The following is a 72,089-nucleotide window of genomic DNA, read 5'->3' on the forward strand; positions in this document are numbered from 1 at the left end:
CTAGGTCTATCCACCTCATTACAAATAGCTCAATTTCATTTCTTTTTATGGCTGAGTAATATTCCATTGTATATATGTGCCACATCTTCTTTATCCATTCATTGGATGATGGACACTTAGGTTGTTTCCATCTCTGGGCTACTGTAAATAGAGCTACAATGAACATTTTGGTGCATGACTCTTTTTGAATTATGGTTTTCTCAGGGTATATGCCCAGTAGTGGGATTGCTGGGTCATATGTTAGTTCTATTTGTAGTTTTTCAAGGAACCTCCATACTGTTCTCCATAGTGGCTGTACCAATTCACATTCCCACCAGCAGTGCAAGAGTGTTCCCTCTTCTCCACACCCTCTCCAGCATTTATTGTTTCTAGATGTTTTGATGATGGCCATTCTGACTGGTGTGAGATGATATCTCATTGTAGTTTTGATTTGCATTTCTCTAATGATTAATGATGTTGAACATTCTTTCATGTGTTTGTTGGCAATCTGTATATCTTCTTTGGATAAATGTCTATTTAGGTCTTCTGCCCATTTTTGGATTGGGTTGTTTGTTTTTCTGTTATTGAGCTGCATGAGCTGCTTATAAATTTTGGAGATTAATCCTTTGTCGGTTGCTTCATTTGCAAATATTTTCTCCCTTTCTGAGGGTTGTCTTTTGGTCTAGTTTATGGTTTCCTTTGCTGTGCAAAAGCTTTGAAGTTCCATTAGGTCCCATTTGTTTATTTTTGTTTTTATTTCCATTTCTCTAGGAGGTGGGTCAAAAAGGATCTTGCTGTGATTTATGTCTTAGAGTGTTCTGCCTATGTTTTCCTCTAAGAGTTTGATAGTTTCTGGCTTTACATTTAGATCTTTAATCCATTTTGAGCTTACTTTTGTGTATGGTGTTAGAGAGTTAAGTGTCAAGACACTTTTTAAGAGGGACCCCATTAAAATGGAAAAGAATTTCTCATTTGACGTAGGTAATTTTTATGAAATTGCCAGGACTATCTTTTGAAATGGATTTTATTACTTGAAAAACTTTATTTTTTTTTACCTAGAGTTTGATGAAGAGATGCTAAGTAATACTGAAGAATGGAAAGATAGGATTATGCACTTAAACAAATCAAATTGGAAGGTCAATTCTCAGTTACCAATTTTATGCCAACACATGTTCAGTAGAGTGGGTCATAATGCTGATTATGAGAGTCTTTTTTCACTAAAGAATAGTAGTGGACAAAAGAATGAAATAAGGGACTTCCCTGGCCATCCAGTGGTTAAGACTTCCCCTTGCAATTCAGGGGATGCAAGTTCAATCCTTGGTTGGGGAGCTATGATCCCACATGCCTTGCAGCCAAAAAAAACAAAAACAGAAGCAGTATTGTAACAAATTCAATAAAGACTTAAAAAATAGTCCACATTAAAAAAACTTAAAAAAACTGAAAGTTTATGTACAATTTAAATAGAAAACAGATTATAACTGCATTAAATGTCTAAGCAAATTCTACAAAACAAGGAACTGTTGAGATCCAAACCATCAGGGAAACATAATTAAAGAGATGTAATTTAGATATGTAGAGTTTGTTTCAGATAAATAATAAATTATTTTGTAGTAGAAGTATGTCCCATGTAATGTTTCTTTTAATATATGTAGTTGATTCTCGTTATTTGCAGGAATTAGGTTTTATAACGTTGCTGAAAACACTGAATTGGTGACTAGATACTCATCACTCCTAGGAGAAATAAGGTTGGGTTTCTGTGAGCCTCTGGTTCACAATACTTTCATCATCCAATCAGCCCATAATTTTTGAAATGTGGTTTTCTGTTTACAAATACCTCATCTAGGGCTTCCCTGGTGGCGCAGTGGCTGAGAGTCCGCCTGCCGATGCTGGGGACACGGGTTCATGCCCTGGTCCAGGAGGATCCCACATGCTGCAGAGCTGCTGGACCCGTGAGCCGTGGCCACTGGTTCTGCGCGTCCAGAGCCTGTGCTCCACAACGGGAGAGGCCACAACAGTGAGAGGCTGGCATACCGCAAAAAAAGAACAAAACAAACAAACCTTACCTAATAAACCTCGTTGATTCATTAACATTCACCTCATGACCAAAAGCACTATTACTCATGTCTGAATGAAGCTTATCTAACATTCATATTTTCTCCATAAGGTGCATGATAACTTTCTTGCTTTTAGAAACACTACATAGCACTTCAGCACTACACTTAGGGGCCATTTTAAACAGGGAAGTCACCAAGAAAAAGCACAAAAATGTACTATTAAATAGACTGCGAAAAAGGCACTTCTTTTCAGTATGAGAACTGGAAAAGAAGGCCGAGCATTGCCTTGCTTGACTTCAGCTGGGAATGTACACATTGAGAAATGTTTTGCTGCTCTGCTCATGCCCATGAATAAGCATGAAGGCACTATGAGTATTGATTTGGGGGGTTACAAATAAATTTTAATGAGTAGCTGAATCCACCAATAATGAGGATTGGTTATATATAAGTATTAACTGGTATGGACCTATTTCCACAATACATTGAGAAGAAAAGTTACAACATGAAACTTAACTAAAACTTTAGAAGCATTCCCTTTACAAAGAGGAATAAGGCAAGGATGTCCCTTATTGTTGCTTCTAAGAGAGAAGGTGGTGAAACAGAATAAAGAACATAGCCCTTTGGGTCCAGGAAAAAACTCTCACTGGTGGTGAACTGGGATGAGGTTCAGATGGAGGTGAAACATCAGCTTATGCAATAGCTGGAGGCACTTGAATAGTATGGGGACAATTGCAGTTGTAAGAGTTATTGAGTTGTCTGCCTTTGGTCAGTTGTTTTAAAAGCTCTGAAAATGGAAACTGAGAAGATCAGGTCAGCCAGCTGTCAACTTAAGGCACACTATTGACTCAGCTGTCTCCTGTAGCCACAGGGAAGACTGTGTTGAAAATTAGACCCAGGGCAACAAAGCTACAAAGTAAACTGAGTGCATAGCCTAAATGGTCTCTAGGCTAAAGTTCAGAACTCTGAGAAGCACATCTCTAGTGTATTTAATATATTGTCTTTCCAATTCACTCTCTAACCTTTATTTAAATATATACGTATCCTCGAAAACATGTGGTGTAGTTGCAGTTTTTAAATATCTGCCTAAATGATATTGTTTTATAAATCACATTTTCTTCTTCATTCAGCATTAACTTTTTAGGTCTATTTATATTGCTATATGTCAATTTAGCATAAATTTAGCAAAATTGTTCATTGCTTTTAACTAATGTGTAGTATATATCCATTTTACTTATATCCATTCCCCTAGTTGAGTCCTAAGGAGATGAAAGCCAGTAAGAAATTATCTGTGATAAGAAATGATTGGGACCTTCAGAATTGTGAATTCTGATACAAAATTTCAGTTCTTTTTGTTTCTGTGCTGTACCCACCCTCTGGTATTCTCAAAATTTTAAGCCTATTCCTCATAAAAGGTACCTAGTCTTTGGAGAATCAAGGAGAAGTCTGTGTCAATACTTGGTACAAAATGTTCTGAAGCAAAGACAGCAACTGCAGATGAGATGGTATAAGGGAATTGAGGGATAGAGCCAGGAATGGGAATTTAGAGTGAGAGGTGACAGGAAGCCACCAGAGAAGTTAACACCTCTATAGAAATCATCAGAATACTCTGAAGGATACTGTACTTCCTACAATTACGTGAAATAGGAGCTTGATATTTATACATTAAAATAAAAGGTAACCCCAGAAGATTTGGAGACAAATATATATTACATGTTTTCATATGCTTATGTAGGATTCTACAATATTCATAGGAAATTTAGAACTTAGGAATTTACTTAGGCAAATATATTTTCCCTTCAGTGCTTTCACTGGATGGTTGATAGTTGAGACTATTGGTAGCAGGTGTTGAGAAACTAATTGATTAACCTAGTTCCAAAGCCCTTTCATTAGAGGTAGTGAAAATTGACAAGGAGATTGGAAAGATCAGCTTACCCTATTCCCAAAAGAACCTCTGAATTAAATCACTCCTGGCACCCCTCCACTCCCCACCTTTGATACACTGCAAAGTGCACTGTGCATCAGGGAATGTTTCTGGCACTGTTTGATGATTGGATCCTGCTTCATGGTGTGCTGTATGAATCTCCTCACAACCAGTCTCAGGAAATATTGGAGAAACCTGGGATGTTATCCATCTTAGGCAGCATGGGATGCACGGGAGACCCTTTGTGACTTGCTGTTGAACAGTGAATAAGGCACCCTGGGACCTTTGATGACCTTGATGTGCTGGAGATAAACTGAGTCATTGTTTCATCATGAGGAGCCCTTGATGATATATCACCTTGAAAAGTGCTTTTTTTAAGACGAACTCCTTTGATCTTGCTGAAAGATGAACTCAGCCTGGTTTCCCTAATGACTAAGTAAAGTAAGTTGCTTTGTACTTTGCTGTATGAGTTGAAGCAGCCAGTAGAACGGGTTAAACACAAGAGCTTTGGAGCAAGTAAGTCCTGAGATTGAATCTCGGTTCTGGTACTTGATAACTTGACTGCAAGCAAGTAACCAATGATCACTTTACAGTGTTGTTTAGATTATTAAATGAGATCATGTATACAAAGTAGTTAGCACATAATGAGTATTTAATTGATAGCTAAAAACACAAAAAAATCTAATTAAATACAGATTGGTAATTATCAGTAATAGCAACTTAGAAATTATAAGCTCATAAAGGTTTATAGCTTTGTAAAGATTTCTCCATATAGCTGACAATCTTTTGTTAAACGTAATTTACACAACAATTTAGACTTTTACTCTGGAACTCTGCTTTCAGAGATGACTGTTTCCTATATCTGAAGTTAAACTTGTAGAATGTCTGTGCTAGAATATATGATAAGAATATTCCTCTGGTTGCTCTTCAAAGCTAAGATTTTCTTTATATATGGTTTAACTTAAGGATTTCTTAGACATACTTGTTCTTGTGTTGAGACAAAGTTACCAGATTGGACAGATTTTCTGGTGTTAGTAGTAGATTCTGAGAAATTAGACAGACTTTTTATTAAGTCCTCTGACACAAGGTATTCAGTTTCCAGGTAACTGACTTAATAGAAAGGGTTAAGGTGCCAGGTAAGATTATTAAGCCAACTGGCCCAGGGATTCTGGGAGTAAATTTCAACCTTTGATTTAATCCAACTTAACCCAACTGAGCAAAACAACCAAAAGCAGCTTCCATAAACAACCTACAAATATGTACTGGGTTGTAGCCACTGAGATACCAAAGATAATATAAATCAGGTCCTTGTCTCCAGTCAAAGCACATAAGCCACAGAGAGTAAATAGGAGCACCATACATGTCGACCTCCTCCTGATCATGACACACTTTCAAATATTAGACCTTAATATTTAAGTGGCAGACAAACTTGAATATTCAAAATGACACTAAAATAAGATAGCAGCAACTACAAAGCAGACTCCACTACTGGGTAACATTGTTTTGTGATGTCTATAAATCCCTCTGTAGGGGGCCTTTCCACTTGGCTGTCTTTTAACTTTCTATTGTTGTTTGAGCAAAACTGTGCACTGTCCTGACCACATTCTCTTTTAGCCTCACAAGACAAAGATCCTTCATGTGCCAGGAAAAAAGGGGAACTTTTCTTTGCTGCCAGCTTAATTTATGCCTCTATATGCCTCAAGCTGAGTCCCACTTTACCTCGCAAGATGGCCCAGTCTACTCAGATAAACATTCCAACTGATAGATGTCCCTGAAATAGTAGGTGTAATCAATTGTAGAACCAATACATTTCACACTATGGGCAAAATTGGTCATCATATTTTGGTGGTTCCAGGCACACCAGTGTGCCTTGGCCAACTGATTAAGGACCTCATCTCTAACCAGAGTAGTCAAGAGCAGGGAGATGGGTGGGAACTCATGTAGTCAGAGATAGCATGTTAGAGATAGACCTCAAAGGATGGGTAAGATTTACAATTGTAGATGCATAAATGGTGGCTATTCCAGGTGAGGAGAATAACGTCTGTTTCGTTCTACAGCATAAAGAATTTTCACTTCCAATTTTCCAAGTATCTTTTCAACTTCACTTCTTCACTTCTTAACATGGGGTACAATCTCCATAACAATTCAATTTATCCAAAGTACGTGGCACACATTTTCTACACTATTAGATCATGAAATGACAGGGCCCTCCTTTCACCTAACAAGGTACAAGGTACAAACCCACATGTTATTGGATTTATGCCTGCAAGAGTCCAACCGTGCCCTCCCAAATCTGATTTCTGACTTTCTCTTTTATCCATCGAATGTTTGTCAGAACACAAAATCCCCTTGACACTTTTCAGGACCAACCCTACCTGACTCCTTCCCAGCATTTGTCACTGTCAGCCTTTCCCTCATTTAAACCCTTCTCTCACTTACTCTGACACCAAACTCTTGGTTCTCCTCTCCTTCTGATCATTCCTTCTCAGGCTCTTTTCCTCTGTCCCTGAAGTGCTCCCCAGGGCTCAGATTTTGGCCCTCTTCTCTCTTCTCACTGTACACGCTCACAACGGGAAACTGTCTGGGGATCTTTAGAACTGCGAAATACCTTATTTGAGGTAAGCAAGCCCCTTAACGGGGCTCACTAGCTCTCAGACATTACTCTGCATTGGTTAACTAAAACTGACTCACAGGAATAAATAATGGGGAAAAGTTTGTTAGGGAAACTTCCAGCTACCGAATCTGCCCAGGAGGCAGGGATCACAACAGGAAAAATTTTGTAAGGAGTCTCAACTGAAACTTATTTTTTTTGTTCTTATCAGGAACACAGGCCTTAAGCTTAAGACCTCTGAGCTTGTTTCCTAAGACATCTTATTTATCAGAATCCATTTTTAGACAGGACGTTCCAAGCGGGCTGGACTACACAATCGCGTTCACTGAGCTAACCCCAGCACCAGCCTGGGCCTAGCACCGAGACGGTTTGGGGTTTGTCTATTGCACGGTGGCTCTGCCTGACAGTTCAGCCGTGCTGCGGCCCACTGGGGTGGGAGAGCAGGAAACGGAGCCAAGGGTGGCTCGGCTAAGAGGTGCTGCATTCAGCATAACTCCTCGAGTAGCAGCAGACACGTGCCACAGGCTTAAGTCGTCTCCTCCTGACTTCACCCAGGTTCTCCCGCAATGAAAACAATCTAAGGAGTCGCCTCAGCCACTGCACATCTCAGGGCCGGGACTGCTCCGCCCACGCAGCAGCGTGGTGGAGGGCCGGGCGCGGCCCTGACGTCACACTGGGCCCCGCCCCTTAGGGGCGGGGCGGGAGCGCGGGAGCTCTGTTACGCAGGCGCCTTCGTCCTATATAAGTGGCGCTAGAGGCCGAAGGTGGGGTTTTGGGGAGATGGTTTTGCTGTCATTTTGTCGGGTGTTTGTCGCAGCGACAGGGATTGAAGACGGCGGTTTGGTGACAGTTATTGGCCAAAGGGCCTTTTGCTTTTGAGGAGGTAAGGTTTCGGATAGGGTGTTCTGGGCTGGGCGGTTTCCCAGTGTTTTAGGTCTCGAAAGCCAGGTGTCAGAAAAACGACGGGATTCGGGGCCTCGGCGACCGGGGTTTCTTCGGGACACAGCTCTGCTCGTGGCATTTGAAACCTAAAGTTGCCCCGGTGTCATGGTAGATTTAAAATCCTAGGGCGGAAAGGCCTCGGCTCTGCCGCTGACTCGTCTCAGAGAGGCCAGGCCACTCATATCACGGCTCCTTAGGCCCGTGACCCGTCCCGCCGATCAGAGTGAGACCCTGCGAGAGCCTCCTGGGGCAAGTGTTGTCCTAGATCAAGGCTTACTCTGGGTCCCTGGCCTCGGCCGTTTGTAGCATTCTGGGATTTTCCGAGGTCAGACTTCTGCCTCTGAGTGCGCCAAAGGCCCTGGCCAGGTGCCCTGGCGGAGAGGCGAGGGGTGGGGACTGGGCGTCCGAGGAACTGCTCGTTTGCGAGTCCAGGTGGTGGAATTTAGCTCGTGCTTGTGAGAGGTAAATACGGAGAGGCTCATCCTTTGTGCGAACTGTTTTTTTCCTAAAGTGGAGCATAGTATTGTTGCATCAGATGTGCATTTCTGATACTTTTGGATCACCCTGTCCTTGATTACTTAAGTAACCATGAAACGCTTATACTATTCTTAGGAAACAGCGCTCCAAACTGACCACGTCAACCACCTGGTCTTATTTTATAGCTATCTTTGTATGATTGTGCTCCATACATACACCCACAGGCTTCTTGTTATCCATTACATACAGTCCTCTTGGAGCCATCTAATCATAACTTTAACCTACATAGATATTTTTATATAGATAACATCAAATTGTCGGGTAATATAGGGTGTTAAAGGGCAGTAGAGAATCAGGTTTCTACGATGGATATAAACATCTGATGTTTGTTGTATCTGATGTTTTTATTGAAGGATGTCCGATGATTCTAACATGTAGGATTCTTTGTTAATAAGAAATAGTGTGATAATTCTAGCTAGTTTTTCTCTTTTTTTGTATGCGAAGGAACCTAATCTGTATAACCTGGATCTGGGATTCTTCTCTTGGCCTCCTGAGAAAATATTTCTGAACAGTAGTGGTGGTGGGGGGGAAGGCTTCCTATCAGCTGAATTAAATTTAAAGTAATGAACTTGGCTAGAGAAATAAAAACCTTTGGCTCTCCCAAGATGCTTATTTTAATATTTGCATATTGATAACTGTGGTTATTTAAGAATTCTGCCTTGGTAAACTAGTTATGGCCTACTGATAGTAGAAGGAAAAAAACAAAACTGAAGCAGACACACGTGTTTTGCAAAAAATGCATTATAATAATCATAGTAATAAACCTCAGTCATCAGATGTTGTAATTTTGCTTGCTATGATTTAAGAATGCTTAACTAAACAATTTTTAAAGAGTTCCTATGTGGTTAAAATATAATTTGGGTAATTGAAGGGTTAGAAGAATTCCACTAGAAATATAATTTTTTTGATGGCTTTTCTGATGGTCTTTTGGCTCAGGTTAATTTGTAATGTCATTTATTTCCGTTTCCCATATTCAAATGACTATGTAAATCAGAATGCTCACTTATCAATTTCCAGTGAGAACCCTGACTAGAGTTTTAGGATTTTTGTTGGACCTAAGAATCAACAAGAGAAGTGAGTTAAAAGATCTAAATATTTGGTGGCTTCGGTCCCTGATGGCATGATACCTACATTTTCTTAGGGAATACCTCCCAGGAGATGCCTCATTTTAAAGTCTTTTAATTCATTTGAAATCTTTTAAATTTTTTACTTGAATTTGTCTGCTTGTTACTGAGTCATTTGGGCTAACTGAAGGAGGTTAACTAAGTTGGTTTTGCTCCATTTTACCTGTTTTCAGCTCCTTGCTGAGTTGTGAACCTCACCCTCTTCAACAGTTTGGACATCACTGTTAAAAACTTAACTGCTTTGTGAAAGAATTAAGATGGGAAGAGGCAGATAGGGATGGCATTGTTAGAACACAGATCGTGATCCTGAATGGAACCTGTGAGGATGTAGATGGAGTCAAGGAATTGTCACAATTATCTGATTTCAGTGTGACCCTATTCATCCTTATAGGTTCATTTCTTTAGTCACCCCAGATCTATAACAAATATGTTTAATTTTAAGAATGGTTGCAGGATGATCTGAAAATAAACAGTCATCTCCTATATTCTATCCCTAAGTGTTTCTCTGACTTCAGTTATTTGTATCACAGTATTTCAACAAAGCTGCATGACACTTGTGATATTTGTTTTAAATTAGTTCACATTTAAAGTTAACATCAATAACTTAATAATTTGATTATATCAATAACTTAAGAGATTAGTAATAATTTACCATAGAAAGAAGGTAATGATAAAAATAAAACCAAAAAAGTTATTAATTTCTAGCTAGATATTGTTGTCTACTGAAGGCTGTAAGCCTGAATCCTGACTCTTTTTTTTTAAATGGCAGTTAGCAAGTGTTAGTTGAAGATATGCACCAAGCTGAGAATTTATCCAGAAGAACGGAAAGAAAATGCATTCAGGTCTCACAGTGTTATCATTTAGTGCTAGGTGTGTGTGCCACTTAGAATCATCTGACATACCAGTGGGACAGTGCCTCCATGCCTTGGGAACCATTACCTACGAAGATTTTAGAACCTGTAGGACCCCATGTGCTGGGGTTTTTCTATTGAATTAATAGTAATGTGAAATATTTTATTTACTAAATATAACCATCTGTAAATTCCACAACTCACTTTTCATTTCCATTAACAGATGAGTCATTCCAACAGAACTCACTGCCCTGACTGGGATAACAGAGAAAGCCTGGGACATGAAAGCTACCGTGGAAGGTACAAACGGAAGAGGAGATCCCACAGTAGTACACAAGAGAACAGACATTGTAAACCACATCACCAGCTTAAAGAATCTTATTGGTAAATTACGCTTGAACTAGTACCATTTTAACACTAATAGTTGTAATGACTTGTCATTAGCTTATATAACTTTCATCTGTCAGATTGTTTTATAAATCAGTCAACAAATACTCATTCAGAAAATATTTACTGAGTGCCTATTATATGCTAGCCACTGCTGTGAATAGAACAGAGTTCCTGCTCTCACATATCTGTGTCCATTTGGGAGCTGTAGGAGACAGTTGATGGAGTCCCAGCTGCCAGTAATATAGTTGTGGGAAATGAGACACACGAAAGTTAAGTAAGTGATTAAAGGACCAGTGAGTGCCTTTAACTTGTATGTAGTAGGGAGAGCTGTACATTGGGGCACTTATTTAGGGTTCCACAAATGAGAGCTAATGAAGGGTGGGGAAGAGTTCATCCAGATGAGAAAAATAGCATGTGGTGTGTGAGAATGTTACAGTGTGTTGGGGATTAGTTGCCTATACTGTATTCTACAGGTTATATTTGTAGATAAGGCCAGTGGATATGTTTGGGATTTTTAGAAGCTTGGCTGTTGTAAGAAGGGCCTCAATAAAAATTTCCAATGGCATGTGTCCTGTTCTGTTGTATTCTTACCCGTGTAAAATTTGGAGGTACTACGTTTATATAGAATTGAAGGAATTTTTCAAGTTCCTAAATGATTAAACAAAGCCTAGGTGAATAGAGTTTCTTTCATTCTGTCCTCCATTAATTTCCCTTTCTCATTTGTTTTTGTTGGTTCTATGTTTTCTCCTTGTTTTGTGCAGATGTTCCACTGAGACTGTTTGCCAGGTTGCTTTCTAAATTAGCCAACTGGGGTTACTTTAAAAAACAGTATGCAATTTTTTTCCTTCTCCATGCCAAAACAGACTTGTTCTGTAGAACAGTGAGCTTGTTGTTAATCAGTGCAGACTAATCATTCTTCACACACTATCATATGGAGGGAAGAGGGAGAATCTATGCCAGGATTTCAATGACCTGAGCTAATTAATGTATTATACAAGAATATCTGTACCCTATATTAAGATAACTACAAAATACTCTGTAAGGCTGAACATATAGTACTAACCATTCATGGATTTATTATGCATTGTATGTGTCGAAAGGAAGTGATATGAATGATGAACAGTTATTCATATTCATAATTAACCACAGAAAGATGATACTGAGTCAGTGCAATAACCACTAGGCCAATAGTTTCTTCTTTGATATTGGCACCAGAGATGTCTGGTGGTAATTGCTCTCCGTAATCTGGAGTAATCTAATAGTCATTTTCAAGATTCAAAACTTTATAAGAGTGTTTTTTTGTAAAATTATAGGAAAAAAACTGAAAAATACAGAAGCATATAAAGAAGGTACTCTTGGTAGGATGCTAGTCCCCCATTTGGATGTAAAGTTATTTCTTCTGAAAACTATCTTTGTATACAAATCTTTGCCTCTGAATATTTCCTGAAAATAGGTTCTAAGAAGGGACAGTTTCAAGTGAAAGGGTGTGAACTCTTATAAGGCTCTTGCTACATATTCACATATTTTTCCACATATTTTTCTAGAAAGTTTGTACCAAGTTACACTCCCTACGACATGCTGTCACCAGTCTTGTCTATTTTGAAATGCCAAGAATAGTGTTTTCTTTTCATTTGAATGTTTAAATTTCTGCTGAATTTGTCCTCTGTCATGTGCTTATTGAACACTTGAATATTTTTTTAATTGAAGTCTAGTTGATTGTGAACATTATTTTTGTATTCTTAGCCTATTTTTTCTATTAAAGCATATTTTTCTTATGATTTATCAGCGCTTTTATTGTAGATCAATTATCTTACCTTTTTTCCTATATATTTCAGAGTGTCTTTTCTTTCTGATTTGTAAGTAGCCTGTGAATTGCTCCCTTCCTACAAGCTTAATCAATTAATTCTACACAGGAAGACTGATGTGGCTGTGAACACATTTTATATCCTTAAATGTCTTGTTGTAACATAGAGTATCAAGCCTTAAACCAGTGATTCTGAAACTTTAGTGTGAATAGAATCACTTTGGAGGTATGTTTAAAATGCATAGTACCAGATTATTCAGTGAGTCTGACCTGGGGTCCAGGGATCTTCATTTTTAAAAATTCAGTATTTCGATATTGTTAATAAACAGACCACCCTTTGAGAAACACTGTTTTAAGCCCTTTAGCCTGGCATGCAAGATTTTGGATGATCTGTTCCCAGCTTATTTATTTGCCTATGTTCCCCTATGTGAAAATTGCTCTTGCTGAAATTGTCTACTTACTAGTTCCTAAGTAGCATGTAGACAAACTCATCTCTAAACCATTCTGGCTAAAAGTACTCTATAAATGTAAGATGGTAATATGCCATTTTTCTTTCCTGGCACTTCTTCTACTTCCTACTTTATCCAAATCCTGATGTCCCTCTAAGATGCAACTCTTCCCTTCTTTTTCACGAAATCTTCCCTGACCATTTTAAGCATTATGAGTTTTTTCTCCTAAGCACTCATATCCAGGCTTTTGGCATTTCCTGCATGGTTGAGTTTTGTTTGATTTTTGTGTGAGTAATCTCAAATTGAACAGTTATTTGTTGGCAGGGATTTTGCCTCATATATTTTTTATCTTCCACAGGACCTGTGTGGAAATAAAAATGAATGCCCATAGCCTCATTAGTCTTGGCTGTTTTAAAGAACTACAGTGAAATATTCACTGGACATTCAGTGACTCTTTTTAGAAATTCAGTCAGTCTGTTCATCCTGTTCACTCTGTCCATATAGCCTTTATAATTCTGTAGACTTTGTTTATCTAATCTCTAAGGCTCGGTTGTTGTAGGCTGAAGAGGTCCTCATCTTTTTAGTTTATCCTCATAGTATTACTTCACTCCATGTTTGTTATTCTATAGATTATTTATGGATTATCAGCAGCTCTAATTTCATGCACTAGTCCAGCTAAGGATTATTAGTGTTAGAGTTTTCCGATACATTTTAGACTTTCATGGGAAGGATGCCTTACAGAATTAAACAGATGCCCTTTAGAGTATGGTAATTTCTAGTTTGACGTATTGTAGATCTCTCCCTTAACGGTTCCAAGCAACTGATCAGATCCCTGACTTAGACCCAGATTTAGACCCTAATATCCTGAGTTGTTTCTCCAATGGCTAGAACTTAAGGCTGACACTGGGGAAAGGGGGCTTCTGCATCTCCCCAGCCTGGATTTGATGCCAGCCCTGTTGAGTAGCAGTTTTAGAGATGCTTCTCCTTTATTTTTGCATAAACCAGCCTCCTGAGCAAAAAGAATGACAACATATTCTGGGAAAAAGAACGAGGTTAGTGAGGGCAGTCTAGTTAACATCTGTCACTCCATTGCTTGTCAGGATTATTTTAGCTGGTGTGTCTGACTGGGCAGGTGTCCCCTCTCTCCCTCAGTGCTCCACGTGCATCCCTCTTGAAGCTTCACACTGTTGAAAAGGATACTCATCCCAGGTAGAGAGGGGGACGGGAAACTGGGTCAGTTGGCTCTGTCTTTTTCTTTCCATCAAATCAAGGCTGCTTAACTGGAATCCATTGACTTCCTGAGGTCCATGATCTCTGAAATTCCTTGCCAAGATTTGTTTACGCATTTGTGCGTTTCTTAGGGGAGAGGGCCCATACCTCTCAATTAGATTTTCAAAGGGATCTGTAGATTCAGCAGTCAAGCACTATGGGGCTTACCTGGTGGTGCAGTGGTTGACAGTCCGCCTGCTGATGCAGGGGACACAGGTTCGTGTCCCGGTCCGGGAGGATCCCACATGCCACGGAGCGGCTAGGCCCATGAGCCATGGATGCTGGGCCTGCGCATCTGGAGCCTGTGCTCCACAACGGGAGAGGCCACAACAGTGAGAGGCCTGCGTACCGCAAAAAAAATAAAAAAATAAAAAAAGAAGGTAAGCACTATGGCACCAGATGATGCTGTTTTCCCTGAATTCTTGTTTATTTCACAAGCAGGAGTGACAGGAAATTCAAAATGCAAAGGGAAGTAGGGGGTTGGGAAATCCTAAGCAAGCAATTACAAGAACGTTTTCTCATTTGAGGGGCATATATTTTGGATATTTTTGGCACATGAAGCAGCGTTCAAAAACTGTGTTGACTATTTCTCAGAAAGATACAGGAAGCTCGAAATAGAGGAGAGGAGATGGAATAGGTGGTGTGTATAATAATACTGGCACATACAATAGGATTTAGAATGTGCTCTACAACCATGGCAAATCGTTTTCCTTCTAGGGATCTCAGTGTAGTCATCTGTAAAATGAAAGGCCTGAAATATATTTAAGATTCCTTTTAGCTCTAATACACCCTTTGTGCAAGAACTCTGTGTGCCAGAGATACCTAACTTACATTAAGAAGGAAAGGAATCCTGTTTTGCCTGCCTCATGTTGTGTGTGGCTCTGCAAAAAGGAAGAGAGCTTAGTTACAGATGCATATATCATAAGATTGATGAATTTCAGAAGAGCAGTTTTGTGAATTTTTGGTCTTAACTTTCACCAGAAGGTAAAGGGACACTTAATCAAGTAAACACTGAATATGTTGAATGATTTGACCCAAGGTTTGTTCCTTCATAGCAGTATATATTAATAGAGATATATGTACCCATTTGCTTGTTGGTTAAAGTAAAATTATTTAAGTTTTGTGAGTTAAGTATAAGTTCTAATTCATCAATTTGTATTTTTTTCTTTTGAGTTAGCTGTTGAAACCAGGAATTCTTGAGAGAATGTTTTATTTTAACCACGTTAAATGTGGTTAAACGTTAAAGCGTTCTAGAATGAAGAGAGTAATTTTAAATCCTTTAATGTGTTTGCAGTCATTATTTAGAAGCAAGGTTCTTGAATGAGAGATATTATCAGTACCGGAGATACATTGCTGAATACAGAAATGACTACTGCAAAAGATATGTTCTTAACATTGCTGAATACAGAAATGACTACTGCAAAAGATATGTTCTTAACATTGATGAATACAGAAATGACTACTGCAAAAGATACGTTCCTAACATTGATGAATACAGAAATGACTACTGCAAAAGATACGTTCCTAACATTGATGAATACAGAAATGACTACTGCAAAAGATACGTTCCTAACATTGATGAATACAGAAATGACTACTGCAAAATATACGTTCCTAACATTGATGAATACAGAAATGACTACTGCAAACGATACGTTCCTAACATTGATGAATACAGAAATGACTACTGCAAACGATACGTTCCTAACATTGATGAATACAGAAATGACTACTGCAAAATATACGTTCCTAACATTGATGAATACAGAAATGACTACTGCAAAAGATACGTTCCTAACATTGATGAATACAGAAATGACTACTGCAAAAGATACGTTCCTAACATTGATGAATACAGAAATGACTACTGCAAAATATACGTTCCTAACATTGATGAATACAGAAATGACTACTGCAAAATATATGTTCCTAACATTGATGAATACAGAAATGATTACTGCAAAAGATGTGTTCCTAGACGTTATCACAGAGACGTTGAAAGCAGTTATCGAATCCACTGCAGTAAATCTTCAGTCCGAAGCTGGAGAAGCAGTCCTAAAAGGAAGCGTAATAGACAATGTTCAAGTAATCAGTCACGTTCGGTATGATTGATTTTGTTTTTATTTTGGGTGGATACTTATTTGTGTGTAAAAGCTCTTACTGAGCCAATAAGTTTGAAAAAGTTTATAATACTATATGAATATAATTGTGTTTATATTACTTGAATCCTTAAAGGAAACTTCCAAATTCTTACAACTAATCTGCATTTATTAGTTAGTCCTCATTTGCCCACATTTACTCATTTTCTGCAGACCAGATCATGAGGTTCTTGATTTTAATGTTAAAAATATTTTTATCTTTTATAACATAATCATACGAAAAGATGAAGCACCCATCTTTTCTTTCATCTTAAACATTTTTTACTTTAAAAGAAACCCCTTTCCCAGTACTTGGAGACAAATGTAGAAAGTTGCACTGGTGGATACTTACCCTGTGTATAGCACAATCTGCAATTAGTTCCATTGGAGTTCTGAAAGTGGGTGCTGAAGGGGAAATTATTGTCCAGAAAGCCTGCCTTTTTTTTTACACTCGTGAATCTTCACTTGTTTGCAGTAAACTATGAATTATTATTTTCCTCCCCAAGTTTTCTTCAGTAGAACTATCATTGATTAGATCAAACATTGACATTAGCCTTTATTTTCCCCTTTTATTTTAATAAGTATGTTTAAAAATATTGCTAAGTATCAATTTGAGCTAATCTTGACGTTTTAAAACATTTTCCTGACAAACTAGACATCTCAACTCACAGCATAGGCTAGTTTATAACGAGATTAATAGATCATGACGTTGCATTCTTTAAATTTCAGACTTCAATTAAGTCAGTGTTTTAGAGACAATTGTGTTGTTTTTTCTATTGCCACTTTAAGTAACTTATCTGAAAATCTTGCCATGTTTTTCTTCTGTAACATAAACTGTGTCCTGTGAATCTCTGGGGACTGAATTTGAAATTGCTCCTGCCAACTCTTCGTGGCCTGGTTCTTATCTGAATGCCTGAATATCTCCCCGCTGAATGAATTGCGTATTCTGCCCTGAATTCACTCTGCTATATTGATTGGCTGGACGATCTTGGTGCTGCCCACTTGCCGTTCCAGAAGAGCCACCAAAGGAAAAGATCCAGGAGTATAGAAGATGATGAAGAGGGTCACCTTATCTGTCAAAGTGGAGCCGTTCTAAAAGCAAGATGTATAGAATATTTTTCAACACTTTTTAAACTTTGCAGACAGAATAATCTTTTTAAGAATAGTTTGTCAGCGGGGGGCTAAAGAACTCTTCATTGCTTTTTTGTTTTGTTTTTTGTGGGTTTGTTTGTTGTTCTTTTGTATTTCTTCTTTTCTATAGAGTTTAAATATTTCTACTCTAAAGTTCCAAAATAATCAGTGGAATTTGAGATTAGAGCAAGAAAGATAGCTATCTACATTGTTTTTGTAGCATCTGAAAATAAAATAATTTGAGGGCTGGAACGTTAATTATGCTTTAATAGAGAGCATTTGAAAAAATTCCACACTTAAGCATTCATTATTTGAATAACTGATAATTTGTACTCAGGTACTTACACTTCTTTCTCCCCCCTCACTTTAGATGAAATCGTGAACACTTTGGGAGAAGGGACCTTTGGCAGAGTTGTAGAGTGCCTTGATCATGGCATGTAAGTTTGTTGTTTTTCTTTTTTGAACATTCTGATATTTTTGGTGGAGAAGGATCCATAATTTAGATGAAATGGAATTTAAGTGGTAGCTATGTGTTTTCCTGGGAGGTATAAGTATTCAGAAGTTCTTGAACTGTGTACGATTTATTTACCATAAGTATGGATTTTGACCAAGAATGCTGAAAATGTTTATCAGATGGAGTTCATGGAAATTAATGTCAGTGTTCAAGTGAAGACTTTCCCAGAACTTAGGTCCTTAGCTTTCTATAAGAGATTTGGAGTGCTTTACCCTACTTTTGAATTGCAGAGACAATAAATTAGCATGTCTAATCTTCTTGGTTCAAAAACTTTTATTTCCAAAGGATAATATTTGCACGTTAGGGTTAGCTTCTCAAACTATAAATAAATTATATTACTTGAAGCCTACAGAATAAAGTCCAGATTCTTTAATGAGTTATACTAAACTTTTTGTTCTTTGACCCTCTCTGCTTCATTTTCATGTTTTCCTCTAGGATCTCTCTTCTGCGGTTGCAAATTTTTTTGTAAGTGAACGTCTTACAACAGTTTAGTGGAAACTGCACATTTCTAAATTGACATCTATACTTTTCATCATAAAATAGTTGAGGATGTAATTTCCAGCTTATTGTAAATGGTGATTTTTTTTAAAAAAACATATCTCTCTTTCTAAATATGTTTGGGGGAATCTAAATACAACAGCTTGATACCTCCTGTCATCCATGAACAAACTTTTCTTGAATACTTAGAAATGCTTTATCTTGAACTTAACTTTTACTTCACTTTTCATAAAGAATATTATCCTAAGTGTCTTTTATTATCACCCTTTCCTCTCTATGACAAAAATGTGCACATAAAGTAAAATTTTAAGATATTTTGAAATACTTTGACTTAGGAAAGTTGCTAAGAATTCCCATCTATTCTTCACCCAGATTCCACAAATGTTAACATTTTACAGTGTTTAATCATTCTCTATATTTACATGTTATATGTATTTTCAAGTTTTGCCAGCTTATCTACAACCTGATTCACATTTCACTAGTTGTCCCATTGAGGTCTTTTAAAAATTTCTTGAGGTTCCAAGACTTGAGTATTTGAGATATTCCAATGAAGAGTATTCAATTGATCAAGTACAAATCTGTTACAAATTTTGATACTTATTAGACCTAAAACATACAATGTAATTGTAAATATATCTTTTATCGAGATGGTTGGGGCCTTTAAAAAAATGAGTTCATGTGTCCATAGATAAATCTTACTGTTTTAACATTAAGTTTCCATTTTTCTTTTTTTTTAATTGACAAGTAATATGAAAGCTTATAAGTTTAAGGTATATAACGTTGGTTTGAACATTTATATACTGCAATATGATTACTATAGTAGCATTAGCTAACACCATTATCCATTTTTCATTTTTATAGCTATTAGCACTGTTCATTTTTATAGCTTATTAGCAGTTAGAAAACTTGTCCATATGATGAAATAGATGAGACTAGAAGAAGTTTTGTCACATCAGTTTTATAGTAATTCTTTTAAGTCTTGAGATATATGCTATACATCATAGGGAGATAAATCATTAAAAATTTAGTTTGATGATTATATATCAGCCCACAACTTCACTGGGACCTTGTCAAAAGAAATGAGTTCGGAATAGGTTTGCTATCCAGCCACTAGAAAAATTTTTGCCTCAAAGAATTTTTTTTTCTTTTTTATAAACAGCCTGGGGCACAAACCTTGCCATATTAATTTCACGTGCATGGGGTTCTCTTTTGTAATGTGGGAAGGCCATAGTGAAAAATGCAGGGTTGACTGCTGGCTTGTATTCAAGAAGATCAGGTTTAGAAAAGAGGACAGAAGGAAGCTGAAGATTTGGAAATCCTTTTCCTCAAAATCATTTACGGCTTTTTTTTTTTTTTTTGGCCGCACCACATGGCTTGCGGGATCTCAGCTCCTCGACCAGGGATTGAACCTGGGCCCACGGCAGTGAAAGCTCATGTCTTAAGCCACTGGACCACCAGGGAATTCCCTCTGTACTTTTTAGGAAGTACTACAGATGCCCCGGTCTAAAACACGCTGCCCTACATTGTTGCTATTTATACCTCTTGGCATCCGTGAATGCACTAAACATTTTTTTGGCTTGATGACTTATTGCTGGTGTCTCCTTTGCCAGAATTATCTAACAAACTGATAGTTGTCTTTCTTCTCTGAAGAAGTCTGAGCTCCCCTAACTCTGATGGTTAGGTTCTTTCTTCTCTCTATTCCTTATACCAGGCACTTCTAACCTAATGATAAGTTGTTCAAGTGTCTGTCTTTTCCATTAGACTGTGAGGTACATGGGACAAGCTCTTTTTAACAGTGATTCCAATGCAACATCTGGCACATTCGGTCTAGCCTGGCGAATGAGTGAATGTTTTCAGCAGTAGTATCTTCAAGGTTTATATTTTTATCCTTTTTAAAAAAAAAACTACTTATAAAATCTAGGTCAATTTAAACTTTTGGAAACAAACATTAACGTTCTTAAGTATTAAGAGAAATCATCACTCTGTATAATGTATATTTTGTCAAAATGTTTTGAAAAAATGTTTATAGATCTGCTATAATATACCCTGAAAGATTATTTTAGGAAAATAGCATAGAGTGATTGGTACTTAACAAGATGATGCTTTAGAGCAGGGGTCCCCAACCCCTGGGCCGTGGACTGGTAGGAACTGGGCCTAACAGCAGGAGGTGAGCAGTGGGCGAGCGAGTGAAACTTCATCTGCTGCTCACCATAGCTTGCATTACCACCTGAACCATCACACCCTCCCCTCAACCATGGAAAACTTGTCTTCCATGAAACCGGTCCCTGGTGCCAAAAAGGTTGGGGACAGCTGCTTTAGAGGATACATGTCTTCAACGCCCTTCTGTACATTTACCATTTTCATTTTGTTTTTAAGGGGTGGCATACATGTAGCAGTGAAAATCACAAAAAATGTGGGACCGTATCGTGAAGCAGCTCATTCAGAAATCAAAGTATTGGAGCATTTAAATAGTACTGATCCCAATAATGTCTTGTAAGTAAGAAACTTGGAACTGTGATCCATTATGTTACATGAAATAATCAGAATTCTGTGAACTGAATTATTTGTATTCTGATCTGTTTCAGCCGATGTGTCCAGATGCTAGAATGGTTTGATCATCATGGTCATATTTGTATTGTGTTCGAACTCCTGGGACTTAGTACCTATGATTTCATTAAAGAAAATAGCTTTCTGCCATTTCAAATTGACCATATCAGGCAAATGGCATATCAGATCTGTCAGTCAGTAAATTGTAAGTATACTTGTTAAATTTTTAAATACCAGTCAATTAAAGGTTTTATTGGACAAGCAACATATCAAACCATTGTCACTAAAAATGCACGTTGCAAGTAAAGATGAAACCACTTTTGATCCCTACCTCTACTACTAATTCTCCTTTCCCCTGGTACAGATTAAATTTGTAAGTGAAACTAATAATGTCTTTTTGTTCTTTTGTAGTTTTGCATCATAATAAATTAACCCATACAGATCTGAAGCCTGAAAATATTTTATTTGTGGAGTCTGACTATGTAGTCAAGTATAATTCAAAAATGGAGGGCCTCCCTGGTGGCGCAGTGGTTGAGAGTCCGCCTGCCGATGCAGGGGATACGGGTTCGTGCCCCGGTCTGGGAGGATCCCATATGCCGCGGAGCGGCTGGGCCCGTGAACCATGGCCGCTGGGCCTGCGCATCCGGAGCCTGTGCTCCGCAACGGGAGAGGCCACAACAGTGAGAGGCCCGCATACAGCAAAAAGCAAAAAAAAAAAAAAACAAAAATGGTAAGTTACACTTGTTTTAATTTTGGTAGTTGTCTTTAAAATTAATTTAGCTTGGTGATCCTTGGATGAGGAATTTTACCTTTGAGGCTTATTATATCCTGACGTTTAACCCAAAAAGGGTAATCCTTTGCCTTTCTCATGGGGTTATTTTGAAAATCAAAAAGAGAATTCATGTGCAAGCCTTTTGGATAGTGCTATAAAATATTTCATATCTTTATTGATCTTTGTGTTTACTTAACTGTATCTCTAGAAATGTGATGAACGCACACTGAAAAACACAGATGTCAAAATTGTTGACTTAGGAAGTGCAACATACGATGATGAACATCATAGCACTGTGGTATCTACACGGCATTACAGAGCTCCAGAGGTCATTTTGGGTTAGTAGATACCAGACTTCCTGATATTTTAATTGAAAAAGAGATTTTTTGTTCTCTATAGCTTTTATTGGGGGGCAGGTAGTTGGGGGATAGCTGTAATTTTCTTAGCAGTGTACAGAAAATGTTTTCTGTTTTCATAAAAGCTGTCTGGACATTGCTATAAATAATTTTCCTGAGTGGGAAAAATGTGATATCATCTGTAAAGATATTCCAGGTGGTGATTCTTTTTGAACAAGTCAGTCTTACAAGATCATAAGAGAACAAGCTGTATTGGCTAAGTCCATGACAGCAGTGTGATTTTGAAGCGATGTGGGCACCTCTTTTCGTCTCATCACAAAGCATGGTGCTGGGGAAAATGCTAAAGATTTGGCTGGCAGACGTCTAGATGTAGGGTGGATGGAGGTTAAGAGGAGAAGAAAGAGGGGCTAGTCTAAGAGGAGAGCTTCTTTGATCATCTTTGACATGGGAAAGCATGGAAAGGAAAATTAGTTAAGGTGCAGGGTTTTTCAATATTAATAAAAGGGAACTCAGTGAGGGAGAGCACATCTTAGGCCTCAAAATTTAAAAGTTCGAGACCGAGTCATGTTGATAGAGCAAGGAAGTCAGGGATGGATTTGGGGGCTTGGAGACAGTGGGAAAAATTCAGATCAGGTGATATTGGGAGATAGTTAAATGGTATAAGCATATTACTTTGCCAAAAGTAAGTTTCAACCGAGGTTGGCTAGTAAAACATCTTTGTGGAATCAGTCTTTTCCACTTTTTACCTTTTGTCGAAGAGGACTGGGTAGTTGAGAATATGAGTGTGAAAGCAAACTAATGATGTTTACCTAGAGTAAAGAATTAGTAAAAGGGACAGGAAATTAAGAATAGTTTGTAGTGCTGGCTAGTAGAACTTTCCATGATGATAGAAATGTTGTATATCTGCACTATCCAACATGGTAGCCATTAGTAGCCACACGTAGACTACTGTGTACTTTCAGTATAGCCAGTGTGACTGAGGAACTGAATTTTAAATTAATTAAACTTTTAGATTTAAATAACCACATGTGGCTAGTGGCTACCACATAGGATAGCACAGGTTTGGAGCTCATCTTTGAGATTGATGTTACTAGGATTTCTGCTTAGTATGGTCTGAAAGGAGCTGCTATGTTGCAGTAGTTTAGAAAGTGTATTCATGGTTGAGGACTGAAGCCTGCAATGAAGGTAAAAGAAAAGAGTGTGGGAGGAGATTGTGGACAGATAGATAGGTATTTTCAGAGCTTAAAAAGAGATAACTTGCTGTGTTTTATCAATTTTAAGAAGAAGATTTTTCTCCACATTTTAACATGTGAGGAAACATAAGACAAAACAGCATTTTTTCTTGGTTATTGGTTCATAAAACAGTGGTGTATCTTACAGTTAGTTAATGGCCTCCTCCTAGATTGCGTAAGATACAGTGATTCTTAGTAATAATACAGTCCCATGTGTGGCCAGGCTGGGGATAGTTGATATAAATCTGAAATTGGGGTTATTGGTGTTTAGGAAAAGAAATGAACAGATGGGAAGATTAGAAGGGTTCTTTGTGTGTTTGTGAAGTGTTACTCCTGAGGATTAAGGCAGAATTAGGTTGAAGAGGAAGATGTTGTCAGGTGCCACCACTGAGGAGGGCAGTTGGTCTCATGTCTTGGGTGTTGGTAGTAAACAGAAGTTGGTCAAAGTGAATGATGTGAAATTCCAAAGAGTATGAGAGCTGAGCCATAAGAGAATGAGGTAGTTTACAGTCACTTGGGAGAAAGCTGGACTGGGAGACAGGAGTGGCTGGAAAAGAAAACTTTCATCTTAGATCCAAGCTCTATCATTTGCAGATTTTGTATGTGTTACTGTAAGTAGAAACCATGCTCCATTATCCTTTTGTTCAAGTGATAAGTACCATGAGGGTTAACAAAAATGGCTAAATCATAGTCAAGTTCCTTGAATATATTGTTTCTTCCTTTGTCTTTAAATTCAGTAATGTTGCTGAAAGTAATTGAAATGTCTTTTAAAGTAGGTTTTATTTGTACATTATTTTTTTATTAAAAACTTAATCTTTAAAAGGTTAAAACATCTGTATGGTTTAGGTTTACTCTTTTCCTTTCTAAATAGATAGAGACTTAAGGCTAGGTGTTTTTTTCTTTTCTGAATAATGTTACTATTGAGAATTCTGAAGGAGAAAGTATATATGATCATGTATAGACAACCTGAAAGAACATATATAGATACCTCTCTATGTGAACTTTAAATATCTGTATAATTCTGCTTATGGGTGACACTGCTTATAATATCCATTATAATTCTTACATAATTTAGGTGACACTACTATTTCTTTTAATGGAAGAAATAAACTCAGATATCAAGCTGATGGTAATTGATAAGGGGTTAGTAATTACACTCTGAGGATAATTATTGACCTATGTTTGCACTAATAAAATGTAAAATTTCATAGAACAACCGTTAAGTGGGTATAACAGTGCTCCTCATTGCACAAGCAATTCAGAGACTATGGACTATTTGCTAACCCCTCTTACTTTCCATAAAATGCCTCCTCCCCCAGGTTAAAATACTGTAAGTTGATACAAGGATATGGAGGACTCTGAAAGCATACTGAATCATGTTTGGTATAAAACTAAAAATGTAAACCCTGAATTTACTATCATATTCTCCTAAATGGGCTATATAAAGAGAGCACCCACATAGGAAAAGATATTGTGTATTGGCAATTAAAAATTGTTGCCTAATAAAATGTTTGGTTTTGTTTTTAAATAGCTTTAGGTTGGTCTCAGCCATGTGATGTTTGGAGCATAGGTTGCATTCTTATTGAATATTACCTTGGTTTCACAGTCTTTCAGGTATGTATTTAGTAAATGTTACTTACTGATTCATAATGAGCTTTAATGTTAAAGGCATGTTAAAGTTTTGGTTTCCATATTGGAAAGTTGCCATAGTGTCATTATTCTTAAGATGTAAACTTCCATGTGCAAAATAGTCATCCTTCTCTAAAACCACAGTTGAATGAACTACTCTCAGTGAATGGTCATAATTCATTCTGCATGTGGAGCTTTTAAACACATGGTTCATATTGACTTCCTATGATCCATTTTACTGTGATGCTCCTTCATAAATTTACATTAGTGTTACTATGGTCAGTTTTAATTCAGCTCTGGTTATGTTGCACTTTTATTAAAAGAATTCAGAAACAGTAAGTTGTATTAAGCATGTATGACACCCTAGGCACATTTCTAAGCACTGTGTGTATAAAAATGAAAAGACAGCATCTCTCTCCTCAAGGAAGACATACACAGGATAGACATGGGAAAACGTACAGTACAATATGATACTTGCTATAATGGAACAATGTAGAAGGGAACCCAGAAAAGGTGAACGGTTAAGTTTCCTTCGAGAAGGCATCACTGAGGAATAGGGAGTTTAATCCAAGCTATAAGGAAGAGTAAGAGTTTGTCAGAAAACTAGAGTGTGTGATGGCCATATCAGGAAGAAATGGTATTCATAAATGCAAGAGGCATAAAGGAAGCTACTCTAGTTGAGGAAGGATGAATAGTGCTGCCGGAGTGTCTTGGATAAATAGGAAAATGGTGTCAGTAGGCAAGTACTGATTCATAGTGGACTTGTTTGCCATAGAAAGGTATTTGTTTTATCCTAGGAGTCAGTGGTTTCCAAATGTAGACCGGTCTAAAATGAAAATGATTTTGTAGGGTTGCCGTTCTGGCTTTCATTTAGAAATTATCTCTCCTGTTTTTTTTGGTATTAAAATGTTCTTTCTATGCAATGATAATAGTTATTGGCTTACTTGGCAGAACAAAAAGGAGAAAATGTTATTTAGGTCTCTACTTGTTTTCCTCATAATTTTGCTTATGTCGGAAAACTAAAAGTCTTGAAAGCTTCAAGTGGTGTAAGCATTGGAGAACTTTAAGAGGGTTGTGATTTGATCAAGGTGTGTTGTTGGATGGGGTGAGGGTGGTTAGGAAGTTCCTGGCTAATACTGTCAAGGTTGCTTTGAGGTTATGGCAATGCAGGATGAGGAGGGAGGAAGCTGTGATGAATTATAAGTCACTTAGGTGGCTGTTGCAGAATATATGTGTTCGCCGCTCTGGGGCACCTCACCAAACTTCTGTCTACTCCGTAGAGATCTGTTAAAAGTACTCTGAGTTTGTAGACAAGTTTGATATCTAGAACATAGCTGTCGGACATTTCTAGGGGGTGGTGTCTGGTTTTGTGGTAGTAAGCTATAGGGTCAAGGAAAAAGTTGAGCACAGTGCATGCTTTCTTCATTCTGACACATATAAAATCCTTCAGATGGTTTTATGATTGTAAATCATTCTGAGACCTTAAGCGTCGATTATTAACTTTGGTTTGAGATGTGGTTTATATTTTAATTCCACCCTCCAAAATAGTCTTCAACTAAGGAACTTTTTGAAGATAATGGAGCTTGTATTATTTATTCCTGTCATGACTTAAGAACATTTTGAAAGCAGTGTGCTAGGCACAGTAGTTAATGGATTTAAAAAGCATTGCACATAGACTCTGCTCTTCAGAGCAAGGATTGGCAAACTATATCCTATCTGATGCCTGCTTTAAAAAATGAAAAAGAATATGTGGTGGAGACCATCTGTGACCATCCAAGCCTAAAATATTTACTATCTGGTCCTTTATAGAAGAAGCTTTCCAGCCTCTGCTTAGGAGTGTACCATTTAGTTTAACAATTTATTCGACTTTAGCCAAAGCTCTGTTACTGTGTAATTTAAGAATATGAGTTTTGACTTGGGTTCACAGCTCAGGTTTCCTCATTGATGAGCTATATGAGCTTGAGCTAGTATCTTAACCTCTTTGAAAGTTATGTTCCCACATTCCTAGCTCAAGGTTGTTGTAAGAATTATTGGGACTGTATTTTTATTGTCTAGGATTAGTGTTACAAAGTTGCTATCCATTGGGTAATGGAGGTTAGTTAAGCAACCGATAAAATGAGTAGCCAGGTTATTGGTAATCTTCCCAGTCATCCCTCAGTTAAACAGTGCAAGTAATACAAATAAGGAAAACTGTTCTGTTTTACATTAAACAAATTATTCGAACATTGTAAATCAACTGTACTTCAGTAAAATATACTTAAAAAGTTGTTCCTCAATCAGCTCTACAAACCTTACCAATTCATTTCAGAAATCAGACAATCAGTGTAGCTCATTCAGTTTTATTCCATCTTTGAAGTAGAGTGTAATATAAATTGTATAGCTGTCTAATCTAGTCCTTTTATGGAAACACTATTTTCTTTTTTTTTTCTTAACATTTATTTATTTACTTTTTTTGGGGGGTTGCATTGGGTCTTCATTCCAGCACGTGGGCTTCTCTCTTGCTGCGGTACGTGGGTTTTCTCTCTCCACTTGTAGTGTGCAGGTTCCAGAGTGTGTGGGCTCTGTAGTTTGTGGCTCGCGGGCTCTCTTGTTGTGGTGGGCAGGCTTAGTTGCCCCGCAGCGTGTGGGATCTTAGTTCCCCGACCAGGGAGCGAACCCACGTCCCCCGCATTGGAAGGTGTATTCTCTACCACTGGACCACCAGGGAAGTCCCGGACACACTGTTTTCTTGTGTTATCCTTTTATGTGCGTGTAGGGAAATGGAAAGTGCTAAGTTTCTTTTTCCTATATTTTTTAGACTAATGATAATAAAGAACACCTGGCAATGATGGAACGTATATTAGGACCCATACCAACACACATGATTCAGAAAACAAGGTATGCTTTTTAAGATTAAAGTCCTTATTGGGTACATGCAGTGGCCTATATTCAAACTATAGAAAACCCATCTTTGTTGTTATTGCTTATTCCAAAGACTGTAGATTTTGAATTCTTTTTCATGAAGTCAAGTTTTTGAAAAGTAATGCAATATTTACTTTGTGATCCAGTAAATAAAGTGGTGTTTTTATACTCAGGTTAACCTTTGCATAAATGTTTTCCTAGGTTGATTTAAAAATAATACATAGAGTAGTAAAAAGAGCTTGATTTTGGAGTCCTATCTAAATTTGAATTCCAGACTGTTGCAAACCACATGTACGTCTTTGGACAAGAATACGATAAGTGGTTTCAAAACATAGCTTCACCGCAGAAGTCATCCAGGGAATTGTTAACGATTTCTAGCCCCATTCCAGATCTAGTGAAATCAGAATTTACAGGAATGGATCTAGGAACCTCTGTTTTTGAAGCTGGCATTGTTTCACATATGGTACAACTTAGGTGGGATACTAAAACTTCAGAGGGTACAAGATTAGGAAAAATACCATATAAGGTATCCGATATAATTATTGCTGAGATTTTTAGAAATTGTATGTTTATGTATATATAGAGAGATGTCTATGGTTCCATCTTTTCCCCCAATCCCCTGGTGGGGGCAGGGTAAGAATGTGGGTTTGGGGTTTCTTTTTTTCTTAAAATTTAATCCAGACTTCTCTTTCCTATAGGAAACAGATGTATTTTCATCATAATCAGCTAGATTGGGAGGAACGTAGTTCTGCTGGTAGATATATTACGGGACACTGCAAACCATTAAAGGTAAAACAAAAAAAAAACAAAAAAAAACCCTGTTTTAACTATTTTTTATTGTCTTTCTTAAACAAAGTCATTTTTCCCCTCAGGAATTTATGCTCTGTCATGATGAAGAACATGAGAAACTGTTTGACCTGATTCAAAGAATGTTAGAATATGATCCAGTGAAAAGAATTACCTTGGATGAAGCATTGCAGCATCCTTTCTTTGACTTATTAAAAAAGAAATAAAATGGAAATCAGTGGTCTTACTATACTTGTCTAGAAGAGATGATTTAAGACTGTGTCAGTCAACTCTAAACATTCTAATATTTTTATAAACCTTAAATTATTTTGTACAGTTAAGTGTAAATGCTGTATGTTTTGTATCAATCGCATAATTATCTTGTTAAGCAAATATGGTCTTGATAATGAATGAAATATAAAAGCTAAAATTAATTTTCCTTTTTTGAGATTAATTACCATTTTTAAAGACCTTTGGAATATCCTTTGTGTCCAGTGATTGATCTTGCCTTTTTGTACATGGAGGTTGACTCTTGGAAGTGATTTTTGTGTTTGGTTTTTTGTTTTTTTTGAGTAAAAGGAAATCTTGACTATTTCATTCTTAAATGAATATTCTTTATTTACCTCAAACTTTCCTTAACTTTAAAAGATTTTTCTGTAATTGTTGAACAGGTAATAAGTATTATTAACTTTAGGTAGGCAGGTATTAGAAACCAAAACCCATAGGAACTGTTTGCTGTTGGAATTTCATTAAATTGTAAGTATTGTGTTCTGTTTCATTGGTTGATGTCAGTGGTGGTAAGTAGCATTCATGGAAAGACATCCAACTTGTGCATTGTAGTAGATTAATAAAACCACATACACACTTCGTTTAAGATTAAAGTCTAACTGGAAAGTTAGCTTGGAAAGTCCTGTTTTCCAATGGTTATTTATGTAGTTAGTCACAAACGTAGAAATAGGAATTCTGATGAGTGAGGTTTTTGTTTTTAATGCCAAATCTTCAGGAGTCTAGAAATTGTCCAATATCTGTCTCCTTACCATATGAAGTATAAATACTTAAACCTCAGCCTATGAGACTTTATGGTTATTATTAAACAATTTGTATTTATGTTACTGTTTACTGGAAAACAAAAAAAAAGATGATTTGATCGGAGAACACTTGGGAAGAAAACTGCAGAAGTTTCCAGACCCTGATTGGTTAACATAATGAACTTTTTGTTTGTCTGTAGGTATTTTTTTCTGCTTACCTGTTTACACATGAAAAACTAAGTGGTAGGGGCTTCCCTAGTGGCACAGTGGTTGAGAGTCCGCCTGCCGATGCAGGGGACACGGGTTCGTGCGCCGGTCCAGGAAGATCCCACATGCCGCGGAGCGCCTAGGCCTGTGAGCCATGACCCCTGAGCCTGCGCGTCTGAAACCTGTGCTCCGCAACGGGAGAGGCCACAACAGTGAGAGGCCTGTGTACCACAAAAAAACAAAAAACAAACAAACAAACAAAACTACATGGTAAATGTTAATTTAGTAAAAAAAAACCCAAAACTATTGATCAGTCTGCCAGGTAAAAATATTTTTTGTTGTAGAATTCATGATTGCTTATCCAGATAAAGATTTTTGTTAAAAGTATTCCCATTTCTGAAGTGCATTACCAAAGATTTGAGTTTCATCTGTATTCTGAACATAAGATGCATGTAATTTTTTGGTATGACAAATGGTGATACCAAGTGGGTTTCTCTACATGATCCGCTGGTAGCATTTGCACATAGAGTAAAGCTATGTTCCTGACGTTGACTAGGAATTTAAGAGAGCTGAAAGAAGTTTTGCCATAGAATCACTGCCTAAATTATTCTTAGGCCTCTGATACAGTCCACATATAGTTCAACTATGCTATATGTTATAAGGTTGTTTTAAAGGAGCATTTGATGTAAAGAAAAGGTTTTTCCTTAACACAGCAATCTCGTTATAGAGATTCAGAAGTCAGCCATCCTTTATTTTCCTCTCCATTTCCATACTGCTAGAGCCACTGCACTACCGAAGCCTCCTGACCTTTCCCTACAAGTGCTCCAGGTTCCCAAATTAATGTTTACTTTCTCCCCCATCAGAAACTCATTCCTTTGGAGTAGCTGATCTCAGGATATAGGAGGAAAGAAAACTATCCACACTCTTTCTTACTAAGAAGTTAATGATTGCTAACCCCTTTCCCTGCTGAAAAGTATTTACATTCTTCACTAAGGGTATTTGCTAGTTCCCAGGCCTAATTCATGGAAGTTTAGGAATTAAAGTGAAACTTCAGTGAATTAGGTAGGATAGAAGAAAAGTTTAGTGGTGAGGATGGTACCTCTGGTATCATATGAGTGTCTCCTGCTAACCTTCCTTCCCATCTTCTGTGAACTCTCAGGTTCCTACTCTTATTTGCCTTTTTCCTTGTACTTCTGGACTCAATTTCTGAAAGCACCAGGTTTTTATTTGACAGTGTTGGGAGCTTCAGCACTAACAGGAAAGGTTTAGAATGGCCAGTGTATAAATATGGATCGTTTGTAACTGGGTATTTTCCCTCATGATTTGATGTCTCCTAGTTTACTATTTCTAGAAATTCCATTGACGTCAAACCTAGTTTTAAAAGTGCAGCTAACTAGGTTATTTCCAGTGTTTTCTGCTACTGCTTATTTGCTCAGGTGTTCTCATCCATGCATTCATCAAAATTTTTGGAGTAGACGAATAAAATTGACTTATGCAGTTGACAGTAGAAAAATACCCAGTGGAGTTTTGTAGTTCGTACAGCTGAAAACTATTCCTCTGAATAATCTTGAAGGGCTTGATGCTAGAGAAATTAGAAATGACTCAGCCACGACTCCTAATAATTGCGGCTGAATTGTGACTTAAACTCAGGTATCCTAGATTCTAGCATTGTGCCTTCTTGTGATAATACACCTTACTGAGTTAAAAACTTCAGTTTGATTCTTGTTCATGGTTCTGTGAAATGGGATGAAATGAATGTAATGGCTAATAGTTTAATTACTTGGATTCCATTTTTCTCACGTTTTTCTTTAGTAGTTGATACATAGCTTCAACCATCAAAATGGTTAAAATGGTATGATAATTTGAAAATATACTCTGTTTTAAGTAGATAGGCAGATAACCTATATTTAAACTATCTTGACATCCTGGAATGAAGAAACACTTTGTCAGTTAGTGACCTGGCTTTTTAACTCATTTCCAGTTTGAAATTTCTGATTCCCACAAAATTTGGTGCAAGTAAGGTATTTTAAATTTAAACATCCAGGGACTTCCAGGGTGGTGCAGTGGTTAAGAATCCACCTGCCAATGCAGATGACGCAGGTTTGAGCCCCGGTCCGCGAAGATCCCACATGGCGGAAGCACCTAACTTGGTGTGCCACAACTGCTGAGCCTGAGCTCTAGAGCCCGAGAGCCACAACTACTGAGCCCATGTGCTGCAAGTACTGAAGACCGCATGCCTAGAGCCTGTGCTCCTCAAGAGAAGCCACCGCAATGAGAAGCCTGCGCACCGCAACGAAGAGTAGCCCCCACTCACTGCAACTAGAGCAAGCCCACACACAGCAATGAAGACCCAACACAGACAAAAAGAAATAAGTTTTAAAAAATTTGTAAATTTGAACATCTAGTACTTCGTTTAACAAGCTGCATTTTCTGGGAATTCCCTAGTGGTCCAGTGGTTAGGACTCTGCTTCCACTGCAGGGGGCACTGGTTCAATCACTGGTCAGGGAACTAAGATCCCACATGCCAAGCAGCCAACAACAAAAAAAGGCAACCTTTTCAAATAGAACAGAAGAATTCATGAGTCATTAACAGTATTAATAGCGTCAGTAATTGTTGGCTTAGTAGATTGCACGTTTGCAAATAAATAGGTAGAAACAATTTTAATTCTTAAAAGAGTTGATCCAATTAGTTGGTTAATTGGTTTTATTTTTTCCATATTTTCATAGAGGGAAGGTAAAGTTTTAAGTCAGGTTGGCTTTACAACTCCTTGGCCAGTCTAGCCTTTGCGGACAGTTTTATGTTAGTGATTTTTTAAAATAACATGCAAAAGTTGAATAATGAACCTCTAAATATATATAGCCCAGCTTAAAAAATCAAAAGCATTTTGCAAATTTTGTTTCATCAGTTCCCCAACTTATTTTCCTGTTGCATTTAAGTACAAATGTCAGATACCATTTCATCCATATTTCTGTACTGTATATCTTTTACCATGAGTTTCTAATGCGAGTATCACACCTAACAAAATAATTCCTTATCTGGTAGGGTCTATAAAGTTTCCTGATTGTCTAAAGAGTTATTTTAAGTTAGTTTGAATCAGTACCGAGTCAGGGTCCACACATAGCTAATTTGTCTCAGATCTCTTAATCACTATGTGCCTTTTTCTCCTCTTTTTATTTCTTTGCTAATTGAAACTTGGTCATTTGTCTTTAGAGAGTTTCCCATATTCAATATTTCATTGGAGTGGTGTCCTTTCCTCTAGTCCCCACTTATCCTGTAAACTGAGAGTTAGTGAAGTTTTTTTTATAGTATTCCTTCTGATAAATACAGAAGGGATGTTAGAAATACACTGTGTTGCTACTCTTTATGAAATACTATATTTGGGCACCAATCATCAGTGGATGCTAAAACCATGAGGGGAAAACTGATGGAGAACTTTAAAATGAAGGGATCAGGCTGAACCTCAGGTTGGCAACCAGATAGATGTGTTGATATGCGTCTGAGGTGATGCAATAGGAAATACACAGCACCTGTGGGGTATCACTGCCTTTAAAACAAAAACATTGAATTTGGATCTAGTCAAGCCTGTAGATTGAAATTGAAATATAAAGAAGCATCCCGACCCTTTTTGTTCATTTCTTACCTGTCTGTTAATTCTTTGGGGTAGCAGTTCAATGAATTAAAAGAGCTCAGACTTCTTACTAGCATGGTTTCCACTTTAGTCCTAGGTCTTCTCTGTGTTTGGAGGAGTAAGTTACTTTAAAGTAACTGTACTTCCTTACTTGGAATTACTGAGGGATAATATCTGTTATCTAATAGCCAATGCAGGGGACACAGTTTCAATCCCTGGTCCGGGAATATCCCACATGCCACGGAGCAACTAAGCCCGTGCGCCACAACTACTAAGCCCACACGCTGCAAATACTGAAGCCCATGCACCTAGAGCCCGTGCTCTGCAACAAGAGAAACCACAACAGTGAGAAGACCGTGCACCACAACTAGAGAAAGCCCGCACTCAGCAACAAAGACCCAACACAGCCAAAAATTTATTTTTTTTTAATCTAGCAGATTACCTGGCTTTTAGTTGACCCACTAGTAAATAGCAGTTATGTACTTTGTTTTCTATAAATGCTTTAACCCCTAGTAAATAGCAGTTACTTTGCTTTCTATAAATGCTTTAACCCAGGTGACTTCATGTTTTTTAAATTTTCCCAGTAATGTTGGTTGTTCCTCTTTAGGGCACCAGGAATTACAAAACTATCAAGAATTCTACATTTTTTTTCTTTTTTTCTTTTTTTTTTGCGGTACGTGGGACTCTCACTGTTGTGGCCTTTCCCGTTGCAGAGCACAGGCTCCGGACGCACAGGCTCAGTGGCCATGGCTCACGGGACTAGCTGCTCCACGGCATGTGGCATCTTCCCAGAGTGGGGCACAAACCCGCGTCCCGTGCATCGACAGGCAGACTCTCAACTACTGCACCACCAGGGAAGCCCAAGAATTCTAGTTTTGACTCCCTATCATAGCAGTTTTTATTGTGACATTTCACTGAAACTGGAAGGGGGAATAGAATTTTCAAAGAATTTTCAAAGAATTTTTCCTTTTTTAACCAATCAAGAATGGTCAACTATTCAGATATATTTTCTTATATTCACTCCTTTCCTGGTTTTAGTTTGTTTTTAAACGTTGCAATTTTGGGGAGAAGTTATATATAATTAAAAGACTTTAGCATAGATTTAATTGTAAAGGGACAATTTGTGGTCCCTTTGGGATATTTAATCCTAAATCCTAAATATCCCAAAGGAGCAGACACCTCATAGGTCTAGTTCTTTAGATACTATCAACAGCAGTTACATGTAATGAGATTAAAGATTAATTGTAGATTTGGAGGAGTTCCCATGCACCCCCTCCTCCCAGTGGCTTAAAATGTTTCCCATTACAAATATAAATGAAAATTAAGGTTTATTTAACTTAAAAAAAAAAAAACAGTGCTCCTTTTTTTTATCATGAGCTTTGAATTTTATTTTTATTGAAGTATTAGTTTCAGGTATACAGCAAAGTGATTCAGTAATATATATACATATATATGTGTGTATATATATATATATATTCCTTTTCAGATTCTTTTCCATTATAGGTTACTACAGGATATTGAATATAGTTCGCAGTGCTATACAGTAGGTCCTTGTCATTTATTTTATATATAGTAGTGTGTATCTGTTAATCCCAAACTCCTAATTTATCCCTACCCCACTTCCCCTTTGGTAACCATTTATTTTCTATGTCTGTGAGTCTATTTCTGTTTTGTACATAAGTTCATTTGTATCATCTTTTTAGATTCCACATATAAGTGATATCAAGATATTTTTCTTTGACTTATTCACTGAGTATGATAACCTCTAGGTCCATCCATGTTGCTGCAAATGCCATTTTTCATTCCTTTTTCATGGCTGAGTAATATTCTAGTGTGTGTGTGTGTGTGTGTGTGTGTGTGTGTGTATCCACTCATCTGTCGATGGACACTTTGGTTGCTTCCATGTCTTGGCTATTGTAAATAGTGATGCTATGAACATTGGGGTGCATGTATCCTTTCCAATTAGAATTCATTTTCATCTTTTCTGGGTATATGCCCAGGAGTGGGATTGCTGGATCATATGGTAGTTCTAGTTTAGTTTTTTGAGAAACCTCCATGCTGATTTCCATAGTGGTTGCACCAAATTATGTTCCCACCAACAGTGTAGAAGGGTTCCCTTTTCTCCACACCCTCTCCAGCATTTATTTTTTGTAAACTTTTTGATGATGGCAATTCTGACTGGTGGAGGTGATACCTCAGTAGTTTGGATTTGCGTTTCTCTAATAATTAGCAATGCTGAGCATCTTTTTGTGTGCCTGTTGGCCATCTGGATGTCTTCTTTGGAGAAATGTCTATGTAGGTCCATTTTTTGATTGGGTAGTTGGGTTTTTTGTTATTGAGTTGTACGAGCTGTTTGTATATTTTGAAAATTAAGCCCTTGTTGGTCACATCATTTGCAAATATTTTGTCCTAGTCCATAGGTTGTAGTTTTGTTTTGTTTATGGTTTCCTTTGCTGTGCAAAAGCTTATAAGTTTGATTAGGTCCCATTTGTTTATTTTTGCTTTTATTTCTTTTGCCTTGGGAGGCTGTCCTAAGAAAACATTGCTATGATTTATGTCAGAGAATGTTTTGCCTATGTTCTCTTGTAGGAGTTTTATGGTGTCATGTCTTATATTTAAGTCTTTAAGCTATTTTGAGTTTATTTTTTTGTATAGTGTGAGGGAGTGTTCTAACTTCATTGATTTACATGCAGCTGACTGTCTAGCTTTCCCAACACCACTTGCTGAAGAGACTGCCTTTTCTCCATTGTATATTCTTGCCTCCTTTGTCGAAGATTAATTGACCATAAGTGGGTGGGTTTATTTCTGGGCTCTGTATTCTGTTCCATTGATCCATGTCTTTTTTTGTGCCCATACCACACTGTTTGGATTACTGTAGCTTTTGTAGTATTGTCTGAATTCTGGGAGGGTTATGCCTCCAGCTTTGTTCTTTTTCCTCAGGATTGCTTTGGCAAATCTGGGTCTTTTGTGGTTCTGTATAAATTGTAGGATTATTTATTCTAATTCTGTGAAAAATGTCATGGGTAATTTGACAGGGCTCGCATTAAATCTGTAGATTGGTTTGGGTAGTATGGACATTTGAACAATATTAATTCTTCCACTTTGAGAACATGGGATATCTTTCCATTTCTTTGAGTCATCTTCAGTTTCTTTTATCAATGTTTCACAGTTCTCAGCAAATACGTTTTTCACCTCCTTGGTCAGGTTTATTCCTAGGTTTTTTGTTTTTTGTTTTTGATGTGATTATAAAATGAATTGGTTTTTTACTTACTCTTTCTGATATGTCATTATTACTGTAAAGAAGTGCAACAGGTTTCTGTATGTTAATCTTATATCCTGCTACCTTGCTGAATTCATTTATCAGTTCTAATAGCATTTGTGTGGAGTCTTTATGGTTTTCTATATAGAGTATCATTGTCATCTGCATATAATGACAGTTTTCCCTCTTCCCTTCCAATTTAGATACCTTTTTAAAAAGAACCCAGTGCTTTTAAACACTGCTGGATTTACTCTTAACTAAAGGCAACATGGGTAGGTACAGTTTTGAGAATGATTGATAATAACCAGCCTAAATGATTAGAGCATGTCATTAATAGAGGAGTTTAATTTTTAAAGATCTTGCTATTATTTTTTTAATATTTTTCCCATTATTTTTAGGAACATTTAAGTTATGTTGTGTGTCCTCACAATAATTGCACACGTGAGAACAATATGACTTGTGTGACAATGCTTGCCTGCAGAGTCAGATTGAATTTAGACCCTGGGATTCCCTGTATAGGTAGACAAATTAGGTATTCTCTGTAGTCTCATCTATGAGTTGAAATACTAATACCTAACTTCCCAAGAGTGGTTGTGAGGATTAAATAAGGGAATTTATATAAAGTAGCTGTTATTTTCACCATTTCTTGATGTATACCCTATATTCTTGATTTATACAGTATTCTATAGTCTATAAATGATTTTCCTATCCTTTTGGTTTTAGTCCTGTAGGAACCATATGAAATGAGCACAAATAGATACTATTTCCATTTGTATGTTACCATGGTACATCTTTTTTCCATCCATTTATTTATTTATTTATCTATGAAGTGTTTTATGTAGGAAGTATATATTTGGGTCTTGCATTTTTATCTAATCTGACAATCTTTTTTTAAAAACATCTTTGTTGGAGTATAATTGCTTTACAATGGTGTGTTAGTTTCTGCTGTATAACAAAGTGAATCAGTTATACATATACATACATCCCCATATCTCTTCCCTCTTGCGTCTCCCTCCCTCCCATCCTCCCTATCCCAGCCCTCTAGGTGGTCACAAAGCACTGATCTGATCTCCCTGTGCTATGTGGCTGCTTCCCACTAGCTATCTATTTTACATTTTGTAGTGTATATATGTCCATGCCACTCTCTCACTCTGTCCCAGCTTACCCTTCCCCCTCCCCATATCCTCAAGTTCATTCTCTAGTAGGTCTGCATCTTTATTCCCATCTTGCCCATAGGTTCTTCATGACCATTTTTTATTTTTTTTTTAGATTCCATATATATGTGTTAGCATATGGTATTTGTTTTCTCCTTCTGACTTACTTCACTCTGTATGACAGACTCTAGGTCCATCCACCTCACTACAAATAACTCAATTTCATTTCTTTTTATGGCTAAGTAATATTCCATCGTATATATGTGCCACAATCTTTGCCTGTTAGTTGTGTTTAGACCATTTATATTTAATGGGATTTTTGATATTTGGGGGTTTAGATTACCATCTTCCTATTTTTTTTATTTTTCCCATTTCTTCCCATTTTCCTTTTTCTGCTTTATTTTGAACTGAGTATTTTTCATAATTCTACTTTATTAGCTGGTTTATTAGCTAAACCGTGTGTATGTGTGTGTGTGTGTGTGTGTGTGTGTGTGTGTTTAGCATGTGCTTTAGAGTTTATAGTATACATCCTTATCACAGTATGCTTGTAATTGACATTATACTATGTCACATACAGTAAAAGAATCTTGTAACAGTACACTACCATTTTCCCCTCCTGGGCTTTATACCATTTTGCCATACATTTTACTTAGCCATATGTTAAAACCCTGCAATACATTGTTATTTTTGCCTTAAGCCATCTATTATCTTTTAAAGAGATAATACATGTTCTTTTTTTTCTTTTTTTTCAAGCTTTTTCCTTCTGTTTCATTTTAGATAGTTTCTACTGCTATATTTTCCTTTTCTAAAATATATATATTTATTTATTTGGCAGTGTTGGATCTCCATTGCTGTGCACGGGCTTTCTCCATTTGCCATGAGCGGGGGTTACTCTTCGTTGCAGTGTGCGGCCTTCTCATTGCGGTGGCTTCTCTTGTTGCAGAGCATGGGCTCTAGGTGCACGGGCTTCAGTAGTTGTGGCTCATGGGCTCTAGAGCGCAGGCTCAGGAGTTGTGATGCACGGGTTTAGTTGCTCCATGGCATGTGGGATCTTCCCGGACTAGGGCTTGAACCTGTGTCCCCCGCATTGGCAGGTGGATTCTTAGTCACTGAGCCACCAGGGAAGTCCCATCTGCTGCAACTATGTTAATCTCCTGCCGTGTCTAACCTACCTTTAATCCCATAGAGTTTAATTCTCATCTCAACATTGTCATTTTAGCCTCTAGATTAGACTTTTAACAAAAATCTTTTGTCTCTACTTAACATGTTCAGTCTCTCCTCTTAGTTCCTTGAACATATAGAATACAGGTATAACCTTTAATATCCTTATCTGCTAATGCTATCATCTGTTTCATTTCTGAGGTGGTTTTGATTGATTGCTTTTTCTCCTATCATGGGTCATATTTTCTTGCTGTTTTGTGTGCCTGGTAATTTTGGCTTTTTGTTTTACCTTGTTGGTTATTGGGTATTTTTATATTCACTTGAGCTTTATTATGGAACATGATTAAATTACTTGAATCATTTTGATCTTTTCAGGTTTGGGGTTTAAGCTTTATTAGGCAGGACGAGAGCAGCATTTAGTCTAGGGCTAGTTTATGCCCACTGTTGATGCAAAATCTTTTGAGTACTCTACCCAGTGCCCTCTGAATTAGAAGGTTTTCCATGCTGGCTGGTGGGAAGAAGAGCTCTCCCTGGCCTGTGGGCTGTGGGGATTGCTTCCTCTCTAATTAGAGTCTCATCCTTTTGAGTGGTTCTGTCCTGGCCCCAGTAGTTTCCTCACAAATGTGATGATCTCAGGCGGAGAGTTCTCTTTCTGTGTGCAGCTCTGCTCTCCAGTCCTCTACCCTGCAAATTCTAACTGCCTCAGCTTCTTTGGACTTGCAGCTCCTTCACCTTAGGGTGGCTCTGCCTGGGTCCCCCTTCCTGCACTGTGGCCTGAAAACATCTCTCCATAGAGTAAGGTGGGACAATCCTTGGGCTCACTTCATTTTTCCACCATCTCCCAAGGGTCACTGTCCCTCGTTGCCTGATGTCCAGTATCTTGAAAACTGCCGTTTCATATAGTTTGTTTAGTTTTCTAGTTTCAGATAGAGTAAGTCTAGTCCCTGTTGGTATATCCATTTTGCAAACTAGAAAACTGGGGGTCTGAAATAGTAAGTAGCTGTGAGCTATTAGTGGAACCAGAACTGGAATCTAGGCATTATACATCAATACCTGATGCTTTTTCCACAATATCATACTGCCTTTTCTAAGTAACAATTTCCTCATGGAATTGAAACTTATCCTTTTAAGACTTAAAGCTTAATTTGAACCATTTTTGTTGGAAATTTAAAAAAAAATGTTTAAGTACCCCTGCCTTCTTTAACAGAGCATTTTGAATATATCTGAACCTCTTCATTATCAACATTATTTATAATCTTATACAGTGGTTATCAACCCTATCTGACCCAAGTAATCCCTTTTGAATAAGATATTTTATAATGCCCTTTTATTCTGAAGAGTCTGAGCCCTTGAGAAACATCAGGCTGGGTTTCTGCACTTGCTATTTACAGTTAGGATGGGCAAAGGAGTGCCAGACGGTGCCTGGCATATTCCTCCCTGTCCCCACTGTATAAAAGCAGCCTCCTCTCCCTACTGTTGAGGGTCAGGTACTCCTGCCAAAATGGTGACTCTTAGACTTTAGGTCCCTGGACACAGAGTTCAAAGTGCCCTGGGGGGCAGCCATAGCTTGTAGTTGAATGGATCCCTGCTGTGTGCCCTTGCAAGTGTAACACTCTTGAGAAGTAGGACTTCCAATCCTGCAGGGCCCAGCTTTGTGAGGACAGCAAGCACAAAATCCCCCAGTGAGCCACGGGACGTGATGGTGAGTGGAGCTACTCTTGCTTCTACCCGTTGGTTCCTGGACCCATGCATTATTGGAAAAAAAGGGTCATGTAGAGGTCCCTCTTTTCTTTCTTTTTTTTTTTTTTGTGGTACACGGGTCTCTCACTGCTTTGGCCTCTCCCATTGCGGAGCACAGGCTCCGGACATGCAGGCTCAGCAGCCATTGCTCAGGGGCCCAGCCACTCTGCGGCATGTGGGATCTTCCCAGAGCGGGGCACGAACCCATGTCCCCTGCATCAGCAGGCAGACTCTCAACCACTGCACCACGAGGGAAGCCCGAGGTCCCTCATTTAATGCGTATTCCACATCCTGAAAGATGGCACTGCAGTCTTTTAGCATATTGTCTCTGAATACTCTGAGTTGGTGCTTCACCTGTGCCTTCAAAAGGCAGTTCCAGTGTTCTGTGAGGCTGGCTGCTTCTGGCTGGTGCAGGATGTAATACAACCAGTGGATTCCATGGTCATGGGCTCACTCCCCCTCTTCCTCTGCTGTAAAGTGGGTTCCCTGGTCAGATGCTCTGTTATATAGGACTCCACACCTGTGGAATGGGGAATCTGTATGGATAGTGGTGCTGCCTGAGGCTCTGCAAACAGGGAAGACAAGCCCATACCTAGTATAGCCATCCACCCCTGTGAGGGACAAAGTGCCGGCCCTTCTGGGATGAAGGGAGTCCAAAGTAGTTGATTTGCCACCAAGTAGCCAGTTGGTCTCCCTGAGGACTAGTGCCTATCGCTGACAGGTTAGCCATTTCAGAGGCAGCAGTAGCTAGATTGACCTTGGTAATCTGTATACATGTTAGGGAATGCAGTGGATTCCTGCCCACCTCCCAGATCTGCTCTCCACCACTCTGACTCAGCTCTCTGCCCTTAGGAGGCTGACCTCTTTGCATTGCATCATCTGGGCTCCCTTGCCCTGTAGGTTTGGTCGGTGGGAGGCCCAGCAGTTCAGAGAGTAAGAGGAGAGAGAGATTATCCCCCAGCTCCTTACCTTCCAAGCCATGGTTTTGCAGAGGTGGTATCCCTTGACCAAAGGCCACAGCTCCTGTTGAGCTGACCTTTGTTGAGCTCCGAGCATTCACAGGGTTCCCACACAGTTCGTTCTTCTCCCCCCTGTAGCTAGAGATGATAGTGGCCTCCCACTGTTTATACTCCAGAGTGCTTCTTCAACATCCCCTGTTGACTTCCCTTTATCTGCCCCACCATGTAGACAGTCTCTACAATCAGACTGTCTTCAGTCTGAGGATGCCATCTGTTCCTTCCAGGACCCCAGCTTACAAAATAGAGTATTTTCTGCCTTGTCTTTTAAATTAAGCTGTAGACAGTAAACATATTTTCGCCTTTCCTTAATTCACTTGACAAATATTTGCCAGATCCTGTACTGCTCTTTGAGAAAACAGGGGTGAACAAGACAAATGGATAACTTTGTCTTGTTAATAAAAAGGTAACTTCAAACAGTGATAAATGATCTTCCTGAGTAATCCTTCTGAGGACTGCGAGTGAAGCCTCCTTAGATGGGACAGTCTGGGTAGGTCTTTTGGAGATAGTGAGGTTTAAGGACCTGAGGACCTTGACCTGAAGGAGGATCTTGCTCAAAGATCTGAGAGCAGGATATTCCAGATAGTGAGGCTGTAGGCAAGGGCAGAGGCCAAAGAGACCAAGGAGCTTGGCTTGTTTAATACACAGAAGCTTCTGGAATATGGTGAACAATACTTTACAGGTGATGGGCAATTTGCCTATGTGTTTGTAGCAAGAATGATGTGCCCACTTGTAACATGGTGTTGGCCTCTTTTCAAAGAAGACAATCCAGTTTGCTGAGCAAGTACTTTTCAGACAATTTATTGGGCATACGCTAGATCTTAGCAAGACCTATCTCTGTATAACCACTTAACTGTGACCCCAAGTTACCTAAGGTCACAGCTACAAAGTTGCAGAGGTGAGATGCCAACCATTTGTTTTATTCCAATCTTGGAGGTAACTTTCCCCTCCAAATTCAGGAGTTAAGGAGGAATATGTCAGCTGAAGGTCCTCAACCGCGTTCAGAGATAAGTAATCTATCCAAAGACGCTAATAAATCCAAAGATACCCAGAGAGTGGGAAGATATAACAGGTCTTGTTTTCAAAAATGGCTGTGGATTTGCCCAAATTACAAAGGTCCAAGCAAGTCTGTTGTTTTTATTTGATTATTACTGGAGTTAGTGGGAGAGTTATGTGGGACCCATTTTAGGATACAATATGCCTGGTAGGAATCTGAGCCAGCAGAGAATGTGCTTGACTTCCAGCCTTGCCCCCCTTTCTTGAAAAAGACTGTTCCGGCCATTTGATTCTCATTCAGGCTTTCCTACTTTACCCCTGGGGTGTACATTTGCATCAGAATCGCAGTATAGGTTAAATGTGGTGCATACTAGATGATTATTTTTGGCCAAGTTGTGTTTCCACTACAGAATTAAGCCATCCGCTCATCAAAAGTTGGAGTTCTTTCCCCCTATCTTTTGCATTTGTTAAAGCCTACATTTTCTCAAATGAAAGACTTCTCTAGGTCAGGAACAAGGTCTTTCAATTTGTTTCCAGCACCGCATGTCTGGCACATAATAAATGGTGAGAGTATTAAATATTCTAAGAGGCATCCTTCCACTGGGCTCAATCCCGACCCTGACTGCGTCTGTAAGGATGAATGCACAAGAGGTCGCTTTCCACCACCAAGCGGCGCTAGGGCACCATCTAGAAAGGATTCACTAAGTTTTCCACAGGGTTTGAAGTTTCGTACTTCAAAACTTGTGACACTTCAAAGTGTCAGGTTAATTCACAAGTCGAGGGGAATTTTCCCAACAAATGAATGATGCCGCAGCCAGGGGTAGGCTGCAGAAGGCGCTCTGAGTCTCTGGGTGCACCACAGACCTCTTGGGATCGCAGCTGGAACTCGGGCTGCGGAGTCGCAGAGGTGCATGCGCGGGAGTGGGTGCAGCCCGGCGTCCAGGTGAGGGCGGAGGTGCGTGCTGCGCGCGGGGTCAGCCAGGTACGCGCTGTGGGGCTCCGAGGAGCCAGCTCCGTTTCCGCCCCCGCCCCCTCGCCACGCAGTTCTGGCCTGGCCGCTCCTCGCCTGGGTGGGTCCCGGCCCCTCTTCTGGCAGGGTCTATTTGCATAGAGGAAACTGCCCAAAGTGGCCGCTGTGGAGGAGCTGGCGGCAGGGAAGGGGGCGTGCGCCGCGGTCCGCTGCTGCCTGGAGGCCAAGCCCCGTGCCGGGCCGACCTCGTTCCTCGGGCTCTCCAGCACGCTCAGCCAGCGACCCCGGCTCTGTGCACCGTCCTCTCTGAGAGTCCACCCGCGATGAGCTCACCATGAGTCCAGGCCAGGGCGCCGGCGGCGACGCGCGGAAGGGCTGCCGGACGCGCGGCGGCGGTGCGCAGCTCCCCGCGACAGCAGCCGGGGCCTGGGCGGTGAGCGCGTTGTGCTTGCCGCTCTCCGCCGGCTCAGCGGTCGCCTGCCTGCTGCTGGGCGTCCAGGCCGCCACGCTGCAGGGCCGGGTGGCGGCGCTCGAGGAAGAGCGGGAGCTGCTGTGGCGCGTGGGGTCGCCGGACACCCTGGTCGCCTGGGCCGAGCCGCAACTGGAGCACCTGCTGCGCGAGGTAAGTCGCTGAGCGCGGGGCTGGGATTGTCCGTGCACCGGGAGCCGTCGCGGTGCGGAGCGGCCGCCGGCCAGCCGTGAGCGCCTGAGTCCGTCCGAGCAGCCTGCGTGGGGTCGGGGGTGGGGTGGGGTGGGGAGGGAGGCTGGGGTGCTGGCGGCCGAGGGGTCCTGCTGTCCCTGCTCCAGCCTCAGGGTCGGCCTACGTGAAAAACAACCTAGAAGGGCTGTTTCGGGGACGAGCAGGGGGAGGAAGAGGAAAGACTGCGGGCTTTGAAATAACAGATCTGGGGGCGAGTCTCCACAGGTGTGTGCACTCGGACCGGTGGCTTCCCGCCAGCATTAAGGGCCTGCCTTCCTACCTGTGCCGGGATAATGAAGAAGCTCTTGCGGGAAGTGTGTGGTGACTTCTGTCACTGGTAGCAGCTATAGTTCCCAACGCTGATATACCTGCAGAGGTGTGGGGCCCCCAGCAGACCGGAGGTTTCCTGGTGGCAGGAAACCTCAGTCAGAACCTGGCCGGGGCCCTTGGAGGCACATGGTCAATCCAACCTGCCCTGTCCAGCCTACGGCCCCTCAGGAAATTGTTTCAGAACAGCTCCATCTTGGAGATGCTGTGCTGTGCTTGGGGTTGCTTGGGCTCAGCGCTCACCCAGGGCAACCCAGACCTGAGGGGGTGCCAACATCAGCTTGGCAGGGTGAGGGGAATCAAAAACAGTCCGGGCCAAAAAATACAGACTCTGGATTCGGTCGACGCCACCTAGGCGATGCCACCTGGGCATTGTGGACCCAGCAGATGCTGAGTTTCCTTGCTGGAAGCATCATATGAGACTCTCGGACACTTCTGTTAAGGTTGCTGCTATGTGTCTTCAAAGCAGGAGCCACATTTGGGACTTCAAATCTCTCACCCATCATGCTGATCAAAACCTCCAGCAGGGCACCTCCCCATAGAACAGTGGTGGTAGACTGGCCAGAGTGCCCCTGTTTGTGCTGGCCTCCCTTGCCTGAGCCATCCTCTTCTTCCTAGGAAAGGCAGCTACCCCAAGGTGGCAAGCATACTCCCCAAAGGGGCATCCTCAACTGTAGTATGAATAGCACCACAGTGTTTCAAGGTAGAGGAGAGGATGGGCAGGGCTGTTACTACCATTTCCCCTGAGCTGTGCCCAGCTGTGATCTTTATTACTGTAGCTGTGTATCCATTTTTGAGTTAATTTGGATTCTTTAAGGTGAATGGGAGAAGACTGTACCATGCCTTTGTGTTCACCATACCTATTTCTTAGTCACTTTAATTTAAGCCAGTATCACATCTCTTCTAATTTGGTTTTGGGCAAAATTGCTGCTTCATGAAATGATTTCCTATGTTCCTCTTGAAAGTGCCTGCAGACTTTAGAAATCTCTCTGGAGCCCTGCTGGCAACTCCCGGTGATGTTTTCATAATTGCAGCCCATTACCTTTAGGCAAGTCCTTAGAGACAAGGATGTTGAATTGATTTATGGAGGGCCAGTAAATTTTCTCCCTGTTAGTGATATAACTGAGGCTGTTCTTTCGAATGCGGGGCCCCTTTTACTTAATAAAAAATAAACTGCAAGCTTTGATTGAGTAAATCAGAAATCCCAGTAAAACCTTTTAGAAGGAACTTGCAAATTGTGTCCATTAATAGGGAGGGGAGTCCTGGGAAAGCAGCCACTGCTGAGATTTTCAAGTCCTGAACTATGCAGATCATAGGAGGCTTCATCCTGCTTCCAAGGAGTTATTGGGCAGAGTATTGCCCCTCTCCCTCTCTGTTTCTCTCTCTCTCTCTCTCTCCAAACCACTCTCCCCCCGCGCCCCCCACACTTCTTTCCTCTTCATTAGTAAGGGGAAGGGAAAATTTGAAATCCTGGGATTTCCACTTGAAATTCTCTATACCATTCTGCAGGCTATACCATTAGCATAGGACACATCTTAACACTTCGTGCTACTAGCTAACCAAAGTTGGTGTTGAGGAGTCTCTACTTGGAGCACCTGAGATGCCACACTATGAATGCAGTTGGGGTTCAGCTTCTGGCTGTTTGAGTGTCCCTCTGAAAAGGCATCTCTTTCCCAGGGCACCAATCTGTTCCTGCTCCTAGCCATTCTTCTTACAAATGTCACTGGATGGGAAATGTGCATGGCCTGGCCAGTGATCCTGAGAGTCCCTGGCTGAGATGAGGGGACTCATGGGAGGTGCATAGTGGGAGTTGGTAATTGGGTTTAAATAGATGTGAAGATAATTTAGGAAAACTCTTCGATATGAAGGACAAATAAATAATGAACTGAAAATCTCTTAAAGAAAGAAGCTTTGTACTTGAACATGTTTTTCAGTTCTAATTTGTTCTCAGTGAAGCATCCTTTCAGCCTGTGCTGAAGTAGTTGTGTATGTGAGGATGCCTGCAGCTTGTCCTTTTACCAACAAGCTTGTTTTCAGAGAATAGAAATCCTTACCAACCATACACAACTTTAATGTCAGAAAAAAATAAGGAAACAATAAGCCAACAGAAGCCACTGTTAATATGGGACCCACTGTCTTTGTTCCCTTGGGAACAGAACTGTGAAATAACTTCTTTGGGACTGGCTGATGTGCCTGATAATGTAGATATAGAAGCTACAAAAAAGGGATATTCATGATAACTCATCATTATTAAAGACCCTTCCCATGGTACAAAATAAAGAAATGGTTTTCAGAAAATAAAAGCAAGATTTTTGAGCAAGAGTCATTAACAATAGTATCTTCAGTACGACCCAAAAATATAAATGCAAAACAAGCATATGATATTATGCTTTTAAAGTGCTTTAAAGAGCTTGCCTCGGTAATCAACCCCCCCATTAGTTATACCTATAGTTACAGTATTACAAAAGCTTAAATTTTAGAGTAAATAAAATAGCTGCTATACTACAGCAAAAATTTTAATGCAAGAATTAAAGAAATATTTAGTTGTATTCAGAGGAAACTATTTTCAGCTTACGAGTGATTTATTGTTGGCTGTTGGTCTTCCATTCTCCAGACCAATCAGTTTGAAAACAAGAAAAACCCAGAGACTCAGGGTAAAATTCAAGCCCTTTCCTTCCCTACCATCAACTATATATATTGGTTAAGTTACCATAAAACCCAGAATCAAATGTAGCTTTTTTTGGCCTCTGTGGCAGCTTTTCACTTATCAGGACTGCTCTAAGGTGTATGCTTTAATAAAAATGCCAATTTTTGAATCCCATGGCACAACTGGAGATGGAGTATAAATCAGAGCTACATTTGTTTCCTCGACATTTCCTGGCTCCCAAACCAAAGAAGATTATAGTTACTTCCTGGCATGCTCACTTTATCTCTCCACTCTTTTTTTTTTCTTGTTTTATTTTGCAGAAGTTTAGGAGAGCTTTATAATAATAGCAGCATGTTTCGAATGAGCCAACTGTTGGGACATTCCTTTCACAGATATATTTTGGAATTGTTGAATTGGACTTTTACACATTAGCTTTGAAGATTTGCAACATCGCTCCTGAAGTTCGGGGATCTGAAAGCTGAATGAATTTATACCAGCAGGCAGAGAGGGGTAGATGATAAATGGCGTTTCAGTCCCACTATTTACTAGTCCTGGCATCTAACCTCTTCAACTTCCTGAGCTCCTGCTTCCTCTTCCCTAATACGATGGTCACAACTACCTGTGTACTGATGAGCAAATAAGATAATGTAAAGGAAAGTGGTGGTCAGTAAGTCTTTGAAGGTCAGTACCAAAATCCCCAAGTGTGATTCCTTAAACAGTACAGTCATTGAATTATCTTGCATAACCTGAGAATCCTGGAAGTCAGCCTGCAGATGCTGGGTTAGTTCAATGACTTGGCCATAACTGGGTGCCAGGTCATTCTCTGCCATTCTCTTTTTTTTGTTTGTTTTGTTTTGTTTTGTTTTGTTTACCCTGTCACTTTATTTTTATTTTTTTTGTTTTTTTTTCCTCTCACAACTTTACATTTATTTTCTTTTTACTTAACATCTTTATTGGAGTATAATTGCTTTACAATGGTGCGCTAGTTTCTGCTTTATAACAAAGTGAATCAGTTATACATATACATATGTTCCCATATCTCCTCCCTCTTGCATCTCCCTCCCGATCCCACCCATCCAGGTGGTCACAAAGCACCGAGCTGATCTCTCTGTGCCATGCAGCTGCTTCCCACTAGCTATCTATTTTACATTTGGTAGTGCATATATGTCCATGCCACTCTCTCATTTTGTTACAGCTTACCCTTCCCCCTCCCCATATCCTCAAGTCCATTCTCTAGTAGGTCTGTGTCTTTATTCCCCTCTTACCCCTAGGTACTTCATGACATGTTTTTTCTTATGTTCCATTATATATGTGTTAGCATATGGTATTTGTCTTTCTCTTTCTGACTGACTTCACTCTGTATGACAGACTCTAGGTCCATCCACCTCACAACAAATAACTCAATTTCACTTCTTTTTATGGCTGAGTAATATTCCATTGTATATATGTGCCACATCTTCTTTATCCATTCATCCGATGATGGACACTTCGGTTGCTTCCATCTCCGGGCTGTTGTAAATAGAGCTTCCGTGAACATTTTGGTACATGACTCTTTTTGAATTATGGTTTTCTCAGGGTATATGCCCAGTAGTGGGATTGCTGGGTCATATGGTAGTTCTATTTGTAGTTTTTAAAGGAAACTCCATACTGTTCTCCATAGTGGCTGTACCAAATTACATTCCCACCAGCTGTGCAAGAGTGTTCCCTTTTCTGCACACCCTCTCCAGCATTTATTGTTTCTAGATGTTTTGATGATGGCCATTCTGACTGGTGTGAGATGATATCTCATTGTAGTTTTGATTTGCATTTCTCTAATGATTAATGACGTTGAGCATTCTTTCATGTGTTTGTTGGCAGTCTGTATATCTTCTTTGGAGAAATGTCTATTTAGGTCTTCTGCCCATTTTTGGATTGTGTTGCATGAGCTGCTTGTAAATTTTGGAGATTAATCCCTTGTCAGTTGCTTCATTTGCAAATATTTTCTCCCATTCTGAGGGTTGTGTGTTGGTCTAGTTTATGGTTTCCTTTGCTGTGCAAAAGCTTTGAAGTTTCATTAGGTCCCATTTGTTTATTTTTGTTTTTATTTCCATTTCTCTAGGAGGTGGGTCCAAAAGGATCTTGCTGTGATTTATGTCTTAGAGTGTTCTGCCTATGTTTTCCTCTAAGAGTTTGATAGTTTCTGGCCTTACATTTAGGTCTTTAATCCATTTTGAGCTTATTTTTGTGTATGGTGTTAGGCAGTGATCTAATCTCATACTTTGACATGTACCTGTCCAGTTTTCCCAGCACCAATTATTGAAGAGGCTGTCCTTTCTCCACTGTACATTCCTGCCTCCTTTATCAAAGATAAGGTGAGCATATGTGCGTGCGTTTATCTCTGGGCTTTCTATGCTGTTCCATTGATCTAGATTTCTGTTTTTGTGCCAGTACCATACTGTCTTGATTACTGTAGCTTTGTAGTATAGTATGAAGTCAGGGAGCCTGATTCCTCCAGTTCCTTTTTCTTTCTCAAGATTGCTTTGGCTATTCGGGGTCTTTTGTGTTTCCATACAAATTGTGAAATTTTTTGTTCTAGTTCTGTGAAAAATGCCAGTGGTAGTTTGATAGGGATTGCATTGAATCTGTAGATTGCTTTGGGTGGAAGAGTCATTTTCACAATGTTGATTCTTCCAATCCAACAACATGGTATATCTCTCTATCTATTTGTATCATCTTTAATTTCTTTCATCAGTGTCTTATAATTTTCTGCTTACAGGTCTTTTGTCTCCTTAGGTAGGTTTATTCCTAGATATTTTATTCTTTTTGTTGTAGTGGTAAATGGGAGTGTTTTCTTGATTTCACTTTCAGATTTTTCATCATTAGTGTACAGGAATGCCAGAGATTTCTGTGCATTAATTTTGTATCCTGCTACTTTACCAAATTGATTGATTAGCTCTAGTCATTTTCTGGTAGCATCTTTAGGATTCTCTATGTATAGTATCATGTCATCTGCAAACAGTGACAGCTTTACTTCTTCTTTTCTGATTTGGATTCCTTTTATTTCCTTTTCTTCTCTGATTGCTGTGGCTAAAACTTCCAAAACTATGTTGAATAAGAGCGGTGAGTGTGGGCAACCTCGTCTTGTTCTTGATCTTAGTAGAAATGCTTTCAGTTTTTCACCATTGACGACGATGTTGGCTGTGGATTTGTCATACATGCCCTTTATTATATTGAGGAAAGTTCCCTCTATGCCTACTTTCTGCAGGGTTTTTATCATAAATAGGTGTTGAGTTTTGTCGAATGTTTTCTCTGCATCTATTGAGATGATCATATGGTTTTTCTCCTTCAATTTGTAAATATGGTTTATCATGTTGATTGATTTGCATATATTGAAGAATCCTTGCATTCCTGGAATAAACCCCACTTGATCATGGTGTATGATCCTTTTAATGTGCTATTGGATTCTGTTTGCTAGTATTTTGTTGAGGATTTTTGCATCTATGTTCATCAGTGATATTGGCCTATAGATTTCTTTCTTTGTGACATCCTTGTCTGGTTTTGGTATCAGGGTGATTGTGGCCTCATAGAATGAGTTTGGGAGTGTTCCTCCCTCTTCTATATTTTGAAAGAGTTTGAGAAGGATCATTGTTAGCTCTTCTCTAAATGTTTGATAGAATTCGCCTGTGAAGCCATCTGGTCCTGGGGTTTTGTTTGTTGGAAGATTTTAATGACAGTTTGAATTTCTGTGCTTGTGATTCGTCTGTTCATATTTTCTATTTCTTCCTGATTCAGTCTTGGCAGGTTGTGCATTTCTAAGAACTTGTTATTTCTTCCAGGTTGTCCATTTTATTAGCATAGAGTTGCTTGTAGTAATCTCTCATGATCTTTTGTATTTCTGCACTGTCAGTCCTTACTTCTCCTTTTCATTTCTAATTCTATTGATTTGAGTCCTCTCCCTTTTTTTCTTCATGAGTCTGGCTAATGCTTTATCAATTTTGTTTATCTTCTCAAAGAACCAGCTTTTAGTTTTATTGATCTTTGCTCTCGTTTCCTTCATTTCTTTTTCATTTATTTCTGATCTGATTTTTATGATTTCTTTCCTTCTGCTAACTTTGGGGGTTTTTTGTTCTTCTTTCTCTAATTGCTTTAGGTGCAAGTTTCGGTTGTTTATTTGAGATATTTCCTGTTTCTTAAGGTAGGATTGTGTTGCTATAAACTTCCCTCTTAGAGCTGCTTTTGCTGCATCCCATAGGTTTTGGCTCGTTGTGTCTCCATTGTCAGTTGTTTCTAGGTATTTTTTGATTTCCTCTTTGACTTCTTCAGTGATCACTTCGTTATTAAGTAGTGTATTGTTTAGCCTCCATGTGTTTGTATTTTTTTTATTTTTTATTTTTTGCAGTACGGGGGCCTCTCACTGTTGTGTCCTCTCCCATTGCGGAGCACAGGCTCCGGACACAAAGGCTCAGCGGCCATGGCTCACGGGCCCAGCCACTCCGCGGCATGTGGGATCTTCCCAGACCAGGGAAGGAACCCGTATCCCCTGCATCGGCAGGCGGACTCTCAACCACTGCACCACCAGGGAAGCCCAGTGTGTGTTTGTATTTTTTACAGAGCTTTTCCTGTAATTGATATCTAGTCTTATAGCATTGTGGTCGGAAAAGATACTTGATACAATTTCAATTTTCTTAAATTTACCAAGGCTTGATTTGTGACCCAAGATATGATCTATCCTGGAGAATGTTCCATGAGCACTTGAGAAAAATGTATATTCTGTTGTTTTTGGATGGAATGTCCTATAAATATCAACTAAGTCCATCTTGTTTCATGTATCATTTAAAGCTTGTGTTTCCTTATTTATTTTCATTTTGGATGATCTGTCCATTGGTGAAAGTGTGGTGTTAAGGTCCCCTACTATGAATGTGTTACTGTTGACTTCCCCTTTTATGGCTGTTAGTATTTGCCTTATGTATTGAGGTGCTTCTATGTTGGGTGCATAAATATTTACAATTCTTATATCTTCTTCTTGGATTGATCCCTTGATCATTATGTAGTGTCCTTCTTCGTCTCTTCTAATAGTCTTTATTTTAAAGTCTATTGTGTCTGATATGAGAATTGCTACTCCAGCTTTCTTTTGGTTTCCATTTGCATGGAATATCTTTTTTCCATTCTCTCACTTTCAGTCTGTATGTGTCTCTGGGTCTGAAGTGGGTCTCTTGTAGACAGCATATATATGGGTCTTGTTTTTGTATCCATTCAGCCAGTCTGTGTCTTTTGGTGGGAGCATTTAATCCATTTACATTTAAGGTAATTATCGATATGTATGTTCCTATTCCCATTTTCTTAATTGTTTTGGGTTTGTTATTATAGGTCTTTTCCTTCTCTTGTGTTTCTTGCCTAGAGAAGATCCTTTAGCATTTGTTGTGAAGCTGGTTTGGTGGTGCTGAACTCTCTCAGCTTTTGCTTGTCTGTAAAGGTTTTAATTTCTCCATCAAATCTGAATGAGATTCTTGCTGGGTAGAGTAATCTTGGTTGCACTTTTTTCTCCTTCATCACTTTAAATATGTCCTGCCAGTCCCTTCTGGCTTGCAGAGTTTCTGCTGAAAGATCAGCTGTTAACTTAATGGGGATTCCCTTGTGTGTTATTTGTTTTTCCCTTGCTGCTTTTAATATGTTTTCTTTGTATGTAATTTTTGACAGTTTGATTAATATATGTCTTGGCATGTTTCTCCTTGGATTTATCCTGTATGGGACTCTCTGTGCTTCCTGGACTTGATTAACTATTTCCTTCCCCATATTAGGGAAGTTTTCAACTATAATCTCTTCAAATATTTTCTCAGTCCCTTTCTTTTTCTCTTCTTCTTCTGGAACCCCTAAAATTCGGATGTTGGTGCCTTTAATGTTGTCCCAGAGGTCTGTGACACTGTCCTCAGTTCTTTTCATTGTTTTTTCTTTATTCTGCTCTGAAGTAGTTATTTCCACTATTTTATCTTCCACCTCACTTATCTGTTCTTCTGCCTCAGTTATTCTGCTATTGATCCCATCTAGAGTATTTTTCATTTCATTTATTTTGTTGTTCATCATTGCTTGTTTCATCTTTAGTTCTTCTAGGTCCTTGTTAAATGCTTCTTGCATTTTCTCTATTCTGTTACCAAGATTTGGGATCTTATATACTATCATTATTCTGAATTCTTTTTCAGGTAGACTGCCTATTTCCTCTTCATTTGTTAGGTCCGATGGGTTTTTATCTTGCTCCTTCATCTGCTGTGTTTTTTCTGTCTTCTCAGTTTGCTTATCTTACTGTGTTTGGGGTCTCCTTTTTGCAGGCTGCAGGTTCGTATTTCCCGTTGGTTTTGGTTTCTGTCCCCAGTGGCTAAAGTTGGTTCAGCAGGTTGTGTAAGCTTCCTGGTGGAGGGGACTAGTGCCTTTGTTCTGGTGGATGAAGCTGGATCTTGTCTTTGTGGTGTTCAGGTCCAGTCTGGTGGTGTGTTTTGGGGTGTCTGTGGACTTATTACGATTTTAGGCAGCCTGTCTGCTAATGGGGGGGATTGTGTTCCTGTCTTTCTAGTTGTATGGCATAGGGTGTCCAGCACTGTAGTTTGCTGGTCGTTGAGTGAAGCTGGGTGCTGGTGTTGAGATGGAGATCTCTGCGAGATTTTCGCCATTTGATATTATGTGGAGCTGGGAGGTCTCTTGTGGACAAGTGTTGTAAAGTTGGCTCTACCACCTCAGAGGCACAGCACTGACTCCTGGATGCAGCACCAAGAGCCTTTCATCCACATTGCTCAGAATAAAAGGGAGAAAAAGAATGAAAGAAAGAAAGGAAGGAAGGAAGGAAGAAAGGAAGAATGAAAGAATAGAGGAAGGAAGAAAGAAAGAAAGAAAGAAAGATGATAAAATAAAATAAGATAAAATAAAATAGAGTTATTAAAATAAAAATAATTATTAAGAAAAAGAAAATTTTTAAGTAAAAAAAAGGACGGATAGAAACCTAGGACAAATGGTGAAAGCAAAGCTATACAGACAAAATCTCGCACAGAAGCATGCACTTACACACTCACAAAAAGAGGAAAATGGGAAAAAATAATAAATCTTGCTCTCAAAGTCCACCTCCTCAATTTGGGATGATTCGTTGTCTATTCATGTATTCCACAGATGCAGGGTACATCAAGTTGATTGTGGAGTTTTAATCCGCTTCTCCTGAGGCTGCTGGGAGAGATTTCCCTTTGTCTTCTTTGTTCCCACAGCTCCCAGGGCTCAGCTTTGGATTTGGCCCCGCCTCTGTGTGTAGGTCGCCAGAGGGCGTCTGTTCTTCGATCAGACAGGATGGGGTTAAAGGAGCAGCTGCTTGCAGGGCTCTGGTTCACTCAGGCCGGGGGAGGGAGGGGTGTGGATGCGGAGCGAGCCTGCGGTGGCAGAGGCCAGCGGGACGTTGCACCAGCCTGAGGCACGCCGTGCGTTCTCCCGGGTAAGTTGACCCTGGATCCCGGGACCCAGGCAGTGGCAGGCTGCCTAGGCTCCCAGGAGTGGAGGTGTGGATAGTGCCCTGTGCTCGCTCACAGGCTTCTTGGTGGCGGCAGCAGCAGCCTTAGCATCTCATGCCCATCTCTGTGGTCCACGCTGTTAGCTGTGTCACACGCCCGTCTCTGGAGCTCCTTTAAGCAGCACTTTTCATCCCATCTCCTCGTGCACCAGGAAACAAATAGGGAAGAAAAAGTCTCTTGCCTCTTCGGCAGGTCCAGACTTTTCCCCAGACTCCCTCCCGGCTTGCCGTGGTGCACTAATCCCCTGCAGGCTGTGTTCACGCCACCAACCCCAGTCCTCTCCCTGTGCTCCGACCAAAGGCAGAGCCTCAGCTCCCAGCCCCGCCCACCCCGGCGGGTGAGCAGACAAGCCTCTCGGGCTGGTGAGTGCCGGTCGGCACCCATCTTCTGTGCGGGAATCTCTCCGCTTTGCCCTCCGCACCCCTGTTGCTGTGCTCTCCTCCGCGGCCCCGAAGCTTCCCCCCTCCGCCACATGCAGTCTCCACCCATGAAGGGGATTCCTAGTGTGTGGAAACTTTTCCTCCTTCACAACTCCCTCCCACTGGTGCGGGTCCCATCCCTATTCTTTTGTCTCTGTTTATTCTTTTTTCTTTTGCCTACCCAGGTACGTGGGGAGTTTCTTGCCTTTTGGGAGGTCTGAGGTCTTCTGCCAGCGTTCAGTAGGTGTTCTGTAGGAGTTGTTCCACGTGTAGATGTATTTCTGGTGTATCGTGAGCCCCGGGAGTGGCTTGGGGGTGCTGGGCGATCAAGGCGAAGTGACTCTGGGTCTCAGGCTGGCCGAAGGGTGCCGCACATGGATCTAGGTCCTCCTGACGCCTCGACACAGACACAATGCTGCCATTCACTTGGTCTTTCCTCATGGTCACAAGATGGCTGCTGCAGCTCCAAGCACATGTCTTCACACAAGAATAGCCAAGGTAGAAGGGAAGAGGGCAGGAAAAAGCTATCTTCTCGAGAGGCTTTCTTTTTTATTTGAGTTAGGGAACTTTCCTTTATAGCCACCAGCCAGAACCAGGGCCAGTGATCACCATCATCCTGTCAAGGGTGATGGGGTTGCCACAGGAGACTTTGGCCAAGCTTGGTGAATCCTCTGAGTCTGGGCATGTTGCCAGTGGAACAAAATGGTAGCTTTGTGAGGAAGGGAGCTTAGGAATGGCTATTGGGGAGCAACCAACAGTGTCAGATAGGTGCCCTAGAATGTTACCCTAGAGGAGGACAGGGCGGGGGTGGAGGGAGGGGCAAGTCATCCAAACTGCTGCAGTTTTCATGACCATGCCCCCTTCACTGCTCCACACTTTGGGAACACTCTCCGGCTGCAAAATTTCTGTTTCTCTCAGGGTCCTGCTCTCCCGCCCTGCATCTAGCCATAGTAGTCAAAGGCAAGGTTGATGCATTTGGGTTTCTCTCTGGCTCCGTCCCATGCTTTGTAGTTTGTGGTCTTTAACCCTTAAGTGCATGCTGTTCTGATCCCAAAGTGACTGACTGGAGTGGCCTCCTCACTGGTGATGGCACTGTAGGGTCTTGCTTTCCAGCTCTTTCCACATCGTGGCATACACAAATACGAGGACACCTGCATATCACCCTGCAGTAAGTGGAAGAGGCTGCTCGGGCTGGAGGGAACTGGCCCAGCCACTCCGAGGACCAAGCAGATCAGTGGACCTGAAAACGTGTGTGGTGCCCTATACCCATCAGGTGTGCCTAGGCAGCTCTGCTCCCCCTCCTCACCCCAATCCCAGCCATAGGCCCCCAAGAATTTTTCAACAACTATATCTCACTGTGGCCTCCAAATCCCCTTCCAGAGGTCATGGAAGAATCATGGTCCCCAGAGCAGGGTGTCTCTTTTACCTTCATTGAGCATCATCTCATTAGATTCCACCTTTCTAGTTGCCTTTGGATCCTTAAACTTTCAAATAGCAATGTGACAGGACCCCAGCTCAGACTGGCTTAATTAAAAAGGGAATTTAACTGAAATGTCCAGGGAAATATCTGCTCAGGCACAGCTAGAGGTGCCTTGATTTTGTGTTTCCTTGTGTTGGCTCCATATTTGTCAAGGATGCCCTCACTCTTTCCCATGAAGTGGCAGGGCAACTGTCAGCAGCTCCAGGTCCATATCCTCAGCATTAGAGTTTCTCTTTCGCAATAGTCCCACTGATTCACTCCAACGGTCAATATGGATTACCTGCACCAGTCACTGAGATGAGCCAGGCAGCATCTCTGATCTGTGTGTGGGGGGGGGTTGTGTGCAACTGGGCACATCTGTGTGTACCCCACTGGAGCTGAAAGGACCAGGAGTGGAGGATGGTCCCCAAAGGACAATTTGAAGTGTTGTTATTAGGAGGGGAAGAAGACAAGGGGCTGGTAAAACCAAGTAGATGACCATCCAAGGAATAACAAGAGAGAGGCTTGGGCAACAAGCTGGAGCCACATTCTGGAGAAATTCTTCCTCAATGGCTTGAAATCCAGCTAAAGGATTTTTGATCTAATGGGCTAGGCAGTAGGTTGGTAGGTGTTTGTTCTGCAGGTGTTTATGTATATTGATAAATTTGAGTTTATCTGTAGGATCACAATCTGTATTTCTCTCTGAATATAATGCAATCACAAAATGTGAGCTTAACAAGTTATAGGATAACTTAAAATCTTAAAACTTTCCCACAACAGCATGATGAATTGTGGAAGACAGAGGTTATTGTCATTGTTTTACAAGGGAGAAATGTCACTCAGAGGGAGGCCATGACCTGTTCCAGGCACACAGGCCAGGCCTGAGCTCCCTCAGGTCAGCAGGAGGCCTTGGAAGGAGGAGTGATAAGGTTGTGTGTGTTCTCTACACCATTTATATGAGTTTCATATCCAGCCGAGGGCAGTCAGGGCCGCCTGCTGCTGGGGCCCACTTAGCTTGGCCCACTTTCTTTGCTTTTCTTTTTTAAGTCTTTATTGAATTGGTTACAATATTGCTTCTACTTTATGTTTTGGTTTTTTGGCTGTGGGGCATGTGGTATCTTAGTTCCCCCACCAGGGATAGAACCCATACCCCGTGCATTGGAAGGCGAAGTGTTAACCACTGGACCACCAGGGAAGTCCCCCTTCAGCCCATTTTCATCTCCTTCCCAGAGAGTGTTCTCCCCATAGGAGTGCACTCATGAGAAAGGAGGCTCCTCTCCAGACCGTTGGAGGAATCTGTTGGGGTGCCCTGAGTCCCAGTGACCAGGAGCAGTGAGGCCAGGAGGTTGCCCAGCTTTGCCTGGTGCTGTGTGTCATGGTGGCCTTGAGGGGTCTGAGTTTGAAGAGGAAGCGCTCTGGACAAGGAATCAGAAGGCCACTGTCTTTAGTCTGTTCAAGCTGCTGTTACAAAATACCACAGACTGGGTGGCTTAAACAACAGATATTTATTTCTCACAGTTGTGGAGGCTAGGAAGTCCAAGACCAAGGCGCCCTCAGATTTGGTGTCTGGTGTAGACATGCTTCCTGGTTCATAGGCGGTCTTCTCCCTGTGTCCTCTCATGGCAGACAGAAGGGTTGAGGGAGCTCTCTGGGGTCTCTTTGATAAGAACACTAATCCCATTTATGAGGGCTCTACTCTCATGTCCTAATCACCTCTCAAAGCCCACATCACCTAATCCCATTACAGGGGGGCGGGGGGCTGAATGATTCAGTCTGTAGCAGCCACCACCACCTGCTGGCTGTGTGGCCCAGGCTGGTCCAGAGCCTCAGTTCTCTATGCATGAGGCAGGGCTGAGAGCACTGCTCAGCCTGTGGGGAGAGGCCATGGTGATTCAGGAAGAGAAGAGAGGGCAGGTCAGAGTAGCTTGTACAGCCCAGGGTGTGCTCTGAGCACTAGATCCTGCTGTTCTTCAGTGTCAGGGTTCCAAAGGCCTTTGGTGTAATCCTACACCTTCAGGGAACCCTCTCCTTCACCACAGATTTCTACACATTTCCCCCTTTTCCCTTAATTATTCTGACCCCTGCCCCCCACTAGGCATTGTTAGGTGTTGGCGGGAGACAGAGTTCTTTCAAACCCATTTCTCTTTGCTCACCAGCTCCCCAGCTCCCACTGCTCCTGGGCTGTGGCCACCTCCTTTTGGATGTTAGACCCAATGTTGGGAAATAGCACACCTGCTTGGCAACCCTTCCCCTTCCTCCCTTTTAAACGTTTAAATAACCAAGATGTATGTCGATTTAACATGATTAATATTATTGATAATCCCACCACCCTAAAGCAAGGACATTTAACCTTTTGCATGATCCCTTCCAATTCTTATATGGATGGACAGATTTATGTGTACCTAAGTGCACACACTATTTACACCTTTCTTCTCTCTATTCCAACCTTTTATCAAAAACATTTTTCCAGGTGCTGCACAGTCTTTATGGTCATGTTTCATGACCACATAGGATTCCATCCGTGGAATCTGCATCCCTCTATCAACATGGCATCTATGCCTCTCCACATCTTCGTTGGCACAGTACAGCTGATGGTTTTATGGGGAAAGTTTCTTACTTCTGTTATTTTTTATGATGTAGAGTACCTGCCTAAAGAGGATCATTTTTAAGGCTTTGTTTTTTATCTTGATTTTGGACCATCCAAGTTTGTCCATGACATACATGTTCATCCTCCTGTGGAACTCCAAAACTGTTGCACCACTGTGAAATCATGCTTCAAGTTTTATGATGGGAAAAGTGGATTCAATCTGTCTTTTGGTTGAACTTTCATTTCAGTTGGGTCTCTTGCTGTTTTTGAAAGCAAAAGCAAAAAGCAAAAACAAATGATAAAGAAGTCTTAAAATAAGATTTGGAAGAACTCTGAAAATTTCATCTCAGAATTAGGCTCATTTGTTGGTTTGGTGCAGAACCCTCTGTGAGTAGTGTTTTGCAGTACTGGGCACTGCACTTGGTCTGCTCTGCGACTTCTAATTCCTTGAGCAAATGTAACTCTGTTCGGTAAACTTCTCTGTAGGCTACACACGACCTCCAGCTCCTCCCCAATCGATTTTCTCCATGTGTAGGATCAGGATTAATCTTTAATTATTGACACAGACACTTAGAAAACATCCCTTCATCATGTCTGGAAACATATTTCAGCACTAAGCACCAACCACTGGGAGAAAACATAAGGTTGCAGATACAGTTTTTTAAAAAATAGTATGTCTCCCCTACCAGATTTTATTTTATGTATTATTATTATTTTTTGCACGGCATGGCATGTGGGATCTTAATTTCCTGACCAGGAATTAAATCCGGGTGCTCAGCAGTGAAAGTGTGGAGTCCTAACCACTGGACCACGAGGGAATTCACTGCAGATATAGTTTTAAAGAAAGGCATGTCGCTGTACTCCTGGAGACTACAGGGGAAACAGTGGAGGGCCTCCCAAGCGCCCGCCCTGGACAGAACGGTCACGTATTCTTCCTTGTGGTGTTTCTTAACAGCCCCATCCCAACGCCTGAGAGATAGGCTTCACCCTCCCAGAAGTGACAGTGACCAGCCCCAGGTGGCAGCGTGCGCCCGAGCCTGGGTGACCTGACTCCTAGCTCTGAGCCCTTTCTGCAGCCTCACAGCAGCCCCCCATGGAAACAATACTTTAGCTTGGAGCAGTGGCAGCTTTTTCTGCCAGTGTGGATATCCTCCACAGGTGTCCGATGTGGAGGGTGATGGGGAAGACTTTAGCTTTAAGCAGAACTGGGTTCACATCCCAGCTCTGTCATTTCTCAGCTGTGTAGCTTCAGGTAAATGGCTGTTTTTCCAAACCTCAGTTTGCTCATCCGTTAACTGGGGATTATAGTACTTGCGTTATAAGGTTTCTGTGGGGATTAAACAAGTTGATATGTGCAAAGAGCTCAGTGGATCAAACACATCCTGAAAATCGTTCTTCTTGTTGGAATTCTTCTTTGACTGAATCCAGAAGGAATGTCTCTGTTTGCTAATTGGACAGGAGGTCCTGTGGTTACAAGGATGATCTTAAGATCTTTTTACCACTGGGGCTCTGCCATCCTGTTAAGGCCATACAGAAGCAAAAAAGGTATTAGCATATGTCCAGTCTCTGAGTCAATGATGGAGAAATATGACTTGGTTGTTGAAGAAAGCCAAAGACTGCACTAGCTACATAGCCACGTTTTTTCAGTCTCTCATTTGAGCAGAATGAGATTTTCCACTTAGATAAAAAATTGCAGTTTTGACCAAAATAAAAATCTAATTCTTCACAAAAATTATTAGATGGGTTTTCAAACAGCCAATAAATTTGCTTTAATTAATGTTAGTCTGTTTTTGTGGTTATACAATATGGCACAAATACTCCCAAATGCTCATGATTAAGCTAATGAATCGGAGGCCTCACACACATCTGCTTCGATTCATATTGGTAAATGAGAAAACCTTTATTTTTCTGATGTAGCCACAAAACCTTGGGTGGGGAAAGTGCCTTCCAATGGGTAATATGAAGTTTTAAAACAGAATTTCCTTCCAACTTTATGTTGTGAAACAAATCATAAAGTAGTTAGAAAGAATTCTGGTGTTTTCAGAAGACAATTTAAATAAAATCTACTTAACTTGGGCCTCCAAGGAGATCATCACACAAAAACCAAGGTCTGTCCATTGATTTAACTGTGCCTTTTTGTGTGATGTATGGGCTGTTATCACCTACAGCATCTTGTTTTCAGACCCATCTTGTGTTTCAGACGAACAAAGGACAAGTTCACATGGCAATGGGATTAGAGTATGTGTGTGTGAGGGTGAACCAGTGTGAGGGCTGGGAGAGCACAAGGGTGTGCATGTGTGTGGGTGTTTATGCGTGTGAGAGCAAGTATGCACACATGTGAGCATGCTGCCTGTATGTGAGTGTGTATATACATGTGAGAGCACATAGGTGTCTAAGTGTGTATATGAATATAAGTGTGTGCGTGTGTGGGGGTGTGTATGAGCGTCTGCATGCACGTATACACACTTATGTGCACACAGGAGCTGGGAAGGAAGCGGGAAGGGTGAAACCAGCCTGACCTCTTTCCTCCCCACAGAAGTTGTCCCACCTTGAAGACGCCCTGACTGGGCCTGGCACAGCTCATGCTGTTGCTCCAGAGCTGGGAGACCTGGGTTTGAGCCTGGAGCTGCCTCTAAACTGGCCACCATGTCCTGGGATAAATCAGTTGGCTTTCCAAGCCTCAACTTCCTCCTCTGGAAAAAGGGGGATGGTGTCTGCTTCACTGCTTTTCTGTGAGGATGGAACAGTCAGGCCCCTTCCCAGGACTGCCCCGGAGAGTGAGGGGCCGGGAGTTCCCTCCTTAACCACTCCCCACTTGGCTAATCCTAGCTTCGGGGCTGCCGGGACTGCTAACATCAGTGCCAGGTCCTTCCTGGGGACAGTTCCTCCTCCTCCTTCCAGCTCCTGTGATGAAGCTCACACCTTAGGCGTGGCCTTGAATGAGTTGAGCTGGAAGAAGCACCATAGGATAACTCAGCCCAGCTGGTCCTGGTTCTGCTGATGATCTCTTCCTGGGCTTTTGTTCAGTTAGCTCTGCCTCTCTGAGTCCAAGCCGTAGGCAGGTATGTCCACTGCGCATTCTTCTCACTCATCTCCCTAAATATTCTCAGCGGTGTCTCCCTCTCCTCACGCCGTCAACCCTCAGAGCCTCTCATCACCTGTGGGCCGGTAAGGTGAAAACTTCTCTGTCTGCCTGGCATCAAGGCCCCAGGTCCATTCAGCCTTCTCTCACTTCAGTTCACTTGGGGGTGGTGGGGAATCGGAAGGAGGCATGGGGCTGGGGTCGGGGTGTCTGAGGGACCCCATCTGTGTCAGTGTGCTGGTGCTGCCCGAACAAAGTACCACAGTCAGGGTGGCTTAAACAACAGATGTTTCTTTTCTCGTAATTCTAAAGGCTAGAAGTCCAAAATCTAGGTGTCAGCAGGTTGGTTCCTCCTGAGGGCTCTCTCCTAGGCTTGCAGATGGCCATCTTCTCCCGGTGTCCTCACATGGTCTTCCTTCTGTGTGTATCTGCGTCTGAATCTCCTCTTTTTAAGAGGACACCAGGGGCTTCCCTGGTGGCGTGCTGGTTGAGAGTCTGCCTGCCGATGCAGGGGATGTGGGTTCGTGCCCCGGTCTAGAAGATCCCACATGCCGCGGAGCGGCTGGGCCCGTGAGCCATGGCCGCTGGGCCTGCGCGTCTGGGACTTGTGCTCCACAACGGGAGAAGCCACAACAGTGAGAGGCCCACATACCGCAAAAAAAAAGAAAAGAAAAAAAAAGAGGACAGCAGTCATATTGGATTAGGACCCACCCTAGTGACCTCAGTTTAACTTAATTACCTCTTTAAAAACCCTATCCCAAATACAGCCACATTCTGAAGGGTCAGAGGTTAGGACTACAACACATGAATTTTGGCAGGGGACACGATTCAGCCCATACCACCATCTAATCGGACTTGACACATCAGGGAAACTCCAGACATTCACTGTGGGCAGGATGAAGAGGGCAGGGGTCAGCAGGAACAGGTGGAGCCCAGTGTGGGGATTCAAGCAGGCCTGACATGGCAGCTGGGCTGTGGCATGGACGAGGCTTGGAGGCCACACATGGGAGCAGCCTGAGGGCTCTCCTCAACATGTCAGAAGCCATGCTGGAGGGAATTCCCTGGCAGTCCAGTGGTTAGGCCTCTACACTCTCACTGCTGAGGGCCCAGGTTCAATCCCTGGTTGGGGAACTAGGATCCCACAAGGCACTCTGTATGGCTTTAAAAAAAAAGAAGAAGCCATGATGGAAACTGTTCATTCCCCTCCCATGGCTGTTGATGGGATTTCTTTCTGTCAGGCCAGTGTGAAGAACCTTAGAAAGCGGGTTCTGATGGGAAGTCATGTGTGTGTCCTTCAAAAATAATGAATGGGAACATGAATTAACGATTACTGAAGACTTGCATTTTGCTTGCAGACCAAACTTTTGAAAACACACTTCTGTATTTTGGGACTGAACAGGGACCTTTAAGGAAATGTTTGCCGATGTGGTTTAGAAGAGAGTCACTCAGCATGCCAATGGGAGTCACTGATTATACCCACATTCCTAAGAGAAAAGTTTCTGAGCTCCTGCCAAATGCCTGGTTTGGGCTAGCTGGTCCCACTGGTTGTCTTCACCTGGCTCAGCTGTGACGTTTACCTGACACCGAGGTGGAAGCTGAGGCTCAGAGTCGTGAACTGATGTTTCCTGAGCCCAGGATGCCTGCCCCACCAGCCGGCCAAGCCTGTGGGAGCCAGGACCTGGGTGCCCTCGTCCTTGGGCTTTTGTTGGATTATACTTGAAGTTCACTGAACTCCACGTATTTGAAATGTGTAATTTGCTACATTTTGACATATGTGTACACCTGTGAAATCCCCACAGATGAACATGTCCATGACCCTCAAAACTTTCCTCTTCCCTCCTTGAATTCTCTCCCTTCCATTCTTTCCCACCTGCCATGCAAGTATTGCTGATTCCTACACAATTAATTAGCGTTCCTCTTTTTAAGATTTTTGAAGGAATGGAATCACACAGTATGTATTCTTTGTGGGGGGAGGGGAGCCTGGTTTCCTTCACTCAGTATAATTATTGAGAGTTTCTTTGATTCTTTTGCATACATTGTTAGTTCATTCTTTTTCATTACTATTATTATATGGCTATACCACAATTTGTTTATCCATTCAGCTGTTAATGGATATTTTTGTTATTTCCAGTTTGAGGCTGTTACAAATAAACATCCATGAACATTCATGTACAAGTTTTTGTATGGAATATACTTTCATTTCTCTTGGGTATAATACTTTGGAATGGAATGGTTGACTATCTGATAGATGTGTGATTAACTTTTTAAGAAACTGCCAAACCATTGTTCAAAAACATTGTACCATTTTATGTTCCCATCAGCAGTGTATGCGAGTTTCATTTGTTCATATAATGTCTTTTTTCTTTGGCCACTTTTAAGATTTTCTCTTTATCCCTGGTTTTAAGCAATTCAATTATGATATGGCTTGGTGTAGTTTTCTTCATGTTTATTTTGCTTAAGTTTCATTAAGAGTCTTGAATCTGTGAGTGTATAGTTTTCATCAAAATTTGAAAAACTTCTTGGCCATTTCTTCTTCAAATATTTTTTTCTGTTCTGCTCTTTTTCTCCTCTCCCTTGGGACCTCAATTACACACGTATTAGGCCACTTGAATCCCAAAGTTCACTGACATGCTTTCTTTTTAAAATAAGAATTTCCCTCTGTGTTCATTTTGGAGAGTTTCTATTGCTGTTTACTAATATTTTCCTCTGCAATGTTTAATCTTCCATTAATCCTTTCTACCTTATTTTCCATCTCAGACATGATAGCTTTCATCTCTAGAATTTCAGTTCAGGTCATTTAATATCTTTGATCTCTCTACTTAACCTGTTGAGCATACACTATGCAGGTATATTTCTTGTTTTAAGGTCCTCATGTGCTAATTCTAACACCTATGGCAGTTGTGGGTCATTTTCAGTTAACTGATTTTTCTGCTCATTATGGGGTCTATTTTCCTGCTGGTAATTTCTGATTATATGCCAGACATTTATGAATTTTACCTCTTTGGGTGCTGGATATTTTTATATTTCTATCAATATTCATGAGCTTTGTTATGTCGTAGATGTTACTTGTAATAGTTTGATCCTTTTGGATCTTGTTTTTAGATCCATTAGGTGGAATCAGAGCTATATTTAATGTAGGGTTGATTATTCCCTACCACTGAGGCAGGACCCTTCTTGGTACCCTACTCAGCGTCTGAACAGATGCTCTTCCCATCCCTGTGTGAGAGCTGGGCACTGTTCCCTCTAATCCTTTCCCTGGCTTCAGGTTTTTTCTTCACACACGTGCTGATCAACCCTCTGTGGAATACCCCGTGAGGACCCTTGAAGGTCTCCATGGTTCTCTGTGTGCAGCTCTCACCTACCAGGTCCCCTGCTCTGCAAACTCTAACCACCTTGGCATCCCTGCACTCACAGTTGCCAGTTTCCACCTGTATTTCCTCTCCCTGTGCCACATCCTGGAAACTCTCTCCAGGCAGGAAGCCAGAGTAGTCGTTTTCTGTGTCTCTGAGGATCAGTCTCTTTCCTTGCTTGATCCCTGTATCTTCAAAACCATTGCTTCATATATCTTATTTGTGGGCTTTCTATTTTTGTTTGGGTTTTTGATATTATTTGGGCAGGAGAGTAAATCTAGTCATTACTACTCCCTCTTGCCTGGAAGTAGAAAACCATAATGTGACCTTTAAAATTTGGGGTAATAATTTTAGATTTATAGAAACACATTGTACCTATGTACCTATGTAAATCTAGTCATTGCTACTCCATCTTGCCTGAAAGTTGAAATCCATGATGTTGCCTTTTAAATTTTTTGGAATAACTTCAGTTGTATAGAAACATATTATGTACCTATGTACATAACCATAGTATGTTTGTCAAAAGTAAAAAAATTAACTGTGATACAATGCTCTGACAGGTGGAATTCTAAGATCGCTCCCAAGATTACCACCCCTTGCTGTACACACCTTGCCTAACTCCCTCCCCATGAGTGTAGGCAGAACCTGTGATTATGATGATATGATTGAGTTACTCAACCTATGATTGAGTTACGTTAAAAAGGTTATCCTTGGTGGGCCTGACTTAATTAGGTGAGTCCTTAAAAAAGACTGGACCCTTCCTTGAAGCATGAGAGGGTGTGTGGAGGGGACCACATGGCAAGGAACTGTGAATGGCCTCTGGCCAGCAGTTAGAAAGAGAATGGGAGCCTCAGACCACAGGAACCACATGGGTTTGAAAGAGGACCCAGAGCTCTAGAAACCCTCAGATGACACATTGACTTTAGCCTCATGAGAGTCTGAGCAGAGAACCAAGTTCATCTGTGTCTAGACTTCTGATCACAAATACTGTAAGATAGTAAATTTGTGTTGTTTTAAACTGCTGATTTGGTGGAAATCTGTTATGCAACAATGGAAAATGAATATAATTACTATTAACTAAAAAGAACCAGGTCAAATTCATGAGTAACAATAACCCACTATTCATCTAGCAAGATTTCAATAAAGGTTAACGTGAAAAAAAGAAGACTAGTTTGAAGACGAGCATGAAACCATGGACACTCCCATCACCTCCAGTTCTCAAGATGATTTTCACACTCTCATATTGTGTGTCAGTTGGAGGTGGTTAGAATTCTGATCAAGAATGGATCTATTATATGAGAAAATATTTGCAAATCATATATCTGATGAGGATGTAGTATCCAGATATATAAAGAACTCTTAGAGCTCATCAACAAATAGACAAACAATCCAATTTAACAATAGACAAGGGGCTTGAACAGACATTTCTTCAAACAAGATATACAGATGGTCAACAAGTACATGAAAATGTGCTCAGCATCATTCGTCATTAGAGAAATGCAAGTCAAACCCATAATGAGATACAGCTTCACATCCAATAGGATCTGTTGGTGAGGATGGAGAGAAATTGGAACCCTCATCCACTGCTGGTAGGGATGTCAAATGGTTCAGCCACTGTGGAAAATTTTGGTGGGTCTTCAAAATGTTCACTATGGAATTATCATATGACCCAACAATTCCACTCCTAGGTATATACCCAAAAGAATTGAAAACAGGTATTAAAACAATGCATGCACGTCCACTTATGTTCATAGCAGCACTATTCACAATAGCCAGAAGGTGGAAACAGCCCACATGTTCATCAAGGAATATATGGATACACAAATTGTGGTATGTACATACAATGTAGTACTATTAAGCCGTAAAAAAGAATGAAATACTGATACATGATACAAAGTGAATGAATCTCAAAAACATTTTGCTAAGTGAAGGAAACCAGACACAAAAGGTCACATACTGTGTGATTCTATTTATATGAAATATCCAAACTAGATTAATCCATAGAGACAGAAAGCAGATTGGTGGCTGGGCGGAGGGAGGAAAGGGAAGCTATTGCTTGATGGGTACAGGATTTCCTCTTGGAGTAAAGGTAATGTGTTGGAACTAGATAGAGGGAACTACATAAAAGGGGTGGTTGCCCAACATTATGAATCCCCTAAAGGCCACTGAATTGTTCACTTTACAATGGTTAATTTTATGCTATGTGAGTTTGACCTTAATTTTTTTAAAAAAGAAGAATCTGTTATACAAAAGAATAAAGTTATATCTTAATCAGTGGTAAATGACTGTAATTCTGCTATCCATTTTTAATGTGAACTACAGACTTTATTTAGATCTTCTCACCAGTTTTTCTTCTAATGTCCTTTTCCTATTCCAGGATCCCACCCAGGAGACCACATTGTATTTAGTGGTCATGTCTCCTCCTCAGTCTTTCCTTGTGTTTTATGACTGACAATTTTAAGACATATTGGTCAGGTATTGTGTAGAATGTTGCTGAATTTGGGCTAGTCTGATGTTTCTCATGATTAGACTGGGTTACTAGTGTTTGGGAAGAATACCACTGAGGTGGATTGACACTATCATGACATCATGTCAGTGGTCTATGATGTCAACATGACCTATCACTGGTGACATTAACCTTGAGCACTTGATTAAAGTGGTATCTGCTAGATTTCTCCATTATAAAGTTACTGTTTTCCTTTCCCTCCTCTACATTTTGGAAGTAGGTCACTAAGTCCAGGCCATACTCAAGGAGAGGGGAATTTAGCTCCACCTCCTGGAGAGGGAAGTATCTACATATATTACTTGGAATTCTTCTGTAAGGAAGATTTGTCTCTTTTCCCTATGTATTTATTTATTTATCTAATCATTTATATCAGTATGCACTCATGGATATTTAATTTATTCTTTGGATTATAATTCAATACTACATCATTTATTTTGTTGCCTAAGTTGCTCCAGCTTTGACCATTCTGAATTCTTTTGCTTTGGTTTTGTTCCTTTGATGTACCACCCCCCCTTTTTTAAAGCACTTCCTTATTTTCTGGCACTGCAAGATACTCTAGGCTTATCTTGTATTTTTCCTGCCCTGTGTCTAGAATCAGTCATTTCTCCAAGGAGTCATGGTTCTTTTTATTGGAGAATGATATTTAGAAACCAAGATCTAGGTGCTGAATGTGCTTGTTGCTACGAGGGTGTCACTGGCTGTAGGTCTTCTCTGCAGGCAGCTAGGGTTATTATTCACTCTCTATTCACATAACTGTAATTATTTCTTTTTTTATTTTTAGTTTTTTATTAGTTTCTGCTTTATAACAAAGTGAATCAGTCATACATATACATCTGTTCCCACATCGCTTCCCTCATGCATCTCCCTCCCTCTCACCCTCCCCATCCCACCCCTCCAGGCGGTCACAAAGCACCGAGCTGATCTCCCTGTGCTCTGCGGCTGCTTCCCACTAGCTATCTACCTTATGTTTGGTAGTGTATATATGTCCATTCCTCTCTTTCGCTTTGTCACAGCTTACCCTTCCCCCTCCCCATATCCTCAAGTCCATTCTCAAGTAGGTCTGTGTCTTTATTCCCGTTTTACCCCTAGGTTCTTCATGACATTTTTTTTTAATTCCATATATATGTGTTAGCATACGGTATTTGTCTTTCTCTTTCTGACTTACTTCACTCTGTATGACAGACTCTAGGTCTATCCACCTCATTACAAATAGCTCAATTTCATTTCTTTTTACGGCAGAGTAATATTCCATTGTATATATGTGCCACATCTTCTTTATCCATTCATCCGATGATGGACACTTAGGTTGTTTCCAGCTCCAGGCTATTGTGAATAGAGCTGCAATGAACATTTGGGTACATGTCTCTTTTTGAATTGTGGTTTTCTCAGGGTATATGCCTAGTAGTGGGATTGCTGGGTCATATGGTAGTTCTATTGGTAGTTTTTTAAGGAACCTCCATACTGTTCTCCATAGTGGCTGTACCAATTCACATTCCCACCAGCAGTGCAAGAGTGTTCCCTCTTCTCCACACCCTCTCCAGCATTTATTGTTTCTAGATTTCTTGATGATGGCCATTCTGACTGGTGTAAGATGATATCTCATTGTAGTTTTGATTTGCTTTTCTCTAATGATTAATGATGTTGAGCATTCTTTCATGTGTTTGTTGGCAGTCTGTATATCTTCTTTGGAGAAATGCCTATTTAAGTCTTCTGCCCATTTTTGGATTGGGTTGTTTGTTTTTTTTGCTATTGAGCTGCATGAGCTGCTTGTAAATTTTGGAGATTAATCCTTTGTCAGTTGCTTCATTTGCAATATTTTCTCCCATTCTGAGGGTTGTCTTTTGGTCTTGTTTATGGTTTCCTTTGCTGTGCAAAAGCTTTGAAGTTTCATTAGGTCCCATTTGTTTATCTTTGTTTTTATTTCCATTTCTCTAGGAGCTGGGTCCAAAAGGATCTTCCTGTGATTTATGTCATAGAGTGTTCTGCCTATGTTTTCCTCTACGAGTTTGATAGTTTCTGGCCTTACATTTAGGTCTTTAATCCATTTTGAGCTTATTTTTGTGTATGGGGTTAGGGAATGATCTAATCTCATACTTTTACATGTCCCTGTCCAGTCTTCCCAGCGCCACTTATTGAAGAGGCTGTCCTTTCTCCACTGTACATTCCTGCCTCCTTTATCAAAGATAAGTTGACCATATGTGCGTGGGTTTATCTCTGGGCTTTCTATCCTGTTCCATTGATCTACCTTTCTGTTTTTATGCCAGTACCACACTGTCTTGATTACTGTAGCTTTGTAGTATAGTCTGAAGTCAGGGAGGCTGATTCCTCCAGCTCCATTTTTCGTTCTCAAGATTGCTTTGTCTATTCGGGGTCTTTTGTTTCTCCAAAGAAATTTTGAAATTTTTTGTTCTAGTTCTGTGAAAAATGCCAGCGGTAGTTTGATAGGGATTGCATTGAACCTGTAGATTGCTTTGGGTAGTAGAGTCATTTTCACAATATTGATTCTTCCAATCCAGGAGCATGGTATATCTCTCCATCTATTTGTATCATCTTTAATTTCTTTCATCAGTGTCTTATAATTTTCTGCATACAGGTCTTTTGTCTCCTTAGGTATGTTTATTCCTAGATATTTTATTCTTTTTGTTGCAATGGTAAATGGGAGTGTTTTCTTGATTTCCTTGTCAGATTTTTCATCAGTGGTGTACAGGAATGCAAGAGATTTCTGTGCATTAATTTTGTATCCTTCTACTTTACCAAATTGATTGATTAGCTCTAGTAGTTTTCTGGTAGCATCTTTAGGATTCTGTATGTATAGTATCATGTCATCTGCAAACAGTGACAGCTTTACTTCTCCTTTTCCAATTTGGATTCCTTTTATTTCCTTTTCTTCTCTGATTGCTGTGGCTAAAACTTCCAAAACTAAGTTGAATAAGAGTGGTGAGAGTGGGCAGCCTTGTCTTGTTCCTGATCTTAGTGGAAATGGTTTCAGTTTTTCACCATTGAGGACAACGTTGGCTATGGGTTTGTCATATATGGCCTTTATTATGTTGAGGAAAGTTCCCTCTATTCCTACTTTCTGCAGGGTTTTTATCATAAATGGGTGTTGAATTTTGTTGAAAGCTTTCTCTGCATCTATTGAGATGATCATATGGTTTTTCTCCTTCAACTTGTTAATATGGTATATCACATTGATTGATTTGCGTATATTGAAGAATGCTTGCTTTCCTGGAATAAACCCCACTTGGTCACGGTGTATGATTCTTTTAATGTGCTGTTGGATTCTGTTTGCTAGTATTTTGTTGAGGATTTTTGCATCTCTGTTCATCAGTGATATTGGCCTGTAGTTTTCTTTCTTTGTGACATCTTTGCCTGGTTTTGGTATCAAGATGATGGTGGCCTCGTAGAATGAGTTTGGGAGCATTCCTTCCTCTGATATTGTTTGGAAGAGTTTGAGAAGGATGGGTGTTAGCTCTTCTCTAAATGTTTGATAGAATTCGCCTGTGAAGCCATCTGGTCCTGGGCTTTTGTTTGTTGGAAGATTTTTAATCACAGTTTCAATTTCAGTGCTTGTGTTTGGTCTATTCATATTTTCTATTTCTCCCTGATTCAGTCTTGGCAGGTTGTGCATTTCTAAGAATTTGTCCATTTCTTCCAGGTTGTCCATTTTATTGGCATAGAGTTGCTTGTAGTAATATCTCATGATCCTTTGTATTTCTACAGTGTCAGTTGTTACTTCTCCTTTTTCATTTCTAATTCTATTGATTTGAGTCTTCTCCCTTCTTTTCTTGATGAGTCTGGCTAATCCTTTGTCAATTTTGTTTATCTTCTCAAAGAACCAGCTTTTAGTTTTATTGATCTTTGCTATCGTTTCCTTCATTTCTTTTTCATTTATTTCTG

At 40.4% G+C, this 72,089-nt stretch overlaps 1 protein-coding gene across 2 annotated transcripts; it reads left to right on the plus strand.

The window, feature by feature from the left end:
- Positions 1-10,242: 10,242 nt before the first annotated feature.
- On the plus strand, positions 10,243-28,671 carry LOC309797721 (dual specificity protein kinase CLK4-like; the record flags this gene model as incomplete). 2 transcript variants are annotated; one of them, XM_082646158.1, is made up of 14 exons in its annotated part: positions 10,301-10,403; positions 11,171-11,237; positions 15,226-15,267; positions 15,835-16,033; positions 17,084-17,174; positions 17,571-17,637; positions 20,589-20,705; positions 20,798-20,964; positions 21,171-21,265; positions 21,740-21,869; positions 24,651-24,733; positions 27,546-27,625; positions 28,348-28,438; positions 28,522-28,671. In XM_082646158.1, 14 exons carry the CDS (start codon positions 10,301-10,303, stop codon positions 28,660-28,662), a joined length of 1,473 nt encoding a protein of 490 aa, XP_082502284.1. In that variant the 3' UTR covers positions 28,663-28,671. The 2 variants fall into 2 exon arrangements, with proteins under 2 accessions (XP_082502283.1, XP_082502284.1); XM_082646157.1 differs by lacking the exon at positions 11,171-11,237 and having other exon boundaries at positions 10,243-10,403.
- Positions 28,672-72,089: the final 43,418 nt, after the last annotated feature.

Source organism: Mesoplodon mirus (genome assembly GCF_964341445.2).
Source record: "Mesoplodon mirus genome assembly, contig: HAP1_SCAFFOLD_922, whole genome shotgun sequence".
Lineage (NCBI taxonomy): Eukaryota > Metazoa > Chordata > Mammalia > Artiodactyla > Ziphiidae > Mesoplodon > Mesoplodon mirus.